Below are 56,400 nucleotides of genomic sequence, written 5' to 3'. Positions count from 1 at the left end.
CTGGATCCTAGACTCTTACCAGATATGTGATTTCCAAATATTTTCTCCCATTCTGTGAATTACCTTTCAATTTCCTGATGGTGTCCTATGCAATGCAGAAGTTTTTAATGTGATTTCCAAATATTTTCTCCCATTCTGTGAATTACCTTTCAATTTCCTGATGGTGTCCTATGCAATGCAGAAGTTTTTAATGTGATTTCCAAATATTTTCTCCCATTCTGTGAATTACCTTTCAATTTCCTGATGGTGTCCTTTGCAATGCAGAAGTTTTTAATTTTTTTTTTTTTTTATTAAAAAGATGACCGGTAAGGGGATCTTAACCCTTGACTTGGTGTTGTCAGCACCACGCCCAGCCAGTGAGCGAACCGGCCCTCCCTATATGGGATCCGAACCCGTGGCCTTGGTGTTATCAGCACCGCACTCTCCCGAGTGAGCCACTGGGCCGGCCCAGAAGTTTTTAATTTTGATAAAGTTCGATTTATCTATTTTTTATTTTGTTGCATGTGTGTGTGGTTTTGAGAACAGAATGCACAAAAACATGTTTTTGCTTCAGTGCCTGGAACATACTGGTGCTGTTCTGCCACTTTCCAGGCCAGTGCCTGGGGCCACTCAGGGCAGAAGAGAGCAGCCTCTTTGCCCCCGCAGGGCCATTGTGTGGTTGATCTGTTGTCAACAACTTCTTCATTTGGTCCAGGAGACACACTGACAGGATCCAGGGTACTTTAACGGGCCCATGGGAAAAATTTTTTTTTTAAATCAGAAGAATAAAAAAGAACTTTTAGGTCAAAGAAATGGTTTAATATATAATTTTGGGGGGTGGGGTGGCTGGCTGGTAAGGGGATCCAAACTCTTGACCTTGGTGTTATTAATATCTAATACTAATATATTTGTATTAATACCAATGCCAGTTGTAAAATATAATTTTTAATTTTTCTTAATCAAGGAAGGAGCCTACAAAGGCAAAAATGCCATTGTATTTGAGTCACCAGAGCAGCAGTTCAGATGGGACAGGACGGGGAGCAAACCAGACGGACAGCTATTGTTACTGTGCCTGCTGTTGTCACTGTTTTGAGTGTTAGTGTGCCCTCATTCTGCTCTGTACATTCCCTGGCTGGGGTGTGTCCCAGGCTCCATGGATGGGGATCGGTTCGGCTCAGTTCAACTCTCCCGAGTTAATCAGACCCACGGCCACAAGGAGGAAATGGCCATGTTCAGTATCTTATTTCCGATCACGGTTATGAAATCGATGGAGGCTGGCTGTGCCGGGTGCCTGTAGCTCCCTGGCACTTCTGTTGCCCGCCTGCCCAACCCTTCCTCCCCACTCCCTACCCCCAGCTTCTCAGAAAAAACCACTTCCTAGGGGCCGGCCCGTGGCTCACTTGGGAGAGCCTGGTGCTCACAATACCAAGTCAAGGGTTAAGATCCCCTTACCAGTCATCTTTAAAAAAAAAAAGAAAAACCACTTCCTGAGGTTTATTCCAGCAGGCAGCTTTTTAGTGTGGTTAATGAATCGCTCTGATTGAGCTGTGTATTTAAAGCAGGAGCAAAGCATGTATAAATGACTCTGAGTCTGTTCTGAGTCAGGAGCAACTCTGTGGGAGAAATGGGGTGCTGGGTGCATCTGGGCACACCTGGGCTCCCAAGCTTGGTTAGAGCGTGGTGTTGATAACATCAGGATCAAGGGTTCGGATCCTCCTACTGGCCAGCTGCCAAAAAAAATCAAAAGATACTCTATATTGTTAAGATATCATTTCTCCCAAAACTGATTTATGGATTCAACACAATTCCAATGAAAATCTCAGAAGGTTTTGTTTTTTCTTTTGTACAAACGGACAAGCTGATTTAAAAACTGCAAAGAGAGGCACACTGGTTAGCTCAGTTGGTTAGAGCCTGGTGCCGATAACACCAAAGTTGAGGGTTCAATGCCTGTACCAGCCAGCCACCACAAAAACAACAAAACTGCAAAGGACCTAGAACAGCCGTAATAACTTGAAAACGAAAGAGATTTGAGGACTGACACCACCTGGCTTCAAGATGTAGTATAAAGCTACAGTAATCAAAACAGTGTGGTACTACATAAAGATAGATAAATAGATCAAGGGACAGAATAAAGACTCCAGAAATAAACCCACACATGTATGGACAACTGATTTCTGACAAAGATGCAAAGAGAATTCACTGGAGAAAGAACAGTCTTTTCAACAAACAGTGCTGGAAAAATTGGACATCTATATGCAAAAAAAAAAAAAAAAACTTCAATCCCTATCTTGCCTCATATACAAAAGTTAACCAAAATAGATAACAGATCTCAAAATAAAAACACAGGTGAAAATCTTTGTGACATTGGGTGAGGCAAAGATTTCTCACATGTGACACCAAAAAGATGATCCAAAAAGAAAACATTGACAAATTGGACATCATTTATTAAAATTAAAAACTTCTGCTTATCAAAAGACATTGTTGGGCCGGCCCGGTGGCGCACTGGATAGTGCGCCGCTTGGGAAGCGCGGTGGCGTTCCCGCCCGAGGGTTCGGATCCCACATACAGACCGGTTCCCGCTCACTGGCTGAGCGAGGCGCGGGAGCGACGCCGAGGGTTGCGATCTCGTTGCCGGTCCCGGTCCGGTGCGGGGGCGACACTGAGGGTTGCGATCCATTGCCGGACACGGAAAAAGACAAAAAAAAAAAAGACATTGTTATAAGGATAAAAAGACATGCCTTAAACTGGGAAAATATATTTGCAAATCGTGTAATTGATAATGGGCTTGTATTTAGAATATATAAAGAACTCTAAAAACACGACACTGAGAAAACACACAACATACTAAAAAATTGGGCAAAAAATTTAACTGACACATACATGGTAAATAAGCACTTGAAAATATGCAACATATTCGTCATTAGGAAAATGCAAATTAAAACCACAATAAGCTGTCACCACACCCCCCTCAAGAATGGCTAAAATTAAAGACTGCCCTGCCGAGTGTTGGTGAGAGTGCAGAGCAACCAGAGCTCTCACTCATTGCTGGAGGGGATTGTAAAGCAGCATCAACAGTCTGGAAAACAGTTTGGGAGTTTCTGAAAATGATAAACATACACCTACTATATAATCCAACCATTCCATTCCTACCTATTTATTCACCCAAGAGAAATGAAAGTATATGTTCATAGCAGCTTTATCTGTATTAGCCTAAAATTGGAAACAACCCAAATGTCCATCAATAGGTGAGTGAATAAACTGTGGTATATCCATATAATGAAATACTACTCAGCAATAAAAAGGAATGAAGTACTGATATATCCAACAACATGGAGGAATCTCAAAATAATTATGCTAGGGCCGGCCCGTGGCTCACATGGGAGAGTGTGGTGTTGGTATCACCAAGGCCACGGGTTCGGATCCCATATAGGGATGGCCGGTTGCTCAGTTGGGAGAGTGTGGTGCTGACAACACCAAGTCAAGGGTTACGATCCCCTTACCGGTCATCTTTTTAAAATAAAAAAAATAATAATAAAATTATGCGGATTGAAAGAAGACAGACCAATAATAATAATAATAATAATAATAATAATAATGAGTACAGACCGTATGAGTCCATATAAAATTCTAGAAAATGGGAGAGTGTGGTGCTGACAACACCAAGTCAAGGGTTACGATCCCCTTACCAGTCATCTTTTTAAAATAAAAAAAAAAATAATAAAATTATGCTGATTGAAAGAAGACAGACCAATAGTAATAATAATAATAATAATAATGAGTACAGACCGTATGAGTCCATATAAAATTCTAGAAAATGCAAAGTAATGTATAGTGACAGAAAGCAGATCAGTGCTTGCATGGGGGGTGGGGGGTGGGAGGAGGGGGGTACAGGGAGGACGGGATGACAAAGGGCAAAAGGAAACTTTTGGGGGTGGTGGATATGTTCACTTTCTTGGTCGTGGTTGTCTTTTCACCCGGTGTACATTTGTCAAAACTTATCTAAGTGTACACTTTACACTTCGAATATGTGCTGTTTATTGTATGTGAATTATATCTTGATAAAGCTGTTAGAAATTCAATTTCTTAATTAAAAAAGTTAAAAGGTAATACAATCACATTATTCAAAAGCCAAAAGTACAGAAAGGTTTACAAAGAAAATTCTCCAGCTGCTCAGTTTCTACCACTCCCCAGCCCCACCCCTCCCAGCACAGATAACAGGAATCATTTGTACGGCTATGCTATCGGCTTTCGGCAAGTTAATGTGTACCCGTACCTAATGTTATTGGTTGTAGACTATCCTAGTCTATAGTGAGTAGCAAATCAAACAAAGGTTTTTACCCTTAGAGGTTCAGCTCACCTCTGCACAGGCACGATGATCCTTTTTGCCTAATTCTAATTTCAGATACTTTTTCTTGTATTATGTAAACTATCCGTTCATATCCTTTGTCCATTTTTCTATCGTATTATTGGTCTTTTTCCTCCTGATTTCTAGCATTCTTTACATATTAGGCAAGTTAGCTCTTTGCCTGTGATATAAATTACAAATATTTTTTCCAGTTTGTAGTTTTTCTCTTGACTGGTTTTTTTTGGGGTGCGGGGTGGGGAGGCAAAGCAGAACTTTTTTTTCATGGAGCACAATTACCAATCTTTTATTTTATGGCTTCTGGATATTAAGTTATACTTAAACCAGCCTCCAAGGTTATAAGGAATTATTTCACAGTACTTCCTTTTTTTCCTCCCAAATCAAAGCTTGTTTAGATGCGTGGGGGTAGTTGCCAGTAGGTGGCCAAAGAAGATAGTTTATAATGGGGAACAGGGGACACAAAACAGCAAAAAAAATAAACTATACAATGAAAAAAATTCCTTTATAAATAAACTTCCATTGAACCATAGGTCAGAGAGAGGAATTATTTCCTGGCTAGAAGCCATTACTTTTTGGTACTTGCCCTGAGGCCAGAGAAATGTGGATTCTATTGTCCCCAATTCAAATCTGTCTCAGCTTTCCCATGTGGAAGTCCTTCAGGGTAGCATTTCAGGAACAACTTGGCACCCTGACCTCAAGGCAGTGATAGTCTAATTTAGATGATACAGTGACTGGTCTTCACCTAGACAATCAGTCATTCTACTAACACTTTTTGATCAGTACTGTGCCTGCCATCAAGGAGCCAGCATCGGGGGACGACAGGCCATTACAGCACATTGTAGAAAGTGTGTGACAGAGGGAAGTGTAGAGAGGTGAGGCGGTGCAGAGGAAGGGAGCTCAGTTTGGGAAAGACAAGGGGAAATTCTGGAGGACCTGATGCCTGAACTGAGTGTAAGAACCAGGTGGTTAGAGCGCGGAGCTGATAACATCAAGGTCAAAGGTTCAGATTCCCATTATCAGCCAGCCACCAAAAAAACAAAAACAAAAAACAACCAAAAAAAGGACGGGGTAGGAATTAGCCAGAAAAGAGGAGGGGGAGGGCACTCCGGGCAGGGGAGCAGCGTCGGCAGAGGCACAGACATGTGAAGCGTCTTTGGAACTATAAATTCCAGCAGCCAGATTGTAGGGGCGAGAAGGGCCCAGTGCGAGACTCGGCTAGAAACGTAAGGAGGGGCTGGATGAGGGAGGGTTGTAAACTGACTTTTTCTGGAGGGCCATGGGGAACCATTACAAGGTTTCAAACAGGGATGTGAACGGACGTGATTTACGTCCTAGCAATCTCCCTGTATAGCATGTGTGCATTTGGGGATGCAGGCCGGAGGGGGCCTCTAGGAAGTGTGGGCACCTCACAGGGCTGCCTAAGTCATCCACACTGAAACCCAGGGACAGCCTCCTACTTCCACTGACTTCCAAGCTCAGCTTGCTCCAGGTGGCAGGTCTCCCTGACAAACCCTGCAAATTTTTGAAAAATTCAGCCCTGGAAGGGCAGGAGGCCCAGATTTATGCTGTATGGAAAGAGCGCCCTTGTGGGGGCCACGGGAAAAGCAGATTTTGCTGGGTGTCCATGGGGAAAAGCCTTTTGGGAGAAGGCTGCAGAGAGGGAGGGACCCCTCACCATGGGAAGGAGTCCCCAAAACCCAGGCGAGACAGAGGAGGGTCCAGAACGCAGAGGCAAATGCCATTTGTGTCTTTTTTTCTCTAAAGAAACTAAACAAAGCGACTGCGTTCAGTGGCCCCTCAGGAAGGCCAGTCATTTCCTGAGGAGATATCAGGCCAGCCCAGGCCTCATTGTTCCCAATTTCCAGCAATGGCCGCCATTACCTGACCAGTGCCAGAGCCAGACTCTCTGCAGGTGCCCAGAGAACTTACCAGCGGTTTCTGCTTTTCACAGGGCAGGTTTCATCCGTGGCAAGTAGGGAGTGTCTTCTGCCCCAGAGGCATGGCCCAGAGGCAGAACTAACTGTGCAGGACACTTGGACAGTCTCTGCTCTCAGGATGCAGCTCCGGTGGGCCCGAGGGGACAAGATGTGGCTTGGAGTCCTGCTGACCCTTCTGCTCTGTGAGTTTTTAACTCTCTTCCCGCATCACTTTACCTTCATGAGAGAATTGAAGCTTCTGAAATCAACATATTTCTTCTGTTTCTTCCAGGCTCAAGCCTTGATGGTCAAGAAAACTGTAAGTCATGATGTTTCTACATAGCTTCATTGTCTTTTCCGTCGTTCTTAAAACTCATGTCAAATTGCTTGGGTCTGATACTTATAACAATTGAGAAAAATATTCCAATTGAAAACTAAAGTGTATTCTGTTTTGGCATCTTTAGAAGGGTTTAGAACAAAATTCTTGTTCTAACCCAAGTTCTGATCAGCGTGTTTTAGAAGTAGCTTCTATTTTTAGACGCTAGTGAATCGCTATTTGTTGGGATTGGGAAGGTGATTAAAAAATTAATGATTTTATAATTAGTTTTTTGTTGTTCTACCGTAATTGCTTATGTTCATAACATACCCCATCCCTGATCATTTTAATTACAAAAGAGGTATAATTGATTTGTCAGATTCATGAAGACAGAACGTAGCTTAAATTGGTGCTACCACCTTTTTTTTCCTAAATGATGGAAAACACAGACTGGATCTCACTTCCCACCCACTTGTGAGTCTGATCATAGCTGCAATATTCTGTGCACGCACACAGGGAAGGAAGGTGCTGCCTGTCTTTAAAGTCTGGTTTTATCATCCACTTTAGAGCTGATTTTGAACCTTCATCTTGAGATAAGAGGGTTTTGTTCTGCTTCATCTGGGATCACGTGAATGAGGGGGGCTCACTTGGGTCCGGGGGCTGTGAACAAAGGGAGAGCCCACAGGGCATGATCCTCTTGTCAGAAGTCACTTCGATCAGTAAAGAATGGGGGTGACTGGTTGCAGGCACACTGCACAGCCGTTTGGAGATGAAGGACATGGACAGCGCTGGCTGGTTGAGCCGAGGCTGGGAGCTGCGGCCCCGGCCTGGGGAGGGCTCGGGTGGCTCCTGGAAAAGCCTGTCCGCCAGCCTTTTCTGCTCAGCTCTCCATGGGCTTCCTTGGGCTTTTGATCCCCATGGCAACCTATGGGGGCAGGATATCCTTTATCTTCATAATCACCCTACTTGACCTATGGTGTCCCTGAGCCTCAGAGATGACCTACTTGTCCATGTGAGAGCTAGTTAGGGGGCATTGGTACTGGGACCTCGACTTAACCAAAACTTGATCATCTGTTTGGAGCCAAGGGCCTGACTCAAGGTTTTAAGATGTTTTACTGGCCTCTTTGAGCATTTTTCTCAATCTGTAAAGAGGGGATGATAACAGAACCCATCCCGTGGAGTGGGTGAGGTTGAGATTGGATAAAAGGAGGTGACTCACCTGCCCTGCATGTGGGGACTAATGAATGATAAGGATGTTTACTGTGTGGTCCTAGCCCACCTTTACAGTAACGGCTCCTGCCCCACCCACTAGCCCTCTGTCCTCTCCAGCCTGGGTACCCCCAGCTGTCATGCAGGCCACGCCCTGCCCTGCAAACACCCACTGCTTCGGGGCTCCTGCTTCTCTGCCCCTCACATCCTGTTTCCCAGGGCTGCCATCCTCTCCGCCTCCTTCCCACCTCAAGTGGAAGTCACTCGCTCCCTTCCTTGGGTTGCTAGAGAACGTTCCTTGTACCTTCAGGAAAGATCTTGGAACTGCAGGACTTGGAGCAGTGAGAGACTGTCCCACTGCTTCCTCAGCCCTCTGCCATGTTTCATACTCGAGGAAACTGAGACCCGGAGGCCACGGGCACTGTGCAGGGTCAACACTGCAGGTTAGCAGAGCGGGGGACCGGGTCAGGTCTCCTCTCTTCCAGCCCCCCAAGGCCAGCATTCACCATGCACCACCTGCCAGCTCACTCCATGTTTCCTCGCCAGGTGCAGCCCTCTGCCCTCCTTCTGTCTCTGACCTTCCTGACCCCCTCATCCCCACCCAGCAGCAGCTCACCTTGCCTCAGGAGATGACCTCAGCTCCATCTTCGGTCTGGAGGGAACTCCCTCCGCTTCCCACCCACCCGGCTGCTTTGGCTTATCTGTCTCCCCACCCATCCTCCCGGCGTCCCTCCCGGCTGATCGGGGCCAGCAGCCCACGTGGGCTCCCGGCCCACCCTACCTCACCCGGCACCCCACTCCCACACGCATTCATGTCCCTCTCCCCATCAGACTTTTAGCATCTCTATCCCGGCGCCTGGTTTTCCTCCTCCCTCTCTAAGAATCCCTCCTCCTCCTCCCCAGGAGAAAATTGATTTTTCCCTGAGTCGGAACCTCAAACCCTGGTCTCTGCAGGCTCCATGCTCTTATCCTGTCTGGAGCCCACTCCCCTCCCTCCACCTCCACCTGCCCCTGCCCGTCCCCGTCCAAATCTAGCGGCCTCTCCCCTGAGCCTCAGGCTTACCAGGCGGCCAGCAGTTGGGGTCCCCTCCCAGTCGTCCTATAGGCACCCGGCTGCACCACCGTGACTTTGTCTCCCTCTTTTATCTTTCTTTGGTGTTCTCTATGTTAGTGGTGGCATCCACATCCTCCTGGGAACCTGATCCAGGAACTTTACCTTCCACTCTTTTAACCCCCATTTCCAATCAAACAAGCTATTTATTTATTTTTATTTTTATTTTTTTTAAAGATGACCGGTAAGGGGATCTCAACCCTTGGCTTGGTGTTGTCAACACCACGCTCAGCCAGTGAGCAAACCGGCCATCCCTATATAGGATCCGAACCCGGGGCCTTGGTGTTATCAGCACCGCACTCTCCCAAGTGAGCCACGGGCCGGCCTAAGCCATTTATTTTTTGTTGTCATAAAATACAAATGTTATAAAATTTATTATTACTGACATTTAGTACATTCACAATTGTTGTGCAACTGTCACCGTTGTCTGATTCTAGAACATTTTCATCACCCCAAAAAACAAGTCCTCGGGAGTCTACTCAAGAATTCCCAAGTCTGCCCCATCCCTCATTCCCAGTGTGCTTGTCCCAGCTCAGGCCTCCTCGGCTTCCACCAGAACCCTCCCCCATGCTGTTCACTGGCCTCTGGTCTCTTCTCCCAGGCCACACGCCTCTCCTGAGACCCTCTGGAAAGGGCTCAACTCGTCAGCCCAGCAGGCAAGGCCCTCCGTTCTGGCACCGCCTGCTGGGCCCACCTGGCCCCTCGGGCCCCACACTCTGCTTCCCATAAACGGCTGTGCCAGGAAAGCACTGATTTCTCATGCCCCTCGTGCCCCCGTGCCTCAGTACATGCTGTTGTCCTGCCTGCCACCCGACAGGCTCGGGTCAGGGCTCATTTCCTCAGACTTTCCTCGGTCTCTCTTGTGCTTACGGACATCACTGGACTGCAGCCTGCACTGTCTCAGACAGCAGGGACAAATTCTCCTCCTCCTGTAAGCCTGGCATCTGGCACGGGTGCTCCATAAATGTCTTATTGATGGGGACTTGAACTGAACTTGGAGATGCTTGAGACTCAGATAAGAAGGGGGGTTGGCATGCTCTCTGCTCAGCACGGAAGTTCGTCAGGGACTCTGTCTTGTGGCTCCCTGTCATTCTCGTGACAATGGTTGGTGACCCCTCCTTCTCTCCCCCTACCTTCTTTCTGAGTCATTTCCAGGTTGAGGGCCAGGTGGCTGGCTGAGTCATGACACCTTGTCTTTGCAGGGAGCATCAGCATCCGCTGACTGGTGGCCTTGAGGTCAAGGGAGGTAGGCCCCATGGTTTTAGTATTTGGGATTTGGCAGTGTGGTCCTTGGGTGCCTTACCTGTGCTGTGGTGGCTTGGTCACTTTGGGTCCTTCTCCGTCAACCTTCATCCATCCAGGTTGAAATGATCTGACCTCTTTAGGCTGTTCCACAGCCCCATTCTCCATCCCAACAGTTCTGAACCTTTTGGGGGTTTAGTAAGGAAAGCTGTGGACTCTCTCTCCAGAAAAACACATATTTGCATACAATTAGAGGTGGTTCATGGGCCCCCTAATGCCCATCCATGCACCTCTCTGGGGCCCAGGTCCCCAGGTGGTGATCACTCTGTTGTGTAAATAGTGAGACCTACACACAGTACTTCAGTGCACTTGGACAGTTGATTTACCAAGAGGATAATGTTTTCTGTATTATAAAAAAAAAATCAGTAGAGATTTTCCAAGATTGGTTGGGTGGCATATTTGTTATCTATTGCTGGTTAACAAATTACCCCAAAATGTAGTGGCTTAAGATAACACACATATATTATCTCACACAGTTAATAAAGTTTCTGAGGATCAGGAGCTGGCAGTGGCTTGGTTGGGTGTTTCTGGCTCAGGGTCTCTCATGAGATTGCAAACAAACTGTTGGTCAGAGTGCAGTTCTCTGAAGGCTTGACTGAGCCTGTAGGGTCTGCTTCCAAACTCACGCATGTGGCTATTGGCAGGAAGCCTCAGTTCCTCAACACGTGGGCCTTCCACAGGGCTGCTTATGACATGGCAGCTGGCTTCACCCAGAGTGAGTGACCCCAGAGGAGGAGAGAGTGGCCAAGATGCAAGCTGCATTGTCTTTTATAACCTAACTTTGGAAGTGACATACCAGCACATCTGAGTATTTTGTTGGTCATATAGATCAGCCCAGGTATAAGTGGGAGGTGACCACATACAGGTGTGAGAAAAAGAAGGCAAGGATCATTGGGAAGGATCTAGAACACTGGCTGTAGCAAGGGTGGAGTGGAAGTCAGGGTGGTAGCAGTGGTCGTGGTGATGCAACTAGGCTGCTGTTCTGTGGCCTCAAGTCAATCATGTTTTCTGCTAAGATGAAGAGGGAGAACTCATCTTGATCAATTTTATAAGATGCTTTTCCATCTTCCATCCTGCCCTCCCTTCTCCCTTGGCTGTTCCAGCTGGCCATGGGAATGTGATATTCCTACCAGTGCATCAGTCGAGTTCATTTACTTACGCAGATGTATGTAGAGTTGCTTGGAAAAACAAGACAGCGGAAGTGCCCCATGCTGGTGGGTACCATCCGCACTAAAAAATACACTGCTTGGTGCTTTAGCTAAGTTTGATTTAAAATTGCTAGAAAGTGGTAGGGCTCCTGTAAAAAGGAAATGCACTAGGCCTGGTCAGTAAGAGGCCCAGGCAGGGATTGTGCTAAGGCTGGAAGGCCCAGAGTAGAGAAGAGTTGTGAGATGCAGCCTGAGCTCCCTGTGGGCAGAAACCATGCCAGTCTTTCTCTGCTCAGATCCCCCAAGTACTGGGTACGGTGCTTGGCACAGAGAAGCCCCCTTAAATGTTTTCTGAATGAAGGGTGCTAAGGAAGGGAAGGTCAACCAGGAGCCAGGCATTGGGTGGAATATACACAGCCCTTTAGAGCTCTCAACCACCTTGGCTTAGATACAAATACCAGGGCGGGCAGGTATTAGAGTCCCCACTTTATAAGAGGAGAAGGGGTAGCTCAGAGAAGTTAAATAACTCCCAAGATCACCCAGTTAAAGACTGTGGGGTCGGGGGCTTGAACCCCAGTGTGCTTGACTCTCTTCTGTACCCAGCATTGTACTCCAGGCTTGGGCATCACCAACAATGGGTGGGCAGCTCATTCAGGACGATGTGGAGACAACACGGTGGGACGAGCAAAACAGGGAGTGTGGAGAAGTCACTATAAATTAACCTGAAAAATTAGAAAATGATTTTTACTTTAGAAAACTACGTAGAAACATGGAGTAGAGATACAGCTTTAATGCTCTCTGGAGCTGGTTTTAGCTTCTGTGACTGACAGAATCTAGCTAATATTTCTCCAGCACTTTATAGGTGCCAGCAATTGTGCTTCAAGTACTTAAACTCAGGTTGTCACACTTACAATTATTGTGCCCATTGTATGGATAAGTAAACTGAGGCTCAGAGAAGTTTAGTAACTTGCCAAAGGTCACACAGCTTGTTACTAGCAGAGGTGGGATCTGGCCCAGGTGGTCTGGCTCCATGCACTTGACCTGCTCTCTACTGTCTCCTGGTAGAGTCACTAGACTAAAGAGCATGTCTTAAAAAGAAGGAAGAGTTATTGAAGAGGTAATGAGAGGACAGCTGCCTGTCTGGGAAGACACTACGTGGGAGTGGACCATACTAATTGAGGGGGAACTAAATATGGTCCAAAGAACTTCTGTGTTGAGAGCTCACCTGGAGGCTTCTCAGACCAGGAGTTTATAAATTGGAGAGAAAGAAAAGGGAGTTCTAAAGATCAATGCTGTGGTACATAACTTGGATTTAAACCATCACCTCATTTTATCTCAGAGACTGACTGATCAGATACCATTTTTTTGTAAAATTGATTGCTTGGAAAAAAGGGGCAGGTGTGGACTGTTGTACTCGTGGTACATAACTTGGATTTAAACCATCACCTCATTTTATCTCAGAGACTGACTGATCAGATACCATTTTTTTGTAAAATTGATTGCTTGGAAAAAAGGGGCAGGTGTGGACTATTGTACTCATTTTAAAATTCAAGACAGGTTATAGGCAAATTAAATTTTTTTTTCTTTTTTTTTTTTTTTAGGTTTATCTACTTAACTGTTTATTTCATTAAGTTATTTTATTTTTTTATTTTTATTTTATTTTGTCAATATACACTGTGGTTGATCATTGTGGCCCATTACCGAAACCTCCCTCCCTCCCTCCTCTTCCCCCTCCCTCCCAACAACCTCCTTTCTGTTCACTTGTTGTATCAACTTCAAGGAATTGTAATTGTTGTGTCTTCTTCCCTCCCTCCCCACCAAGTAATTTGTATATTTATTTATTTATTTTTAAGGGCATTTGGGCTGGTTCCAACTCTTAGCTATTGTAAATAGTGTTGCAGTGAACATTGGAGAACAGGTATACATTTGTCTTGATGATTTTCATTACTCTGGGTATATTCCCAGCAGTGGGATAGCTGGGTCATATGGCAGATCTATCTGCAATTGTTTGAGGAACCTCCATACCATTTTCCATAGAGGCTGCACCATTTTGCAGTCCCACCAACAATGTATGAGAGTTCCTTTTTTTCCGCAACCTCGCCAGCATTTATCGTTCAGAGTCTTTTGGATTTTAGCCATCCTGACCGGGGTGAGATGATATCTCAGTGTGGTTTTGATTTGCATTTCCCAAATGCTGAGTGATGTTGAGCATGACAAATTAAATTTTCAATTGCACAAGAAAGGCTTAACTGTTAAAAGAGAGGAAAAGAAAGACAGGTTCTGCCACTCTGTCTGGCCAACTAGTTAACTATGCCTTTTCTTTCTTTTTTTTTTTTTTATTAAAGATGACCAATAAAGGGATCTTAACCCTAGACTTGGTGTTGTCAGCACCACGCTCTCCCAAATGAGTGAACCGGCCATCCCTATATAGGGATCTGAACCCTTGGCCTTGGTGTTATCAGCACCCACTCTCCCAAGTGAGCCACGGGTCGGCCCCCTATGCCTTTTCTTATCCCAAAATGACTTGTGACCACTTATAAAAAGTATGTGTGGTTGTTCAACAAGATACCATTAGTGAGGAAATCAAGATGAGACAAAAACAAAGGTGGGCACACAAAGCTGTGGTCCTTTTAACACACAAAAATGCATCGCAAGTACTGCAAGAATCCAGAGGTGAAGTTTTGGCTTTGTGCTTCCTAGCAGCCAAAGCAAAAAGGAAAACAAGATTCTTTAGAAAATTCTTGGACTCAGGGCCGGCCTGTGGCTCACTCGGGAGAGTGCGGTGCTGATAACACCAAGGCCACGTGTTTGGATCCCATATAGGGATGGCCGGTTTGCTCACTGGGTGAGCGTGGTGCTGACAACACCAAGTCAAGGGTTAAGATCCCCTTACCGGTCATCTTTTTTTTAAAAAAAAAAAAAAGAAAAGAAAATTCTTGGACTCTACAAGATAGGAATGAATCGGCATAAACATAGCATTTCCTGGTGCTGTTGAGACACTTTGTGAAATCATTGAAAACATCCCAATGACTTCCCAGACTACTGGAAATTTAATTCCTTGAGACAATTTCTTAATAGCATCTGTTTTAGTTTGCTCTGATTGCTATAACAAAATATCACACACTGGGCAACTTAACAGAAATTAACTTTCTCCCAGTTCTGGAAGACAGAAGTCCAAGATCTAGGTGACAACAGCTTTGGTTTCTTCTGAGGCCTCTCTCCTTGGCTTGCAGATGGCTGCCTTCTCACTGTGTCCTCATGTGGTCTTTTCTGTATGTGTACACATCCCTGCTGTTTCTCTGTGTGTCCTAATTTCCTTTTATAAGGACATAAGTCAGATTGGATTAAGACCTACCCCAACAGCCTTGTGTTAATTTAATCATCCATTTAAAGACCTTGTCTTCAAATGCAGTCATATTCTGGGGTCCTGCAGGTTAGGGCTTCATGTGAATTTGAGGATGGTGGATATAATTCAGCCCATAAGAGCATCCTTCAACAGAGGGCCAAAGCTTAACTTGGTTAACGTATGCTATGAGGGCCATAGCAAGGACCAAACCACACAGACTTCTGGAGATCTTCCTTGGTTCAAAGATAAAGAAATTTTAAGTATCATAGAATACATAGAGTATTCATGACCCATGAATATTTTTCTATTATCAGAGCATCTAATAAGAATTGAACTTTAGGAGCCTTATCTAAGCTGTGGGACTGTCCCATACCATCCCTGGCTTCTGAAGTCCTTATCAGGGTCACATAAACTTTGGGTGAGGTCTGTGCTTGAAGGTGCCAAACCTTGTGCATAGAGTGCCACCTCTTGTGTTCAAAAGGCAGAGGAATAAATAAGACTTTGTATTTGCTTATATTTGCATAAAGAGTCTGGCTGGAAAAATACACAAAAAACTAAAGTTGGTGGTAACTTCAACAAGGGGAAGGGGAAACTGGGTGGATGGAGACAGGGCTGGGAAAGAACCTTTACACTGTATCTTTTTCCCTGTATTTTTCTTTTTTTTTTTTTTAATCTCAACTATATAGAATTAAATTAAATAATCCTTGGTTCATAACACACTTTCATCTTTGATCCATGCATATATGTCTTTTGCTTTATTTATATGTGTATTTGTTTTTAATAACATAATGAATTCATATGACCCCACCACTCAACCCAAGAACTAACAACATTAGCAGCACCTGTACACCTCTCCTCGTCCTATCACTCTCTCCCTCCAGAGGTGATCGCTATGTTGATTTTTTTTTTTCTTTTTGTCTTTTTTTCATGACCGGTAACAGGATCGCAACCCTCGGTGTCGCACCCGCACCGCGCTCAGCCAGTGAGCGGACCGGTCTCTGTATGGGATCCAAACCCTCGGCGGGAGCGCTGCCACACTCTACTGAGTGCGCCACCAGACCGTCCCACTATGTTGATTTTTTTATATTAATCTTATATCTAGAAACTTCTAAACTCACCTTACTTCACATAATTTGTAGACTCTGTGGTTTTTGCATAGACGTATCATGTCATATCATATTTTACATATCATATCATCTGCTTTTGGGAGTTTTGAAACATTTGACTGCACTATCAACTCAAAAATTTAAACAAAAAAATTTAAAGCCGATGGTCACTTTATTCACACTTTGTGGAGGTAGGTGAGACAGGAGACTAACAAAGCACACCAACACAGTGGCTCAAACCCAGGTCCAAATGCCAGATAGATCGCCTCCTTGAGAATGGGCGTGGTAGAAGTTCATGGGGGAGACATGTAGGGATTTGGGGCTTTCAAGAGGCTGAGAATATGTGGCTTTAAGGTCATGGGCTTTAGATACATTTTCTCCCAACCCTTCCCCCCCGACACACACATATTATTCATTTTTTTCTAACATTCATAGACAATGAGATGTTTGATATGTTTTTCCGACAGGAATTTGGAGGGTGGATATTTTACAGTGTTGATTAAGCCTCGATCCATGCACGTGGAAAAGAAAACCATGGGGAAGGTAGAGCTGAGGTGCTTTGAGATACATCAGGGGGTATTCCTGAGACTCCGGGTGGGCTACAGAGGGCTTATAGGCAGGGCCCAGAAGATCCTCAGAAAACAGACCTTCCCTGGTCTGCTCTAAAGCTTGGAGAAAAGTCCCGACTAAGGAGCAGGGTCCAGAACCGTCTAGCCTAGAAAATTTTCAGAGCAATGGCCTACCACCAACTGAAAAAAATACTCATTAAAATAGCCAAAGAGCGTCTAGTTTTAAGCAATCCATCTCCCCATCAGCTCACCACTGTACAATAACTTCAAAATGTGGTCTCTATTTAGTTGAATTCTACTGACAGCCTATGTTTGCTGGATATAAGCCCATCCAGTGTTGGATGATGTCAGCTGGAAATGATGCATTTGGTGTTGGCACAGAGCCTGATTTCTAGCAGAGATTGGGTAGCTGCTTGAGTGTTGTGGCTGCTCTGTGTGCTTGACCAGGGAGTCCTGTCATTTACAGAGGAGAACCTGTGCTCTTTGCTTCTGTGGCAGATGGGGGTAGGGAATAGAAGTGGCTGTCTCAAAAGTAGTTTCAAGTCTTCGCCATCTGGTGAGACCTCTGAGCCCAATGGATAGAAAACACCAGTTGGGACTGTGCTAATTTGGTCAGGCCTGGGTGGGGAAGGCATTCCGGGGTGTTCAGTTTCAGAATGCAGGTAGCTGTCATTTATTAAGCACTTACTGTGCACCAGGCATTGTACTGGGTGCTCCTGGCTGCTGTCTTGTTAAGTCTCTTGCAATAACCTAAGGAGGTATTATTACCCAATCTTACAGCTGATGAAACTGAGCTCAGAGAGATTAACTGCCCAAGGTCACACAGTAAATGAAGAACTAGGACTTGAACATTGATCTGCCTGAATCCTGTCCTCTCTCCAGGGGTCATGACATAGCATCTCACAGGCTGCATACATCTTATATTTTTTGGTGTCAGGAGTGGGATCTGAACACATATATCTTATATTTGTCATACTTTGCCACCTTTTCTTGGTGGGAATAGGAGAAGCTTAGTACCAACTGTCCCATGCTCAACCCACTGTACACAGTCATGATCCGCCTGGTCCCTGTAGGCATTTGGGGCCCCTGGACTCTGTACTGCATAGGATGTGATAATACCACATCTGATATGGTGAAGGTCTCTGGGATGATATTGTTCCTGAGATGACAGGTGTGTCTGCCCTCACTCCCTTTGCATTTAGTTTTCACCATCAACAGCATCCGCATGGAGAGCCTGCCAGACTGGACTGTGCAAAACGGGCAGAACCTGACCCTTCAGTGCATCGTGGATGTCAGCACCACCTCACAAGTTAAGCCCCAGCACCTGGTGGAGTTCTATAAAGATGACGAGCTAATTTATAATGTCTCCTCCATGGAGAACACAGAGAGCATTTTTATTCCTCAAGCCCGGGTCTATGACTCAGGAATGTACAAATGCACTGTGACTCTGAACAGGAAGAAGAAACCCACTCAAGAGTACCAGGTGTCCGTGAGAGGTGAGTCCCTGAATTGAACATAGGCAGGCAGATGGAACACAACGCACACAGTGGCGTTAATAGTAATGCTGGCCTTACCTGTCCATCCATCACCCTTCTGGCTCATCTTCCCGGCATTTTCCTAACCTGAAAATGCAGGCGTTAGACATGTTGCAATGTGCCAAGCTATTTCTAACCTCCTTGCCTTTGCATGTGCTGTTCCCTCTCCCACGAATTCCCTTCCTTATGTCATCTCTTCATGAACTACAACTTCTCCTTCAAGACTCAACTCAATGATTTCTTCTCTGACACTTTTCCAAATAAAATTGGTCTTCCCAAGGTACTGATCCTTACAATTCTTAGGCTCTCTCCATGTTTAATGGTATTTGTGTGTATAAAGGCAATAGTGCTATGTTAAGACACTGAATTCTGCAGCTACTCTGCCTGGGTTCCAATCTGGGCAAGTGCCTTAACCTCTCTAAACTTCAAAATCCTCATTAGTGAAATGAAGATAACAATAATACCCAGCTAAGGGAACTATTGAGAAGATTAAAAGGTATCATGTAGGTAGAGTGCTTAGCATAATGTCCAGCACATGGTGAGTTCCCAGTAAATGGCAGTGTGCTATTTCACTCAATATTACAACTATTTCTCGAAGGACTTTGAAACTGTGAGTAGAGAGACAGTGTTTGGTCTATTTTTATAGCCCGAACAAAGAAACTGGCTCATTGCAGGCACTCAATAAATGATTGTGGAATAAATTAAAGTTAATCCTAGCTTGTGGATAGCATTCAATTAATTATAACAACAATCACAGTAATACTTATAAATACCATGTTTTTCCTTTAAACTCTATCAGTTGGGAATCTGATTGTATCATCTTCCCAATGGGATTATAAACCAGTGAAAGCATCAACCACATCTTGAGCATATTTTATATTTCTCAAAGTACCTGGTACAGTGCTAGGCACATACATGCTCAGCAATTACCTGGTAGGTAGCACTGCGTGTTCAGGGAGCAAAAAAGAACCCTCAGATGAGTCAGCCACAGTGACTCAGCGGAGGGAGGCTTGTGCCGCTGAATCAAACTGCTACTAATTGACTTTCTCTTTCCCCAAAGGAGTACCCAGTCCCAGGGTGACGCTGGACAAGAGGGAGGCGATAGAAGGCGGGGTCGTGATGGTCAATTGTTCTGTCCCAGAGGAAAAGGCCCCAATACATTTCACAGTTGAAAAACTTGAACTAGATACAAAAAATGTCAAGCAAAAAAGAGAGAAGACTTCGCGGGACCAGAATTTTGTGACGCTGGAATTCCCAGTTGAGGAACAGGACCATGTTTTAATATTCCGATGTCAAGCTAGGATCACTTTTGGGATCCGCACGGAGATCTCAGAATCCACCAGGAGTGACCTGGTCACCGTGAGGGGTCAGAGTCTTGCTCCCCAGCCCATCATCCTCTGTGGTTCCTGGTTTGGTAGGGGGAGAAAGAGCCCAGAATAGGAAAGCGGCTGGGCCTCCTGGCCAGGCTGCTGTTCGGAGGACTTAGGATCTGTTCTTAATAATTTTAAGTCAGTATTTTTCCAACTTTTTTGGCTGTGACACAGTTAAAATATATATGATTTCCCAAACAAAAGTTTCACAAAAAATACTTACCCTTAATATAGATGATGCATTTTTATACTTTCTATTCTATTTTATTCCAGTTTTTAAAAATCCTGGCCATGACTCACTACATTCATGCATTGTATGACCTGCAGTTTGGAAACCACCACTTTAAGCCATTGAGGGTCAGACACCAGGAAGTGGGGTCTGGAGGGGATCGAGAGGGAAGGGGGCCTGGTCCGCGGCCTGTGCCTCCCACATGGACTTGCATTGGACCAACAGTAAACAAGTTAGGTGCCTGGGAGTGCCCAGGATGAACAGGACTCTAGGACAGGTAACCAGAAGCTCCCAGGGCCCTGGTGCACCTGTGAAGCTGGGAAGATCAGGGGAAGGTACACTCTAATGCAGATAACCTCAGCTATGTTCAAGTAGGAGCCCTAAAGTTTTTCATCAATGTCCCCTTTCTTTTAGAACCTCACTTCACCCCTCCCTGTTGTCCTGTTGTGTGTGTGTGTGTGTGTGTGTGTTTTTAATATTTTATGATTATAACATAATATGTGCTCTGGGTAGAATTTTTTTTTTAAATGGTAGAATCTGAAGTATCAAATGACAATCATTCATAGTACCGCACTACTCAGACAAAAGCACTTAGATGGTCCTCTAGACTTTCTGCATATATATTACACACACACGTACAGAGTTTTTGTTTTTATCAAAGATGGAGACCTATCAAACACACTCTTTTATACCCTTTGTAAAACTCAACAACAGGTGATAGATTTTTGTTCATATCAAGAAATATAGAGCTATATCATTTTCGTGGCAACTTGGAATTCTGTTGTAGGATGTGCCGTAGTTTATCGACCTCATCTTCTGTTGATGGACAGGTATGCATTTCCCCAGTTTTTTTGCTATTACAGCAATCATACAATGCAGACACTTGTACTTATATCTTGTGTACTTTTGCAAGTATTTTATTTTATTTTTTATGAGGTTAATTCCTAACAGTCAAATTGTCGATTCCAATGTTTTGTGCATTTCTAATATTGATAGATATTGCCAAAGTGCTCTTCAAAATGGTTGAACACTTCTATCAGAAGTGATGCTAGTGTTTATTTTCCCATATCCTTGCCCACTCAGAGTATTATCAATCTTTTATTATTTTTGCTGATTTAATGGAGCTACAGTGATATATCATTGTTGTGATTTGTATTTCTTTTGTTTTTAGTGAGATTGAATACATTTACTAGTCTATTACATTTTTTCCCATAAACTGCCTATTTATATACACTTTGCCCATTTTCATTGTTCCTGATTGGTTTGAGCCCTTTATAAATTAAAAGAATTAGCTCTTTGCCAGAGGTACTATGCAAATATTTTCCCAGTTTGTCATTTATCTTTTTATTTTATGATAAGTTTTCCATGCAGAAGTTTTTAATCTTTAGTTAGTCAAGTTTATTCTTCTTACTTCTTTTATTGTTTCTGTGAGTTAATTTTTTTTTCTGCATTTAAATCTTTGGTGCAACTGGACTTAATTTGGGTATCGGAAAAAAATGTTCATTTATTATTTAGCTACCCTAGACAGGTAAAAAGTTGAGTGTCTCCAGAACAACAAAAACTTGAAAATATGCTTTAATATGTTATATTTCCTCTTTCCCAAAAATACCTTAAATAAAATCAGTAGATACATTTAAAAAAGAAAAGATAAGAAGTTAAGTGCCCTAAAAGATGTCCTCCCTTTTTTAACTGTTACTTGGGAAAGCAGTCCTTTTTTTTTTTTAATGATAGCTTTTTATCATGAATTTAAATTACTTTATAATTTTAAAAAACACTAATGAATATTAAAGTAGTATATTACTCTAAATTCACTTTTAGCATTTTTTAATGACCCTATTCTGTTTTTTACATGTTGGAATCTGTGTATATACTTGAGTTTATGCTGTGGGTTTGTTTTTGTGTGTGTGGGAACAAAAGTTGTGGACCTAGTCCTTTCCTAAAGATCCCATGCCCTGGGTTAAGACCATATTTTACCGTAAGTGTTTTTCAAACTGTGTGAGTCATTAAATCAATTTAGTGAGTTGTGGCCAGCATTTTAAAAAATGAAATAGAATAGAGTAGAAGCCACTTTTTTTCTTTGCATATGGTTATTTAAACATGTCTTTCCACGAAGCAGCTTGGTTGTCACCTTTGAGAGCTATAGAATTTTCAGGCTGAAACGCCAAGCTTCCATGAAATGCTGTGAGAAGAGCCTAGAAAATCCACAGTGGGCAGCGGGAAGAGTCCACTTCTGATTGCTGTGGTTATTTCTGAAGTTTCTGCAGCTGAGATCTGGAGAGGGTGTTTGGCCTTTGGGAAGCTCAAGAAAGTCAGAGAATTGCAGTTAAGGCTAAAAATGCAAGAACGAGCAAGAAGGAAGGGAGCATCAGAGCAGCCCAGGCGAAGGTTTTTGAGAGGAAAGGATGAATTTTTTAAATTAATTAGGAGAAACAGAAGCTGGAAAAGGGGGAGCAGCAAAAGAGCGGAGGAGCAGTAATTACCTTTTTCCCTTACCTGAGTCCAACTGGCTTGTCCTCTTCTCTTGTAGAATCCTTCTCTAGTCCCAAGTTCCATATCAGTCCCACAGGACTGATCACTGAAGGAGATCAGCTCCACGTTCAGTGCTTCGTTCAAGTGACACACCAGCCCTATGAGTTTCCGGAAATCATAATCCAGAAGGACAAGACGATTGTAGCAAACAGCAGACACAGCAATGGGGCCGACTACGCAGTCATGGCCATGATGGAGCACAATGGCAACTACACATGCAAAGTGGAATCCAGCCGCATATCTAAAGTCATCAGCATTATGGTCAACATCACAGGTGGGGCTGCTGCGGGAGGGCTTTGGCCACTGTGCTAGAATCCAGGATGGCCAAGAGAGTGGATACTTTTTCTGCCCCTGCTTGGCTGAATGAATGTGCTCAGGAGGGGGAGCGAGTACGCAGTCCGCGGTGGTGGTGGAGGGTGCAGGCTCTGGTGCTCAATCCCAGCCCTGCTGCTCACTACACTACCTCTGTGACCTTGCGTGAGTTAACAAACTCGCCTCAGCTCTGGGAGATGGGGATAATGACAGCGCTCACGCTGTAGCACTGTTGTAAAGATTAAATGAGGTAACTATGCTACAAAGTGTTAGCACAGTGTCTTGTGCTATATTACACTTGTCATTCCTGGGCCAAGCGCTATGCTAGATCCCACACACAGGTCCTCTGACAGGGCCAGGAATGAGAAAGCATTAGTCAACTCAAAAATCATAGTAACAATTCCCCCTTGTTGGACTCTGTATGACAGGTTTATATACATGTGTATTTCAGACTCATAAGAATTCTAGGAGTTTGGAATTATGATGCCCATTTTATGGATGTAGAAACTGAGACGGGGAGGTTAGTAACTCACCCAAGGATTACAGGGTTACCAAGTGGCAGAATAAGAGTCACCCCCAGGACTGTTTGATTTCTAAACCCATGGACTTCAAAGTTCCCTCCGACTCCTACCCCCCCTTACGTGGCTTTATTTCTCTCTAACATACTTTACACCAAGAAAATATACTCTACCTTTCTTGTTTGTTTATTATATGTATTCAACCACTAGAATGTAAGCTGCTGAGGGCAGGGATATTTTCTGTTTTGTTCAGTGCTGTAGCCTTAACACCTAGAACAGCACCTGAGAACTATAGGAATTAAATGCATATTTGTTGGATGGCAGTGTTGAAGCGTGCAGAGACTCAGCACTTCTTGGTTCCCCAGTGAAAGTGCTCATCATGTGTGCATGTCTTCATTCACTCATTCATTTACTAAAAGCTCCTTATGTGTCAAGCATTGAGTGTGCAGTCACAGCAACAGTCCCCAGTGCCATAGGTAGGCTGCCAACTACCCAACTGGGCAATTAGCATGTATGTTGGATCCTGCTTGTCTATAGTGTATACTAGCAAGTTGGTTAATTATTGATAACAAGTATTTCAATGGCTCATGCTATTTTTTACTGACACAATTTATATTATCTCATTAGATAAGAGTATCAATTCAATATATATTGAGCACCTTCTGTATGCTGGGCAACTTATTGGGGATAGAGAGCTAACTGAGACCAGGTTTTGCCTTTAAAGAATTCACAGACATTAATAGACCAGTCTATAGAATTTTCTTATAACAACCATGTGGACTAAGACACTCTGCCTGGGACACTTTCCCTGGATAACTTGCTCCAAGAGGCCTTTTTCCCTGATTGCCCCCGCCTAGGCTCAGAGTTTCTTCCATGGGCTCTGCTGCAAACACCGTGTCTGAATCACCCACTAGACATAAGCGCTTTGAAGTCAGGGACTGTTTCTTATTCACTGCTGTCTCCCCAATGCCTAGCAAGGTGCCCATCACAGAGATGACCTGCAATAAGCACTTGTGGAATGAAATGAGTGATTGAACAAATAAATGAATGAATGCATGAATCATTACTTGCATTACAAGTTGCAAAACTTTTCTAATCCATGTCCATGAAATACATTGGATTAACAAGAGAGGAAAATTCACCATTGGAAAAATGAAGTCTAGCTTTTTAACAGTATGATCATCAGGTACATGAAAAGCAAAGGAAAACTTCTGCAGGAAGTTGGGAGTTGGTTCTGCTAACAGCAGCTGGGCCAAGGGCCTCTCCAGGAAGCAGTTTGGGGGTGATTGCCAGATACCTCTTGCCCCATTCCCATGCACTGTTTTTCAGAATTATTCTCCAAGCCGAAGCTGGAAACTTCCTCCACACGTCTGGACCAAGGTGAAAGCTTGAACCTGTCATGCTCCATCCTAGGAGCGCCTCCAGCCAACTTCACCATCCGGAAGGGAGACACAATTGTGTCGCACTCTCAAAATTTCAGCAAGATAGCCTCAGGGTGGGACAGCGGGACATACACCTGCACCGCAGGCATCGGCAAAGTTGTCAAGAAAAGCAACATGGTTCGGATAGATGTGTGTGGTGAGTATGTCCCCACTGGCTCCAAGAGTGTCCCTGGATTGAATGAGAGAAAGGGAACTTATTGCCAGGCACTACCCTCTGCAGTCTGAAGGCAGATCAGACTCAGGCAGGGTAAGAACTTGAAGTAGAGTGGGATGAAATTGGGGGGCCAAAGAGAAGCATGTGGGCATTCCTGTTCAGAGCACAGGAGAAGGGTAATACAAGGAAAATGTTTTTGGCCAAAATCAAGTTTATGGCTCTATTGTGACTGCAAGCTGATGAAATGCCCTCTGAATTGGCAAGATTCTGGCTGCCGGGGCAGGCACCCACCCAGAAGTTCAGGGAGGAAACACTGTTTAGTCAACGTTAAACTTTAAGACGATCTAAGTTCCAGTTTTTAAATCCATATCCTGGCTAATCAGAAGGGGAAAGGCTTCCTGTGGGCAGAATGTAGGTACTGAGGACCACCTAGAGCCAGGCTTCTCAGGCTTGAATGTGTAAAGAAGACCTGGTTCAATGCAGGTTCGGATTCAGTAGGTCAGGATGGTGCCAGATTGGCATCTCTAACTAGTGCCATGAGCAGCAAGGCTTTCCATGAAAATGGAACTCCAGTCAAGCTGTCACTGCCCCTGTTATTATTTAGTCACGGTCCTTCAGTTTAGCCTGTGGCTGTGGTTTATCTAGCTAAGATTTTAGTTCTCCACTGAACCAGGATCTTAGCCTGGTGTCAACTCTCTAGCCATCGAACTAAAAGGAAAGAATGCAAGAGACAAATGTGTCTCATTACATTTTCTGGGTTTTTTTTTGTTGTTGTTCTTGGGAGGAGGTCATTTCATTATATAAGGTTTATCAATAAGCTAACATCTAAATAAAGACCTAGTGAAATTCTGATATCTTGAGGCATGCAATTTACTAGCAGGAGAGGTTGTGGCACTGAGAAGAATTTGCTTTAAGATACATTCTGTTTGGGTACTTGTTATACTTTCTTTATGCTTTTCTGTGTCTTGGCTCAATACAAAAAATATATATGTATGCGTATACATGCATGTGAGATATATTAAAATATAAACATGTATTTATGAGGATGTAATGTTTTTCTTGAATTTATGTCATTCTTTGTTTTGCTTATTACACTTCTCTTTCCTTCTCCCTTCTTAACACACATACACACACACAAATTGCATGTCTGTCTTTAGGAGTTCCTTAAGGCAGGCAGGCACTTGAAATAATGGTGGTGACAGAGAAAGCAAAGCCCAGACTTTGGAGAAGGAACTTTTTGGACTGGATGCTTTGCTTCTGCTTTCAATGCCATTTAAATCTATTTTCTCTGTGTCATTCTAGAAATGCTCTCCAAGCCTAGGATTTCTCTTGATGCCAGGTCTGAGGTCATAAAAGGACAGACCATAGAAGTCAGTTGCCAATCGATAAGTGGAACTTCGCCTATTTTTTATCAACTTTTAAAAGCAAACAAAGTTTTGGAGAGTTGTAATAAGAGCTCAAATGATCCTGCAGTATTCAAAGATAATGCAACCAAGGATGTGGAATACCAGTGTATTGCGGATAATTGCCATTCCCACACCAAAATGTTCAGCGAGGTTCTGAGGGTCAAGGTGGTAGGTAAGTTGCTGTGCTATGAGAACTTACATGGGATTGGGGCCTTATTTAACATTTCTGGAGGTTTAGGGTTTCCCAGGGATTGCAGGGACAGTAAGAGAAGTGGGTGGCACTTGGGCAAAGTCCATAAACCAGATATGTGTCGAAGCAGGACCAAGGCCCAGTAAGTGGGGACAGAAAATATTTGGGGGCAGTTGATGTGGCCAGCGTAATCTCTTTTCAGAATCTTTCAAGTGGGGCCGGCCCAGTGGCGCACTGGAGAGTGTGCCGCTTGGGAGTGTGGTGGCGCTCCTGCCGAGGGTTCGGATCCCATGTGGAGACCGGTTCCCGCTCACTGGCTGAGCGCGGTGCGGGCGCAACACCGAGGGTTTCGATCCCGTTACCGGTCAGTAAAAAAGACAAAAAAAAGGAAAAAAAAAAAGAATCTTTCAAGTGAACTGTTAAAATAGGAGAAGAGGGAAAGTGTCCCAACTTTAGGGAGCATGAAAGTTGTGCACCTGAGCTCCCTTCGTATTTGCTGCTTCTCAGACGAGCTGAGCACCTTCTCTGAGAATTGTAGACCAGCGCTCTTCTCTGCTGCTGACCCTGGCAAGGCACCTCTGTCATGGGTGGAACCTGCAGCAGTCAGAGCTACAGGCCATGGTCTTAGGGGAATTGCTAACATCTGCTTAGGATTCTCATAGTCAAGAGAAATACACCATTGTCTTGTGGGTGGATGTATTTCCTTAGGCTTCTATTTCGTGCCTCCCAGAAGGCCTCAGGAGTGCCATACTTGCACCTCTTAGATATTCTGCGTCCTGTTGCAAGAAGCTCAGTAAGGTTTCCTCCTCTCCGTCCTCCACTCCTTCTGTGTAATGATTGCTTATCTACATGTGTCAAGATGGACGTTAGTTGGATATGGAGATTCCTGCTTCTATTAATGTATAGTCTAAGAGTTGCCATGCTTTTCAAATTAACATCAGCATGAATTAAGCACCTAATGCTATGGGACATACAAAAAAGTGAAGACATATTCTTTGTCTTAAATGATATAACGAGAAACACAGGATCTCCTGATTAAATATTGGAGTATCTGAATAATGGTCCAAACAAGCATAAAATAATGTTAGAGGCAACACTTATGAATTGTCACATGAACTATATCCTTTCAGTAATGGTGATAGTAATTCAAGGCATGGGAAATATCATCTAGCTCTCATGGGGAAACTTCATGGAAGAACTGGGTTAGGAGCCAGGGCTTGACAACAGGTGGGCAGAGAGACCTAAAGAGGGCTACCATCTCTAGCAAACATGAACTGAAGTCTCCATAGAGCAGCTCAAAAGACTGTGGGTAAACCAGATGGCTGGAAACAAAGGCCGGGAATGGGGAACCACTGGATATAAGCTGAAAAAGTGACTGAGCCCAAGTGCAAAGGGCACCGAGCACCAGTCTTAGGAGCTGAGGATGATCCTGTGTGCAGTGAAGAGCCAGAATAGGGAAGGAAGACATGATGAGAAGGGGTTCTTGGGAAGGTTAACCTGGTGGCTGTATTAGTGAGAAGGAGCGGAGACTTCAGACCTCAGGATACGTGAAAGGCTAATACAGAAGCCCACGTGAAACTGTTGGTTAAACTGGGTCAATGTTAGTGGTCACATTTACTGGACTCTCACCATTTGTTCAATGCTTTGTGAAGTACTGGAGTAAAGTATCCCAGTTAATACTTCCAATAGCCACAGGAGACTGGTAGCAGCATTATCCTTGTTTTATGACAAGCAGCTAAGGCTCAGGGCAGACAGCTGGCAGGTGGTAGGGCTGGGATGCGAGCCCAGGCAGTTGGGCTCCTGAGCTCGGTTTTGCCACCACCTTCTTGTGCTTCACGGTGAGTGAGGCTGTCAGGTCTGCTGAGCCCTCTGGGGGTCTGCCCTTGTGTAAGACCCCACCGTCCTGGGCCTGGTGTTCAGCCTCCTCCGACCAGCATCTCTGTGGTCTCACCATGCCCTGCACACAAGAGGGTGACTCAGAAGTCAGAATGCCCAGCTGCTGACCAGTCCATTCTCACACTAGTAGGAAAGTCTACTTGGAAAGACAATTTAGGATCCGAATCTTGGTGGCTGAGCATGGAGCCAGGGAAAGGGGGATATAGGAAGTAGCTGAGTTCTGCTTGGACCTGCTGGGACTGAGGCTGGCCTGGCTTCCAGGGGGAAACGCCCAGGTGAAAAGGGAGACTTGGAGTTCAGGAAAGTGATCTAGACTAGAACTCTATGTTCAGGTGTTAAATGCTCAGAAATAGAAGCTGTGAGTGTAGGTGGCATCACCAAAGAGAAAAATGGAGATGGAAAATCGAGGACTGAGTTTTGCAGAAAGCCTGTGTTTCAGGGGCAAAAGAAAGAATAACTAGTAAGTAAGGAGGGGATGGCAAGTAAGGAAGAAAGAGATTCAGGGTTGTGGGGTAGCACGGATGCCCAGAGAAAGCTGAGTTCAACTGGAAAGTCTGGGGGGCTGTAGGGAGACCAAGGTTGGGAGATTTGAGCACTGAATTTAATCTGCAGGGGACTCAGGGACAATGGGTGGGGGATCGAGTGACCTTTTGAGTTTCTCTGAAACCAGGGATAGGGTGCAGTTTCAGAAGCAAAGATATGGAAGTCGGATTTCAGGGTAACAAGAAAGTGGGAAATGAGAATGTGAACGCGTGAAGGAAAAAGGAGAAAAACAGGACAATAGAGAAGAGAAGGCAGTGGGTCAAGGTCACTTGTAAGATTTGGAAGAGCCATGCATCTTTGTAAGCAGAGGGAGGGCAATCGCTCTCTCTCTTTCTCTCTGTCTTTCTCTGTCTGGCTCTTTCTCTGTCACACACACACACATCCCAACAGAACACAGAAGTTACTCATAGTTGAACCGAGGGGTCAGTAACACTCAAGGTGGTAAGTGAAGGGAGCTGTCCCTAGCGTCTCGTGTTTAATCAGTGAGTGAGGACAGGAGAAAGCCACTGCTGACCTTCTGGGCTAATCGGGGGCGGGGGGACCTGTGAAGAAGGTGGGATGACAGGAGTGACTCGGATGAAGAGCAGGATCCTAGTCCGAGTCGCAGCCCAAGGCAGAGCTGGCCCCAGGCATGGCTGTTTCATGTCCCTTCTCTTCCCCACTTCTTTGCTCAGTGCTGATCCTCTTCCTGCTTTTCAGCCCCGGTGGATGAGGTCCAGATTTCTATCCTGTTGAGTGAGGTGGTGGAGTCTGGGACGGACATGGTGCTTCGATGCTTCGTGAATGAAGGGTCTGCTCCAATCACCTATAGGTTTTACAGAGAAAAGGAGGGCAAACCCTTCCATCAAGTAACCTTGAATGACACCCAGGCATTCTGGCGCAAGCCACAGGCCACCAAGGACCAGGAAGGACAGTATTACTGTACAGCCTTCAACAGAGTCAGTCACCCCAAAAGTTTCCCCCAAAGCAGAAAACTGACAGTCAGAGGTGAGTCGGGGTCTCAATAGCAGGGTGTAGTGTGGCTCTCAGGAGCGAGGCCAGAAGACATGTGACACTTGGAAGAGTGAGAGGATGGGAGTTTAGCTCATGTGACTGAGGGTTAAGAGATCAATGTCCTCCAGGCTCTTCAGTTGCAAGTGACAAAAACCCATGCAAACTAACAAGTGAAAAACAGGAATTGATTATTACAAGGAATTGGAAGTATTTTACGTAAATTAACTACATTTAAAAAAAGAGGAATTGAATTGATTGTTATAAGGTCTTGGAAGTATTTCAACAGTCCCAATTCCGAATTCTTGGCAGAGATATCAATTGACTCACCTTGGGTCAGGGACTGGGTCGTGCAGAACAGACATGGGTGGTAGAGCGGGTGGGTGGACGGTGGTTTCCTAGAGGGGGGAGAGGGCTGAACAGACACCCCAAAAAGGAGTCTACTCCAGCAAAGCTGGTTGTTCCCTCCTCGAAGACCATAGCTGACCTCTGTTTGTAGCAGAAACGACCATTTCTGCACCTGCTGAGTACAGCCTCTCGGAGGTAGATAGACACTCAGGTCAGACACCAGTTACGAGGGCTGTCAAGATCAGTCTTCTTTGTCACTTAAGCCTGCCTTTATTTGTTGCTGGCAGAGGAAGAAACTATATACTTATACTTTTTTTTTTCATTTCCAGTCGTTCTAGCCTCATGGAAGAAAGGACTTATTGCAGTGGTTGTCATCGGAGTGATAATTGCCGCCTTGGTAGTTGGGGCCAAATGCTATTTGCTGAGGAAAGCCGAGGGTGAGCACAGCTTTTTCTGTTCCTTCGGACAGCTCGTCCTTGCCAGGAGCCTGGCCGTGCCTGTGCGACCCTTCACCTTCCCGGGGAACTGGTGCTCTGTCCCAGTGGGAGCCGAGGAGATGTAACTGATTGTTCTCCTGGGAGGGTCACCTTGACAACCAAAGATTTTGGCTTGGGTGGGTGTGGAGCCCCAGGATTTAACCAGGCAAAAATGAACGTGGTTTCCTTCCTAGTTGGGTGAGCCAGAAACGATGAATTTGGGGGGAAGGTGCATCTTCATGTGGTCAGCCACACCAGGTCCTGTCATTGGTGGAGTGCGTCATGGACACACACACACACACACACTCTGAGTGACTCCTAATTAACCTGCCAGCTGTGCCATGATTTCTACCTTGTGCTTGGGGTCCTCCAAGCATGGATGGGAAGCCCACTGATGCTCAGGAATCAGAGTCAGCTAGTCAGGACTCAAGGAAGAGGGCATGGCACCAAGTCAATTCTGCAAAAATATTTGTGGGATAAGGTGGATTCTTTTGGAGCTTCTGGTGCTGCTGCCTGGGATGGAAAGGGGCAGATGAGATGAGGAGGAGCCTGGGTTTTTTTCTCAAGCAGGAAAGCTGCAGAGCCTCCAGGTGCAGAACAAACCCCTTCCTAATGCTGGCCCCGGCATTGGTCTCAGGCTTGGAACTACAAGCACAGGGACTGAGTTAGCCTTTACTTTTTGGAATTGTCTTGAATCGAGGAGATGGCTGCCTGCTTATCTGGTTCATCCGCTTCCTGTATCATTGTCTGTGTCTCCCTCGCATTCCACTAACAAAAGTTACTTCTGGGGCTAGCCAGTTACTGCAGTTGGTTAGAGCATAGCCTTGTGACACCAAGGTCAAGAGGGATCCCTGTAGCCACCAGCTGCCAAAAACAAAAAACAAACAAAAAAACCCACTTCTGGCTAAAATAGCCAAAATGTCATATTTTGGGAGAAATGATGTGAAATTTCTTGGTGTGAGACTAAAAGAACACCTCTTTCTTCATCTTTTTTTTTTTTTTTTTTCTTTTTTGAGCGTGAATATCTTTGACTTTGTTTTCTCTTTTTTCATGTCTATTCAATCTTCGGGAAAGTCAAATGTGGTTAAAATGAGTGTTCCTACCTGCTATGGGTGTGGGTGCCTTATATTGACTTTGGTTTTTCTCTTTCTTTTTTAAAGCCAGGCAGAGGCCAGTGGAGATGTCCAGGTCAGTGTACTTGTCAGAGGTGGGTGGCTGCTTTGTGGGCACAGTGGACTTGTCAGTAGGGAGATTCTGGTCATTTGGGAGTTTTCAGTGATTCTTGGCAAACTCAGAAAAATAAGGGCCTTGAGTGTGATGTGTGTGTGTGTGTGTGTGTGTGTGTGTGTCTGTGGAAGATTGCCAACTGTCCCTTCATAGAAAGGAATGTCCTTTATTCTGAGGTCATATCCTTCCTACACTATTACTTGTGAAATTCCTCTTTCCTTACAAAATTATAATGGTAGTAGATGAAATTTTAAAAATTTACTTTCTTGACAAAACAGAGTTGGACTTTTAAAAAAATGGTTTTACTATCTTTACCCATCTTAAAATCCAAAATCCAAGAGTACAGCAATGATTGCTCTGTTCCGGAGAGAAACAGCAAGCAGCACAGGATGAGGAATTCAGGGTGTTGGGCGTAGCCTAATAAAGGACTCCCGGATTTCGTGTGCCCTTTGGTCCTGACACTTATTTGAACAGCAAGAAGTTTTGTCAAAGAATCTGAGAGCTGAAAAAAATGTTAGTTTTCCTCACTTTGGAAAACTTCCTGGTTTTCTCATGATCTTCCCTAGATGATTTTGTTGCTTTGGGGTTAGAGCCCCCAAAATGTTATACAGTCAGCCCTCCATATCCGCAGCTTCTGCTTCCACAGATTTAACCAACTGTGGAATCAAAAATATTTTGGGGAAAAAAAAACCACTATAAAAAATAACAATACAACAACAAAAAATAATGCAGATAAAAAATACAGTATAACAACTATTTACATAGCATTTGAATTGTATTAGGTATTATAAGTGTGATTGTATTATAGGTGTTATTGTATTAGGTATTACAGAGGTGATTTAAAGTCTATGGGAGGATGTGCATAGAATATATGCAAATACTATTGCATTTTATAGCAGGGACTTGAGCATCCGTGGATTTTGGTGATTTTGATTATCTGTGGGGTATCCTGGAATCAGCCCCCCACATATACTGAGGGACAACTGTATACATATGTATTTTTTTTTCTTCTTTTTAAATTGTATGTTAAGGCCAGCAGCACCACTTCTGAACTCCAACAACGAGAAGATGTTGGATCCCAGTTCTGAAACCAACAGTCATTATGGTAATCTCATGGTTTCCTCAGTTGCTGAGAGTTTTTCCCAAGTTGCTGCATGCTTCCTTAGCCCTCTTAGAAGCAGATTCTGTAAGTGGTGGGGTTAAATTTGGAAGGGAAACCCTGGCTTCAAGCAGGGGCACTTCATCTACTCAGCCATGAGGAATGGCAGAACATTTGATTCTAATTTCACCACCGTCTAAACTTCCTGTGGAGTGAAAGGTGGAGAATAGTCATAATACCTTGTTACCTCCAAAGACTCTGAATATTGCTCAAGTGTGTTCATTCTCCATTTACAAGACAGAGAACAGATATCAAATGCAAACACTGGTAAACATCTTCTCAGATGGAATTAGGACAAGCACGAGACAGTTTTATTTCAAATTTGCCACCATGGGAAACCAATTTAAAGATTTTGGTCTTAGGAGAGGCATTTAAAAAGTGCTCCAATGAAGGAATACCTGGTTACGGGGCTTATCACTCATTTGAGGGTCAGCTCAGCAGGAGGTGGAGGGATTCAGTCCTAGGAGTTCTTAATCCTATTAGGTCTATGAGGAAATCGCTCAAAAATTTTTTCAGGGATGCTAGTTACTTCCCAGAGGGGGCTATAATCACATCACACAAAAACCCCTGTCCCAGACCAGATTTGGGGCAATTTTATTTCTTTATCAGCAGGTTTGAGAATAGAATGCCATGTTCTTTTCTAATTCTATCAACAGTATCATTCAAAAATAAGAAATTTTTAGGATACACCTTTTGCAGGGAAATATTTTACTTGAGAAATGTGTTTTAAGAATTGAGCAATTCTAGGGCCGGCCCGGTGGCGCACTGGAGAGTGCACCGCTTGGGAGTGCAGCGGCGCTCCCGCCGAGGGTTCGGATCCCATGTGGAGACCGGTTCCTGCTCACTGGCTGAGCGCGGGGCAGGCACAACACCAAGGGTTGCGATCCCATTGCCAGTCCCCGGTACGGGCACGACACCGAGGGTTGCGATCCCATTGCCGGTCATTAAAAAAAGACAAAAAAAAGGAAAAAAAAAAAAAAAAAGAATTGAGCAATTCTTATAGTAGTGAATCATAAACTTTAAAACAGTAAAAGGAAATATCTGTAGTAATAAAAGTAATGTGTCAATAAAAAGAAAAGAGCAAATATATCATTACAGTTTAAGAAACTACTTAGAAAAGTTTGGTGAATATTTAGCAGAAAGTAATCTGCTATAAGAGAAAATAATACCTTTTTGGTATAAGGGGGGTTATGTTGGTAATTTGTATTATTTATACATACATACAGAGATGCTTTAAATTAAACATTGATTTAGATTTATATTAAAATAAAATTTTTCTCCAAATTTCCGTAATGTAAAAAGTACTACAATTCTTATTCTATTGTCTCTGCATGGATTATTCCAGTTTATAAATATATGTTAATAATCATAATGGGAATTAGTTCACATACATGATAGAAAACCATGTGTTTTTCAGGAATAGTATTTATAACATTGCAGGAATTCTTTTTAACAAAGAACAACTTGATAAAAAAGATAAGAACTTTTTTTTATCCATGCCCACAAGGTAACAGCCTGGAGACACTGCTGTTTTTTTAAACCATGTTTTCATCAGTTCAATTCTCCAACTGGAAAGGGTTAATTAACCAGTATCCTTTACGTTTGTGGATTCTGGCTGGTCTCTTCCAGAGAGAAGTTTAACTTCCAGGGAACTTGCTCACGTTGAACAGTTCTGAGTTCCAAATAATTCACAAACAGAAGCTTCCCTCCCATGGCATGATAGAGGTCCACTGTGTTAGAAAAAGACCGTATACAAATTTCTTAAAAAATAAAAATTAGAAAAAGACCACACAGCAGGTCAGATGGGGCCTACAGGGAAATCAAGGAAGGGATCCAGAACCCAGAAACACTGCTGGTTGTCACCTACATTGACTTCCTTTGTTAGTGGCACTGAATATTTTAAAAATTATAGAAAACTAGAATTTCTGTTGTCATTCTAATTGTTATTTTTCTAACAATTTATCATTAACTATTTTTATAACTATTTTGTAACTAGGTTACAATGATGATGTTGGAAACCATGCAATGAAACCAGTAAATGAAAATAAAGGTAGTTATCTAATTGTTTTTATTAGAACTTTTTACATAAAAAAAGATCTGCAGGAAAAGAAAAGTAAAACTTTAAGACCATGAATAGTTTCCCACCTCTCATAATGTCTTTGTAACTAACTGACATGTTGCAGTTAGATGGCTAGTTGGCTTTCTCCAAAAGATGCTACGAAGTGTTCTCAATGGGAAAGTATATACAAATAGGAGAGAACTGGGTTATACCTAAAAAGCAACTTCCTGATTCAAAACAGGCTACTGAGTAAGATAGTGGGATTTCTTTTCTCTTAGGTATTTGAGGCAGAGATTTTTAAAGACAATTAACAATAGATTGCTTGCTTCTGCCTAAAGCTCAGAGGGATTGGGCTAAACCATTTTTCAAAATTCCTTTCCACTCTGGGCTGCTCTCATGGGAGCTAAAGCTCCTAAAGAAGTGAAAGGATTCTGTAAGGGCTTCTGTGTAAAGAATTGTTAACTGCAGAATCATTGTTTTAGTAGCTGGTGAGAACCCTCAATTGATTGGGGGCTTTGTAAACGAAACAACAGTATTGAGTTGAATACAGTCTAATTTCCTAGATTTCACTATAGCAGCCCAAGTGATTTTATTAACTTGTATGCCTCATACTCTCAAAGCTCTTTTAAGCTGATGACCCCGCTCCCCATTTCCTGAAAGCCTCTCAGTCCTGGAAATGGCTTTGTGTGCCAGTGGCTGTGGAGAAGGCTTTCAGCATTTTATGGGGGAGTCAGACAGGAGACCACAGGCCCCTTGGCCCTGTCTCTGCCTCCTGGGTCAGTGCAGGGCTTGTCCTGCCTTCCCCGGCCTGAGGTTTCTCATCCACGTAGAATGGAGTGAAGCCTGTGTCTAGCCACCCCCTCCAAATACAGAATACTTTAATAATCTGAATGAAAAATCTGTAATGTGGCCTGAGGCCCCCAAAGGAGATTCTGTCTAAACGCAGGGTGCTGTGGTTCTTTTGAGCAGAGCCTCTGAACTTGGACGTGGAGTACACAGAAGTGGAAGTGTCCTCAGCTGAGCCTCACAGAGGTAAACACCACGCACTGGAGTGATTCCCTGTGCTTTGCTCTCAGCTTGGGTGTAGACCCCCAGGGTGGGGGTGCTGTGCCCATGAGAAGAGTCTAGGTACCCTCAGTCACCGGAAAGGGAGGTGGGTGGCAGACCTCCGGCATTTGCCAAAGGCAGGAGCAAAGGGCCTGGCCCAGGTATTGAGCTGTAAAATTTCGATAATTATTAGTTATGATGCTACTAGTAATGGGTAACATTTATTGAGCATTTACTAAGTGCCAGGCAATCACCAAGTGCTAGCAATTTGTTTCTGTGGAATGGTGTGTAGGCTTTCTTCCAGAGGTACCCCCTTACCCAAACCCAGCGTGTTCTGAAAGTTCCTTGTGCAGACTGAATATGTGTAAATCAAGTGTGTGTTTCAAGGTAGCGAGGGCTTTGCTATTTAGAGGGACACTTGGGAAAAGGCTTTTGAAAGCACAGAATCCCTTTCAGCGTGAACAGTGGCGCCGGCTTGGGCTGTGTTTCTGTGTGCGTGGTCCTCCTGAGGGCAGGCTGCCTGGAAGTCCTTCTCTCTGGGTCTGTGCTGGGGATACTGATGTGGAGTGGGCTGGTCCACAGCAAACACTAGAACATCAATCTCAGTTGCGTTGGGCACCATCAAAAAGCACACGTATCCTAACCTTCCTCCACCTCAGCTCATGCAGAGGCTCCCTGTGCACTCGGAGGAAATAGGCATCCAGAGACTTTGGCCCTGCTGGGAAGCTCCTTAGGATACGGCCACTCATCTCCCCTCCCACGAGGGGAAGGCCAGGCTGTTCCCACTCAGCTAGGCAGGCCTGGGGCAGTTCTCCAGGCCACGTCGGCCTATCTTTAGCCAGAGGCATGTGGTGATGGGGTCCTGAAGTCACCTCCTGCTCTATGATCTGAGAGGAGTTTGGGATTCCTTCTTTCTCTTGTTTAGCATGGTCTGGGCACCATGTGAGCAGGTGTGTGCACAGGACTTTGTCCCGCAGAGCTCCTATGCTACGTGCCCCATCGGTGGCACCCCATAGTCTACAATCAGAAGAGCCCCTCAAGTTGGGCCCAGCCTAATCTGCGCAACTACATGGGGCATCCCACCCACTTCCAAGTCTACACTAGACCTGAGGAGGCTGGGGGACATGGTAGGCCTGAAGTTCTCTTCCTCCTCTCTCACTGCAAAGTGATGCAGGCGTTAACAAATAGTGACAAAGGCCCATGATGGACCAGCCACTGTGCCAGGAAAGCAAGGCAGCAGAGGACAGCTGGTATTGGGTTATAGCAAGTGCTCAGAAGGAGAACAGGGTGCAATGAGAAAGCGTAAAAGGTGATGCATTCTCTGGCTTGGGTGGTCCAAGGAGGCCTCTTTGAGGGATGGCCCTTAAGTTGGGCCTGAAGGGTACAGAGAAGGTAGCTCTCCTGAGAAGGAGGGTTAGGCAGACTCAGGAAATGAGATGTGAAAGGAGGCCCTTGCGTCTGCAGAGTTAGCAAGGCCGAAACAGTGAAGCTGGGGAGGGCGAGGCGCGCGGGTCTCTCAAGTTTTCTCTGCATCCGTTCTAAACGGATCAGGGGGCCTTTGGAAGGCTTTAGGCAGGGAAGTGACAGGTGACCTTCTTTAAGAAAGGTCCTCATGGCTGGCATGGAAAACAGTTTGAAGGGGGCAGGAACAGAAGCAGAGAGACTAGTATGTCATCACCAGGCCAGAGGGGATGAGAGGGGAGCCAAAGAGCCGGCGATGCACAGATTCTACATATATTCCGGAGACAGATCTCAGCACCAGATGAAGAATTTCATGGCCAGGCTGGTGGAGACAGAATCCCTGCACGTTTCTTAACTGAGAAACTGCGTGGGTGGCTGTGATGTCTGAGGTCGGGGGAAACAGTGCGCGGTGAGATCTTGTTGAGTGGGGTTAAGTGTGAGATGCCCATGAGACAGCCGAGAGGAGACAGCACTGGCACCTGGCGCTCAGAAGCGAGCCTGGGTGGGCTGTGATGCATGGGGCTGGAGGGGGCTCCCCACCAGCTTCCTGGTCCAGCTGGAGCTTGGCAGGCTTCCTTCAGCAGTGGGCATGGTGGGCCGGGTCCCGTGGGGAACAGATGACCTCTTCTTAAGGGGATGTCAGATTTGGAAGGAAAAGGAAACAACAGCAAGAGGCCAGGGCTTCCCAAAGATTTTGAACGCGAGTGGGAAAGCCCGCTGCCTCCCTCGGTCTTGGCCCTCCCACTCCACCGAGCACTCAGGGATCGCGTGGGCTCCAGCCTTGGGCTTCTGATCCTCCCCACGGAGGGCTGGTCCCTGCCTTTGCCCAGCTGGGACCAAGTGGGTGGAATGATGAGGGCCGTGCAGGATGCCTGGAAGGCTTTGGGGTTTAAGGAAGCCAGAGAGGGAGGAAGGGAGCAGGGTTTTGTCCTTGGAAAAGTGTCCATTTTCCATCCCTTTGGGGATGTGTCCATGTTAGTAGCGTCTGATTTTCTTTTTCTTGCTCTAAGGAGGGGAGGGGTGGAAGGGAAAAGCAGGAGGTATCAAGATCCCTAGGACAGGTGCAGCAGGGGCGCATGGCCCACGCTTTCCCCACCAAGCTGTGCCGCTGCAGGGGTGTGACCACCTACCTGGTCACCTTCCCTCGATTTGTACAAAGGCACTGTGTGGGCTGCGGAGGTCCCAGGTAGACCTGGACTGAGGCTCACTTGGGTGGCAATGCAGGGCTTCTAGAGGGTGGATTCAAGTCGCATTTTCTGGACTCAGTCTCCCGCTTGGCTGCTGAGGGGCAGGAGGGAGGTCAGGCCTGAGGCTCTGGTGTTTGCCCCTTGGCTTCCCATGAGTGGGGAGTGGGGCGTTAGTGGGCGAGGAAAGGGCTTTGTGGGCTCAAGGCCAGTGATCTTGACCTGGTCTTGACCAACCCACTTCCCTGTCCTCAAGGCTTCTCTTCCTCCACAGTTGGTAGAAGAGGTGACGGGGACCACGTCCAGCTCTAACCCTGGCTGGCAGCTGACCAAGTGGTCACTGGGGGCGGGGGAGGGGCAGGAAGGAACTCGTTAAATCCCGGTTTGCTGCTTGTTTGCTCTGAGACTAATCGCTGGGAAAACCCCATGACGTGGAAGCCATCTTTCTCTGTTCACAAAGAGGAAAACAGAAGCCAGAATAAAGCCCCATCAGGAAGCATCACTGACAGCAGAGACAAACAGCCCGTGGGCCTGGTTTAGTCATTAGCAGGCAGCTGCTGCCACGGAGGAGCAGAGCGAGTGATGAGCCGCACCCCCTGCCCCATCCCTGGGCTGGGCAGCAGTAGGAATCCACAGGGACGGCTGCAACTCTCGCAGCCCAACCAAGAGCCAGAGCCACCCCTGCAGCCCTGGCTGATATGAGTTATAAGGTGAAAGGGAGTCGAGTGGGACTACTCAGGTCCAGAGGGTGTTAGAGCATCCCCAAGGTGACCACAGAGGTCTCCCGGCCACCCCTTGTGTACCTGGGGGCAGTGGCGTTCACACGGTGTCCAGGCCCCCAGGCTTGACTGCCAAACCCTCTCCCTTCACTTGTTCCCCACCATGGGGCCGGGTCAGGACGAGGTGGCAGGAACCTCCCAAGCACCTGGTTCGCAGGGCCCTATAGTGTTTGTCACAGTGCTAGCACTGTCTGCCCACCTGTCTGCCCCACAGCCTGGAGCTCCCAGAAGCTGGGACAGACCCGACCACCTTTGCTTCTTCCATGGAGCAGGGCACACGGTGTCCAGGGTCATGTTGAACAGGTGACTTGCCCAGGCCTGACGCTGAGCAGAGGGTCCCTTGAAGATGTAGAGGATCCCTCCTAGAGCTTCCCTGTGCCCCCAACTCTGGTGCCACAGAGGGAGAGTGGAGGGTTGTGTGGGCATCTCTCCTGTCCCTCTTGAGTTCTCTTGAGGCAAATATACCAGAAAGGGGGGGCCTGGTATCTCACCACTCTACTGAGTTCCAGCTCCTGTTTGGAGGAGTTACAACAATGCATTCTGCAAGGTGCTAGTTACCCCAAATGCCCCAAGTTCAGCTGTGGGGCTCTGAACCACCCCCCAGGCTTTCTCCTCTTTTGCAGGTCCTGACACAGAAACTCCACCCTTTACTGTCACTTCAACCTGGACAGGTGCCCCTGGGTAGCTGCGCAGGGTCTGGCACTGGGAGGTGCCCAAGACCTCAGCTACTGCCCTGGAGGAGCTCAGAGTCTACCATGACAGACAGTCATGGAAACCAAGAAAGTCAGTGGGTTGAAGCCAAAGTGCTGTGGGAACACCGAGGGCCCACGGAACTGCCCAGGGCACAGAGAGCAGGGAGTGTGTGGGTGCAGGAGGGCACACACATAGGTGCAGGAGCAAAGCTCGTCCAGGATCTCAGAGGAATGGGGCAAAGAGAAAGGGCAGTGCCGGTAGCAGAGGAGTGTGTATAGAGTCAGGAGGTGAACATGGGGTGTCCCTGGAGCATGGTGAATAGAGGACATCTCTGTGCAATTAGAGTCCAGGGTCATGCCCCAGCCATCTGCCCCGAGGAGAGAAAGGCCCACATGGTCTGACCGTGGTGATAAGAAGTGCATTACCCTGTCTGGGATCCCCTTCCCCAACTATAACAGGAGAATGTTGGCCCACACGACAGCAGGTTTCTTTCTGCTGTGAGGCTTTTCTGTCCTTTGCGTAAGTGAGAGGACCAAGGGAAATATCCAGGTTCCTGTGTATGTGTGGACATTGTGTACAAGTGTGCATACAGACGGTGTGCATGTCTATACGTACACACTGTGTGTAGTAGTGTGTGTTTGTGTGTAAACATACCTCAGTGTAAAATAAGCAGGTGATAATAAAGGTGTTCTTTGTCTCCCAAGCCCTTGAGTCTCTCTGGGTGTAATCCACACCCCGGCTCAGTCATCTTGTCTGCTATTCTGAAAGGGTCTAGCCCAGATCTCAACCCTGTTTACATATTACAATCCCCTAGGGAGCTCTTACAAGACACGAGGGCCCACCTAGACCAGTTCAATCAGAATCTGCAGCGAGGCCCAGTTGTCAGCACTGAAATCAACAAGACCAACCATTTAAAATTGTAAGCGGTTCTTAGTTCTGAATAATGTTTAGAGTCACTGATGATGCCCAGGTTCTAACCCAGACCTCAGGATCTGGTTCTGGATCCTGGGGTCCTGGCTCTCAGGTGATTGGGAGGCCATAACGCAACCCTGCTGGGAGGAACCTTGCAGAGCAGCTGGCCACAGGGTCACTGTGGCAGAGAGAGGGATGGGGCCACTGATCAAGAGGCTGCAGGCCTATGCTGGGAGCCCTCCGTCTGTGGCCTCTCAGATCCATGGTACCTCTGTAGCAGGTGGCCCTGCCCCACAATGGCCTGTTGACCTCCTACTTCCAGACTGAAAGTGATATTGGTTAGGCCAAGATCTTCTAAAGCCAGGAAATGACAAGGTCTCCAGGTGCTCCTGGACATGAGCACTGGTGGGGTGGGGAAGTGGGGCACAGCCTTGCCTGGGGAGCCTCGGACACTTCCCTGCTTCAGCAGTGGGCTGACCTGGTGCCTAGAGGCAGCTACTGACCTGTGCCTGGTCCTTTTTCCAGCTCTGGGAACAAAGGGCACAGAAACGTTGTACAGTGAAATCCGGAAAGCTGACTGTGGTGAGTAAGGGTCTCCTGATGCCCCATGTCCCCCCTAGACTCACTGATGGGGCCTTGGGAGTGGGCAGAGAAAAGAGAAAGCAAAGAAGGCTAGAATTTGGTTAGAACTTGGGGTCTATATAGCATCTTAACAAAGAACAGTAAATTTATAGAGAAGTGACAAGACCAAGGAAAGAGGGGGGGTTTAGGCTTCCAGGGTGGCAAACTGTGGGAGGTGACTGGGGAAAGGGAATGGAATGAGGTTTGTGCAGGTCTGTCTTGGCACCGACCCTGTCTTCAGGGCCATCAAGCTTCCTCAGGATAGGGCGTTTATGGCAGTTCTTGTTTCCCAGAAGTTTCTGCTTTTGGTCAGATAAGGAAGTTCTGGGAAGGCTTCTTTTGCATCTGTTAATTTTCATTCACCTCCAACTCAAAATAATCCTTGTGCCAAAGTGGCATATTTTGGGCTGGCTGGTTAGCTCAGTTGGTTAGAGCACAGTCTCGTAACACGGAAGTCAAGGGTTCGGATCCCTGTACTGGCCAGCCCGTTAAACTAAATAAAGTAAAACAACAACAAAAAAAGTGGCATATTTTGGGGTGGCATATTCTGATTTCCTGCATCTGCTTAGGGCAGCTAGCTGTTCAAGCGGGTTCTCTCAGGGTCCGTGGGCTTGTTCTAGATTACTCAGTTCTGGGCTGTTGGCACTGGACCGCTCCCGTGGCTGGAACCATGGGCACCATAGACGTCAATCTTGTAGGGATTCAAGATGGCGAAGAGCCCTGGCTTTGCTGGGAGACATCGAGTCCCTGTCCTGATGCTGCCAATGACCAGCTGCGTGATTTTAACCAAGTTTTACCCTTCTGAGATTCAGTTTCTTCAACTGTTAAATGGGGTTAGGATTAAATGAGAAAGGGGGATGAGAAAGAATCACGGGAGATGGTGCTAATTATCCCAAGCAGTCAGTGTATTATTCCTACCATAGAGTGAGCATTCAGTCAATTTTAGTTTAAAAACACAGGAGGAACTTGAGCCCCAGAGAGTTCAGTGCCTTGTCCAGGGAGAGGCGAGAGCAATCTCCAGACCCCCAGGCCAGGGTGCTCCCACCACACCACCTGGGCCATTGCGGGCCAGTTAGAGCTGCAGTCCCTCTGCAATCTGGTCTCTAACCTGGCCACCCATTAAAGAACCTGACAGGTCTCCAACCTGCCCAAGGGCTGAAGGTAGAGACAGCCTAGGTCTTGCATGGGCTGTAGCCCTTGGAACCTGCAGCTGCCTAAAGCTGGTGCCCCCACCTTGTCTAGAATGCTCCCTCCTGGAAGCCAAGGGTTTTCCTGTTTCCGAGTGTTTCCTTTCAGCTGCTGCTCAGGGAAGGAGCCTGCAGGCCGTGGTTGATTCCTTTTCTGTCTTTCTTTTCCTCTTATTGATTTGCTAAATTAGAGCAGGCATCCATCTGAGAGATTTCTCTCCTTCATTCCCTGGGACTTCCTTAACAAAAACTGTCTTCCAAGTAATCCCTTTTCTTCCATTCCCTACGCAAATCAGAAAGGGAGGTTCCCTTTCATCTGGGGGAAGCCAGATCCTTCAGACCCAGATAACCCACCCCACTTGGGCTTCCCCACCTCGTCCTTAACATCCCTTTGTTTAAACCTCCCCCAGAGCTTGTTAAGGATCATCATTTCTCACACATCCCCAGATCATTCCCAGGTTGTTCAGCAGCTCCTTGCTCTGGCTATTACTCCATCTCTACAGACTGCAAAAGTCTTGTGTTCCAGGTTGATTTTTCTCTCCCTCTAACCTAATTCTCTTTGGGTTTGGAGAGTCCCTTCCTCCTTTGTGATAGTTACAGCTAACAATTATTGAGCGCTCCCTACGTGTGAGACATTCGGAGCCCTCACTTAATCCTCAAGCTCAACATAGGGTTGGTTGATGGGGGCTCTGTTATTGTTCCTGCTCTACAGATGGGGAAGTGGGCCCAGAGGTCAAGTAGCTTGTCTTTGTCCTTGACTCAGGGCCAGTAGCAGAGTGGGGATGGAGCCCAGGGAGCCTGGCCGCAGAGCAATGCTCTTCAAAGCCTTCCCGTTTCCTCTCTGCTGCCAACCCAGTTGACTGCATGCTTCTCCACTTCCCACTTTCCTTGGTTTGCTTTCCATGTTATCATCAGCTCCAGGGGTGGATCCATCTCTGTCTACTGTAGAAGTGAAGAGTAACAGCCTGGTGTGGTCTGGGTGACCCTGGGCAAGTCATGGGACATCTCAAGGCCTCCTCACCTTCTCTGTGATGAGGCGGATGGGCTAGACTCTAGATCAGTGCTTCTCAAGGTGTGTTAAAACACAGATTGTTAGGCATCACCATCAGCCACCTCTCTGAATTTCTGATCGATAGGTCTGCAGTGGGGCTGACCACTGTCTGCTGCTGCTGTTGGCCTGGGGGCCCCACTTTGAGAACCGTTCTCTAGATGCTCCGAGTTCCCTTCTGATGGTGACTTGTTAAGGTTCTGCTTCTCATTGGCAGGAGTTGGTCTTTCTTACTCCCCAGAAATCCTGGAGGGATTGCTCAGGGTTGGCTGGCAGGGAAAACCCAGAAACATGACGTTTGTGTGGGGTTGGTGGGCAGCCCCCAATAAAATAAAGGGCCTGGTGGGGGTGGGTCTGTGGACAGATCAGTGAGCCCGCTGGGTGCAAAGTGGAGTTCTAGCTTTTTCCTTCTCCTGTTCCCCATCGTCTGCCAACCAGCAGCACTACAGGACTGGCTATTTTGGGAAATGGCTCACAGGGCGTAGTTCTGGCTCTTAAGCTCCTTTTTTCCCCTGACTGATAGAAAGGAAAACAGTTCCCCTAGATAAGCAAAAGGGCATCGGGCAGGCCGGCCTCCAAGGAGCAGCCCAGGTGGGGCAGTGGGAGGACTGCGATCCTGGAGGGGAGCCGGGCACTGGCTAAAGAGGCCCCGGTCCCAGAGACGGAGCTGCAGGCCCTGAGAGGTGCCTGGTCTTTGCAACCTTGGCTCTAAGCTTAGCTTTTTTTCTTTTTCTTTTTTTTTTTAATTGTAGTATCATAAAGCCCCCTCCACTCGGGCTCTCCTGTCTCCCCCACTCGTGGGTAGGCATAGCCCTGGCAGGAGTCCTGTGTGGTTCCCTTCCCTGTTCTGCCTGGAGATATATGGTAGAACACCATACTATACTTTTTTCCCCAATTATTTTACTTTTTAAATTTTTATTCTTATTTTTAAAATTGTGGTAAAACACACATAACATAAACTGTACCATTTTAACCAATTTCAAGTGTCTAGCTCAGTGACCCTAAGCATGTTTTTGGTTGTCATAACTTGGGGGGAGGGAGAGGGAATGCTACTGCCTCTGGTGGGTGGAGGCCAAGGACGCTGCTAAACATCTTCCAATGCACAGGACAACCCCCCGCCCCCACCAAACAATTATCCAGCCGCAAATGTCTATAGGGAGGACTTCACCTCCTGTGACTCTTCCAGCAGGAGAGCTGGCTTTCCTCTGCAGATGCCAACTTGTGCTTTCCTTGTGCCCACCGTGACCTGGGAAGTGACCTGAGGGACTTCCTGCCTGATGACTCTGGCCCTGGAGGAGATGCTGAGTCTTGTTCCAGGCACTAACCACATAGACGGGGCCCACGTCCCCATCTGAGTGTCTGCTCACCTAGCCTTTCACCTCTGCTTTCTCTTTGCCTGGAATTCAGACTTCCAGAATGTTTCTTGAGGGGTCAGAAACCTGGTCCTCATCAAATCCCCTGCCACCCAGTACAGCAGGAGTGGCTGGGATGAGAGTAGCCATGAAGAAAATGATCATCGAGAAGAACCAAAGCAAAGGAGGCATGTATGCCAAGTCTCCTCTGGGAGGGAGAGAAGAGGAGCACTTGAGAGTCAGTGCCCACCCATCCTGCAAGGCCCAGAGCCAGCCAGGCCAGGGGGCACTGCCAACCCTGCCCCCCAGTGTGGTGTTTCCTGCCTCAGCATGAACATGGTGAAAAGGTCCTCCATGAAAAAAATGAATGCTACAAAGCAAATCCTGCTTTTCTAGAAGTTGCTCTATGACCAAAAAGACAGAATCTACAGGCATGCACAGATGTAGTGCTCTATCATTATCATTAGCATATTTGAATTTTTAGCAATTTTTGTGTCCAAATTGCTTTGGGAAACACAGCCTTGATGCTCTTTGCCTCTTGTGTCTGGTTCCAGAGGCCTTGGGGCTGTCAGGGAGCAGGAATCATGGGGTCTGCTGGGTCCTCCCAGGTCAGGTTTGGGTTGGGGGTGCTGCCCACGGCTCACTCAATGTGGGGAAGTGGACACAATGGCTCAGCTTTGTGGTTGGGCTGATTCATCCACTTGGCCATCGCTGCCTGCCTCTGGTCCAGCCAGGACAGAGAGAGGCCCCTTAGGAACTTCTGGGCTGTTCCTTCTAGAGGAGTGGCACAATGGAGTTGTGATAAGACAGGGTTTAGGTGGAGATGGACTTGGAGAGACAGGATATTTTTAAATTAGAGAAACAGAAGGGTTGTGATTCCGGCTGTGACGATGGGCCCTGAGACTGCTCAAGGTCCAGCAGGGACTGGGTTTGAGCTTGGGGGGCTGGGTATAAACCACAGCCCTTTGGAGTGCTTCCCTTGGGTATGACTGAGGTCTTGGGGGTGGTTACAGCCCTCCTACAATTACCTCTACCATCTTCCAGAACAGCCACCATCCCCAATACCCATATCTCCTCTAGGGCCCTTCCCAGGCAGCAGATGTGATCCCCTGGGCTTCTCTGTCCTCAAGTCTGTGTCCATGGTGGGCCATTTGGGGAATCTACCCCAACATGTGGGCCACCGACCATTCAGAAACTCCGGCATTGGTGGGGACCTGGTCCTGTCCAAAGGGGCAAGCCGTACCCCTCTCTTGCCTCTAGGATAGGGAAAGCCATCTTGAACTAGTGCAGGCAGGGACCGCTTACCCTCAACGTAAAGCTCCCTGTTCTCACTGGCTTTTCTCATTCTCCTCTTCCTGACACTTGGCTGGGGCCATTTGCCAACCCCAGCATGTATTCTGGCAAGAAAATGGTGTGGGCTCCCAGACAGCTGAGGTGACACTCCTGAAGGAGTCTTCTTGGGAAGGACGTGGTGGCTCTGCCCTGCAGGCAGCTTGGCCATATTTGCCAAGAGTGTCTGCCATGTTTATACCTCCTGCTCTGTTGATCCTACTCCTGGGACAGGACAGACAAAATAGTATGAAACATAGAAATAGCTTGACTCCCAAAGAAGATACTGGTGGCATTATTTAAAACAGGAAAAACTTGGAAAGAACATAAATTTTTTAAGTAAGGAACTGGTTAAACAGTTGCACATCCATTTAACAATTATTATGCAGCTATGTTAACAATTAAGTTTACTAAGTTACCAGAAAATGTTTATAAAGTCATGTTATGTGAAAAAGATAGGATATAAAACGTCATATACTGTATAAAACTGTTAAAAAAAAAAAAGCCTACTCATAGGAGAAAATGATGTAAGAATAGAAAGTATTGACAGGGTTTGGAGAGTGGGACCAGAGATAATTTTTATCCACTACTTTCTACTTTCCTGTAGTTTTCAGTTTTTTCCTTAAAAAACATGTGGTACTAATTTTTTAAGAAACGGTTTAAAATGCTAAATGAGGTGCCAGGACTTTATATGCTTGTCACGTGGAGCTAGAGGGTCCCAGGGCACCTGTCTGTGGGTCAGGAAGCTGTGAGCCTGAGCACTGGGTGAGCCTGCTGCACGCTAGTGTCCCCTTCTGCACGCTGCCCCCTCCCTCCTTCCATGACCCGCGCCAGTCCTGAGATGTCAGTGGGGAAGCTGGACTGTCTGCTTTGCCTCGTTCACTGCCACGTTATCCTTTGTTTTGCAGATTTCATGGAAAACAGATCTTCTGTAAGTACACCTTTCCTATACATTATTTTACTTTTTTATTTATTTTTAAGCTTATTTATTTATTGATTTTTTTTACATTCTATGATGTTGTTGTGGACATATACCTTATTTTAAAAAGTACTCCAGGGCCGGCCTGTGGCTCACCCCTGGCCAAGGCTCTGTCCACGACACAAGGCACCCTCCAAGAAGTCAGGTCATTGTCTCAGTCAGTCATTGTCATTGGCCTTGCGAGAGTGGAAAGTAAGAATTTTGTTCCATGGGCAGCGTGGGACCCAGATAAAAATGTGTTCTCCTGCTGCAATAAACACGGCTGTGTCCACCCAAGGCAGGCCTGCTGCCCAGAGGGATAAACACCCTGCAAGACCGACTTATTTACTTTGTCTTCAATCCAAAGGGTCTCTCTGGATAAAGGCTCCAAGATCCAGGCCAAACAACTTTCCCTTTCCCCAGAAGCTGACCCAGAGGATTCTGCTCCCGGGATGCTCCTGAGAGCTCACCCAAGGCTGCTCCTGACCCTCCAAAATAACAAAGCCATTTGGCGGGAACATGGGTTCCCAGCCATCAGGAAAAGAATTTTGAATCTTTAAGCGAATGGATTTTGTTTATAAAAGAAGTAGGTATAGTTTCCCTAATAATCAGCTGGTGTGGGTTAGGAGAAAATTAGTTCAATTGCCCAGCAGGGAAATGGGAGGGGATTTCCTTCCTGAAATCAAACCTGGCGATCGTTCCCAGTTGTTTAATGGCCGTTGCTTCTGAAAACATATTGGAGGAAATATCTTAACAATGAGACAGCCACTTAGCCAAAGACTAATTTAGTATTGTTTGACTTGCTTCAATGGCACATTCTGACTTCATTTTTCCTCTGCCATTTTTGCCTTGTTTATAAATTGTATTTGTGGCCGACGCAGACAGATAACGTGAAAGAGAACACCCTGTACTTAACCGAAAGGGGTGAATCTGGACCTGCGAGGGTCTCAGGATCTTGGAGAGAACCCTGCCTTCTTATGGAGAAAAAGGCAATTGCCAGTAACAGCTCGCCTCCGTCCTTTCTGGGGGCCTGCACTGGGACCTGCCCAGGAGCTGGGATCAGGAGACCGGAGAGTATGTTCCAGCTCTCTAGTCATCGGCTGGGTGATCCTGTCTTCCTCAAGCCTAAGGATCCCCGTCTATAAGAGATGATGATGATGGCGACGACAATTAACAGCTACCCACTAGAATTTTCTTATGGGAGAAAATGCAAATGAGAAACTTTGCAAACTGCAAACTACCGTATAAAAGCGAGTTCATTAACCACTTTACAGTTCTTTTCATCAAACACTCTAGTAATAGTGGACGTGGATGGGGGATTTACTTTCTTTGGTCCTGAAATGCTCCTGATGCATGTGGGGAACGTAGCCGTTGCTGACCCAAGGCATAGGATTCAACCAAAGCCAGGCTTTGACATAGGAATCAGAGACTTACATTAAAACTTGACTTGCTGCTTCCTAGCTGTTCACTATGTCACTTTGGGCAGATTTCTTAACCTCTCAGGACTTCTGCTTCCTCATCTGTAAACTGGGGACAAGAAACTCCCTCACCCAGTTGTTGCAAGGGTTAAATGAGCACCTCACACAGACCTGGTGTATTGGAAGTGCTCATAAGAGGCACTTGCTAGAAGCAGGAATTAGAGATCCCAGGGGGTATTGGAAGGAAAATGACCTCCATGAGGGTCCACACCATGTTCTGCCCAGAAGCAGGATAATTTCAGGGCTGTACTTGGGTGGCTGTCAGCTGGCCTCTGATTTAAGCATAGCCAGCCCGGGCCTTGGATGTGAACGTGTTAACCTTTACTTCAAAATCCCCGAGGCCTTGTTGACTGCAGCCCAGCCCTTCCCGTCTGTGGTGTCAGTCCTGCAGCAGTACCCCAGTACTGGCTGCTCCCAGAGAAAGAGAGCCAAGGTGTCTGGGGAGGGACTTGGTCTGGGGCCTGCAGAAAGACTGGACATCAGAGTCATGTCTCCCTCCCTGGGGCGGAGCAGAGGAAATGGGGCAAGCGTAGCTGCCAGAGCTGGCAGGCCTCCAGCCCTCCGGGGCCAATGCAGCTTTCCTGGCCCACTCACCCAGGTCTCTCCTAGCAAAGGAGGAGCCAGAGTTTTGGCCTTCTAGCTGCATCCTGTTCCGTAAGGCTACTCAGACCCTCAACAAAATGGATATAATACGTTGGCCAACCTCAGGTAGCCAACAGCCCAGCCATGGGGTTCCCAAGACCCTGGGTAGTCCCAATCTCTTCTCCCGCTCCTGCCTCCCTAAGCTCCACCTTCAGCAGGGTGTCCTGTGCTCACGGAGGGTCCGGAATGGTGCACTCAGGTGCTGCCTGCTTTTTGGAGCCTACCATTGCCCTAGGACCCTGCTACTCACTTCATGCCCTGCTCTTTACCCTGCAATGGCTCCTTCCATTTGTCAAAATCCAACCTCTGAGGCTGGCTCCAGAGTCACTTCTGTGATTTCCACTGCTGCTCAGCTATCACCGCCTCTCAACCCCTTCCACAGTTTGTTAAGGACCCTGCTACCTTCTACTTCATAGTAGTGTTGTTTATCAATAATTGATAGAATATGAAATTCTTGGGGCAGGTTCTTGCAGCCTCAGCATAGAGAACGGTGCTGGGGTCAGTTATTGGTCCAGTCCCTGATAGGTGGGCAGGTGACACAGATACCATTTGAAGCAGGTAAAGAATGCCACAAGATGGCATAAGGAATCTTTTTTTTTTTTAACTTTGTTTATTGTGGTGAAATATACATAACATGAAATTTACCATTTCAACCATTTTAAAATGTATAATTTAGTTGCATTAGTTGCATTCAAATTGCTGTGCAACCATCACCACCGTCCATCTCCAGAACTTTTTCATCATCCCACACTGAAAACTCCATACCCATTAAACACTCACTCCTCGTTGCTCCTACCCCCCGCTTCTAGCAACCACTGTTCCACTTTCTGTCTCTATGAATTTGACTCTTCCACATACATCATAAATGTGGAATCATGTGTTTGCCCTTTTGTGTGTCTGGTTTATTTCACTTAGCATAATGCTTTCAAAGTTCATCCACGTTGAAATGTATCAGAAAGTTATTCCTTTTTTAAGGCAGAGTTATATCATAAAACATTCAAGATTCGATCATTTAAGTTCAGTCCTTCATTTTTAAAATTAAAAAGCAGTCCTGGAGAGAGTACGTCTCGTGTTAGTTAGAGGTGGAGCTGGAGCTAGAAGCTAGGTGTCTTACAACTGTTCCGTTCTTCCTCCGTGGGTAAGTATAGCACCCATGAGACAGCGTGCTGGGTGCATGTGGGTGCTTGATGAAGGTACTTGGTAGCCTGACGTGTAACATGTGCACAGGGATAGAGGCTGTAGGCCCTGCAGAGCAGGCCTGGAGAGTGGGGAGAGATGGGTCTGGGCAGGAGCTGCCCCCTGATGGATGGGGTGGCAGAGATGACCGTGTTGCATTGTAGTCCCTTTGAGAAGTGCTGTCTGTCATTTTACAAATCATTCTACCAGGGCATGAGATGGGTCTGGGCAGGAGCTGCCCCCTGATGGATGGGGTGGCAGAGATGACCGTGTTGCAGTCCCTTTGAGAAGTGCTGTCTGTCATTTTACAAATCATTCTACCAGGGCATTCTCCAGTCCTGAAAGGTGTGACCATAGCTTGTCTTGTCTCTTCTCACTACAGAGAACGGAAGGCTCCCTTGATGGAACTTAGGACAGATGCGAGGACAGATGCTCATCCGTGGGAGCATGTCCATGTCCAAGAAGAGCAGATGGTTCCCATATTCCAAGAGTTCTGTGCACTTATTTATGAACTGGCCCTGCTCCCACCGAACACAGCAATTTCCCAGGCCAAGCCACCAGTCCTTAAATCCACCCAACTGTGTTAACGTTGGGTATAAAGAGATACAGGGGGGATGTTTAATTTCCCAAGTGGCCCTCTTTCCACCAAATTGGATCATCCTTGCGATTGGGAGAGTGAAAGGAGCTTCAGGGTAAACAGGCCACTGGGGTATGTTAAAACTTGAATATTTTGTCTTGTACAAAGAACTTTTGCATGCTCCCTCATCCACAGATGCTGGTTTTCATTTTGTAGTCAATCACTTCTGGTAAATGGCATGGTTTAGGGGCTAGTCTTTTTCTTTTCCTCTGGTCCTTGAAAGGCCTGCAGCTCTGGGTAGTCCTTGTTCTTTGAAAGCACCCAGCACTGACCAGATGGCTTCACTCTGTTGCCTCTATGACCTCACCTGCCACAGATGGGAAAACAAGCTGCTTCGGATCAACTCCTTTGAAATGCCAACTTGAAGACAAGGTCATTCGGGCAATGCACCAAGTAGAAAATGAAGGCAGAACAAGCACAGATGTTCTTACGCTGTTTTTCCATATCTTTCTTTTCCTCTTCCATGCTGAAGGTCCAAAAACGAGACAATGGCTGCCTACAGCAAATATTATTTTTCATAGAAAAATGAAATGTGTATTTTTCTTACTAATTTTTTTTCTTATTTATTCCTTACTAAAGAAATGGTCTCCAGAGGTCTTAAGATGTTTCTGAGGGTGTCTTGATTGGGTGGAGGGGGGCTGCAGAATCTCACAAGTGAGGACACCTCACCCAAATCACTTTCCTTGTTCACCTCAGTGACACAGCTGCAGGGACCCTGAGGGGTGTTGTATTAAATAAATTTGATCTTTACTCTTCACAAATCCGTGAAATGTCATCTTCTAAGAGGCCACCTACAAATAGAATATCTGTAGCATGTGAGGACTTTTCTGGCCTCTGAAGTCACAGAGGAAAAAGCAGGTCGAGTCTTACACAGTCCAAGGGCTTGTGTGGCCTTTATTGAAGTCATGGCCGGAGGTCGATTGAGTCTCAAACACCGAGTCATTAAAATCCACCGGCTGGTGCCTTGGCGTTTGCTTCCCTACTGAAGACTTGTAGGCCATCCCTGACAGAGGGGGTTGTAAGATTTAGCAAGTAATGAAATAAGGGGGTCAGCCCGTGGCTCACTCAGGAGAGTGCGGTGCTGATAACACCAAGGCCACAGATTCAGATCCCATATAGGGATGGCCAGTTGGCTCACTGGCTGAGCATGGTGCTGACAACACCAAGTCAAGGGTTAAGATCCCCTTACCGGTCATCTTTAAAAAAAAAAAAAAAAAAGCAAGTAATGAAATAAATAAAATCTAAGACAGCAAAGCTCTCTCCCACCCCTCCCCAACCAATCCAGGCCTCGGGACCCATTGTCACCAGCAGCCTTGGACCTCACTCCCCCCCAGAGGCCCAGTCCTCCATCAGAGCACCACCCCCCTTGGCTGGAAGGTGGAAGGAGCTCACTGGCTGAGCGTGGTGCTGACAACACCAAGTCAAGGGTTAAGATCCCCTTACCGGTCATCTTTAAAAAAAAAAAAAAAAAAGCAAGTAATGAAATAAATAAAATCTAAGACAGCAAAGCTCTCTCCCACCCCTCCCCAACCAATCCAGGCCTCGGGACCCATTGTCACCAGCAGCCTTGGACCTCACTCCCCCCCAGAGGCCCAGTCCTCCATCAGAGCACCACCCCCCTTGGCTGGAAGGTGGAAGGAGACCTGAGTGTGCATCCTGACTCTGCCAGATTCCAACTACAGAAACTCAAAGGAGCCTCTTAACCTCCAAGCCTCAGTTTCCTCATTGCCAAAATAAGGAGATTAGACAATGATCCTTAACATTCAAGGTTTTAAACTCCTTTGAAAATATGATGAAAGCTATGGATTTCCACCCCCATCCCCCTCCCACCAACTCCATATACACAAAGTTGTATTGCAAAAATGTCATACAATTTCCAGGGTTTCAGGGCCATGCACTCGGGTTGAAGCCAAAGGATTAGATGACCTCTAATGACCTTCAAGTGTGATGTGTTGATGATTTGGGGAGAGCCCGAGCCCCTGTGTCAACTCCAGACCCTTGCCGCCACCAGAGAAGGGTCATTGCTGCCAAGAAGCATGGAAGGTGCCAAACCTTCTTCCTACTGCAGATGCCCTGTTTATGGAGCATGCATGAGTTTTAAATTACTTCTCCCTTCCCCCCACCTTTATTTCTGAGGAGGAAAACCACACACGCAGGGATCCTCCTAGTAGATTTTATGGCTGAAAACTCTAAATCCAGGGCTTCAGCCTTCCTAAGCAGCTGGCACAGCCGAGGGTCTACGCCTGACATCCCAAGCGCACCCATCCCGGAGGCAGTTTTCTCGGCTGCGCGGCGCAGTACTGAGAGCGCCCTCTGGTGCCCTCATCTTGTAATCGTCCATCCTAAGCAAGCGCGTAATAGAAGGTGTTCATCCTTCTGAGGCCCACGAGACGTCAGCCACCCATTTCATGAGCATATACCGGTCGCCCCATCAGTATTCACTGATCGACTCACTTCCTGACCTAGACCCAAGAGGGACGAAGTGACTCCAAGGTCAACCTTCATTCATTAAAACAGTGGTTCTCAACCGGGGCAGTTTTGTGCCCCATTGGTCACTGGGCACTGGAGACATTTTTGATTGTCACAACTGGATGGGGGTGCTACTGGCATCTGGTGGGTAGAAACCTGGGATGCTGCTAAACATCCCACATGCATAAGACAGTCTCCTGTGACAAGGAATCATCAAGTCCAACATGCCAGTAGTGGCCAGGTTGGGAAACCCTGCGTGGAAGCATCCAGGTACTCATTAGGTTGTTCGACAAGTTTGCACCCATCATGCCCTGTGTTCCCGACACTGTGCTGAGTGTTGGGTAGGAAGATTATAAGAATTAGGGGCCCCTGCCCTCCTAGAACATATAATCGAGTGGAAAGAGAGACTAGTAGAAAGCCAATCACAATGCAATATGACAAGTTTAGTGATGGAAAATTAAAAGCGTGAACAGGAGCACATGAAAAGGCCTCCTAACACAAACTTTAGGGGATCAGGGAAAGTTCACCGGGAAGTTGGGTCTAACCAAAGACCCAAACATAGGTGGAGGGTACACATGGAAAAGGGAGGGTGAGGAGCGTGGCAGACGAAGGGACAAAGTGCACAAAGGCCCTGAATCCAGAGATCATGGTACCCTCAAGGAACAACAGGACAGTCTGTCAGCCTCAGGTGTCTCCCAGCCCTGTGACTAAATTAGTCCTCTTCAAAAAGCTGCCATTGTCCCCTGCGAATTTCTGTTGGATTCCCATTGTCTTGACTCAGTCTTCGAGTCTCAAGGAGCAGGTTCCTGAAAGGTGCTCAGCAAGAACTCGGCTCCTGAGCACGGATGTTTTCAAGACTCTCCACCAGTGTCATCAGCCTGTTGGAGACAAAATTTCTGCCACAGAGGCCAGAGTCAGCTTTTTTAACCCCATGGGCACGAGTGAAAGGTAAATTGGAGGGCGATGTCTCCCTGGTGGCTATTTAAGGACAGTCTCCACAGCTGAGATTCTCGACCTTGGATCCACAGGTCGGGGGTAGGAGTGGGGAACGGTGTCTGAGAATCCCCTGAGAGCAGGTGCAAAAAGTTGTGAGGGCATGCACTTTTTTGGGAGAGAATAATAGATTTATCCATTTCTCAAAGGGAGACATGATCCAAAAGGTTTAAGAACTTCTAAATAATTAAAAACTCACAGATGCTCCATATAATTTGATGTCAATTAAAAACCCCAAAATGGTGGCCAACATGTTTCTTATCAAAGGATCTACTTCAAGGTCCATTTTACATCCAAAATCCCCAGGACATGGCTTGCCTTTAGAAAATTTCTCAGAATAAGGAAACAAATACTGATTCCAACGTTGGAAAGAGGTGGCCCTCATCTCTCAAAAGTAATAAGCTGTTAGACTATTTTGGAATATCAAAGGAATAGACAGTAAATGTACTGAAAAACTTCATAGTCCAAGATATTTCTTTCTTTCCTTTTTTTTTTTTTTTTTTTTTTGCGGCTGGCCTGTGCAAGGATCCAAACTCTTAACCATGGTATTCTAACACCACGCTCTAACTAACTGAGCCCTGTCTGAAGTATTTCTAAAGCCAGAATTGTCCCTTCATATGGATTTCATGATTCAATAGGAAATGAACATTTTTATTTCAAAATGAACTTTGACAATAGAAGAGAAACATCTATTTCCATGTTCAGACATGATGAAGGATGCTGGAAAGTAAATAAAATTCTTAAAGAAAAATTAAAAATAAGTTGGAATAGGAGATTGGCCATCAGTTGCCTATGTGACCTTGAAGATGTCACACATCCTAGGGTTCCTCTCCTGCAAAAGAAGGTGTATTAGTTTCCTAGGGCTGCTGTCACAAATTACGACAAACCGTGTGGCTTAAAACAACAGGAATCTACTCCCACATGGTTCTGGACACCAGAAGTCCAAAACCAAGCTGTCAGCCATACCATGCACCCTGCACAGGCTGTAAGGGAAGACTCCTTTTTGCCTCTCCCAGCTTCTGGTGGTGGCCAGCAGTCCTTGGCAACCCTTGGCTTGTGGCTGCATCATGCCAGTCTCTGCCTCTGCCGTCACGTGCCCTTCCTCCACATGTGTGCCTGTGATTTCAAATGGCCTTCTTATAAGAACATCAGTCATTGGATCTAGAGCCCACCCTAATCCAGTATGACCTCATCTGAACTAATTACATCTGCGAAGACCCTTGCTGTAGACTGGATGCTCCCCCAACCTCACTGAAGCTTAAATCCCCACTGTAACTGTTGAGGGTGGGAAATCCTATTATGGTAATTGAAAGGTGAGGCCTTGAAGAGGAGATTAGATTGTAGGACCATGTCACAGTGAATGGATTAATAATGGTGGTCAGGGGCATGGTTCCGAGGGCTTTAAAAGGAGAGCACATAAGAGGTTAGCCTCTCTCTCTGCTCTGCCATTTTCTGCCATGTGAGACCCCTGTGTCACTGTCACCACCAACAGGACCCTCACCAGATGTGTTCCTTGGGCTGTGGACTTCCCAGCCGCTGAAACTGTAAGCAATAAATTTTTTCTTAAAAATTACCCAATTCTTGGGGCCGGCCCAGTGGCGCACTGGATAGTGCGCCGCTTGGGAAGCGCGGCGGCGCTCCCGCCCGAGGGTTCGGATCCCACATGCGGACCAGTTCCCGCTCACT

At 46.2% G+C, this 56,400-nt stretch overlaps 1 protein-coding gene across 5 annotated transcripts; it reads left to right on the top strand.

Moving 5' to 3' along the window:
* The first annotated feature begins 6,206 nt into the window (after nucleotides 1–6,206).
* PECAM1 (platelet/endothelial cell adhesion molecule 1) lies at nucleotides 6,207–52,013 on the top strand. 5 transcript variants are annotated; one of them, XM_008576894.1, is made up of 16 exons: nucleotides 6,207–6,461; nucleotides 6,551–6,577; nucleotides 17,568–17,861; nucleotides 18,961–19,266; nucleotides 22,027–22,302; nucleotides 24,188–24,436; nucleotides 25,757–26,032; nucleotides 29,189–29,476; nucleotides 30,157–30,264; nucleotides 31,464–31,491; nucleotides 32,562–32,635; nucleotides 34,686–34,739; nucleotides 35,718–35,780; nucleotides 41,350–41,406; nucleotides 47,270–47,292; nucleotides 50,998–52,013. In XM_008576894.1, the coding sequence occupies exons 1-16, from the start codon at nucleotides 6,398–6,400 to the stop codon at nucleotides 51,025–51,027; spliced, it is 2,217 nt and encodes a 738-aa protein (XP_008575116.1). In that variant the 5' UTR covers nucleotides 6,207–6,397; the 3' UTR covers nucleotides 51,028–52,013. The 5 variants fall into 5 exon arrangements, with proteins under 5 accessions (XP_008575116.1, XP_008575117.1, XP_008575118.1 ...); XM_008576895.1 differs by lacking the exon at nucleotides 34,686–34,739; XM_008576896.1 differs by lacking the exon at nucleotides 41,350–41,406.
* The last annotated feature ends 4,387 nt before the right edge of the window (nucleotides 52,014–56,400 follow it).

This window comes from Galeopterus variegatus, unplaced genomic scaffold (assembly GCF_000696425.1).
Source record: "Galeopterus variegatus unplaced genomic scaffold, G_variegatus-3.0.2 Scaffold1424, whole genome shotgun sequence".
Taxonomy (NCBI): Eukaryota; Metazoa; Chordata; class Mammalia; order Dermoptera; family Cynocephalidae; genus Galeopterus; species Galeopterus variegatus.
The sequence above is the reverse complement of the archived record's forward strand: the minus strand, read 5'-3'. Positions and strand labels throughout refer to the sequence as shown.

Bases quoted from the DNA above. Each gene is read 5' to 3' on its own strand.
- PECAM1 (XM_008576894.1), top strand. From the start codon at position 6,398: ATGCAGCTCCGGTGGGCCCGAGGGGACAAGATGTGGCTTGGAGTCCTG. The intron at 6,578-17,567 runs GTAAGTCATGAT...CTTTGCATTTAG, and splicing joins CCTTGATGGTCAAGAAAACT to TTTTCACCATCAACAGCATC. The intron at 24,437-25,756 runs GTGAGTATGTCC...GTGTCATTCTAG, and splicing joins GGTTCGGATAGATGTGTGTG to AAATGCTCTCCAAGCCTAGG.